This window comes from Dioscorea cayenensis, unplaced genomic scaffold (assembly GCF_009730915.1).
Source record: "Dioscorea cayenensis subsp. rotundata cultivar TDr96_F1 unplaced genomic scaffold, TDr96_F1_v2_PseudoChromosome.rev07_lg8_w22 25.fasta BLBR01000237.1, whole genome shotgun sequence".
NCBI classification, from domain to species: Eukaryota; Viridiplantae; Streptophyta; class Magnoliopsida; order Dioscoreales; family Dioscoreaceae; genus Dioscorea; species Dioscorea cayenensis.
Genome location: NW_024086628.1, coordinates 20737 through 90129, shown reverse-complemented (window position 1 = coordinate 90129; position 69393 = coordinate 20737). Strand labels below are relative to the sequence as shown.

Here is a 69393-nt window from a genome sequence, read left to right as displayed (position 1 = left end):
AATAATTATTTCAAAATAATAATAATAAATCAATTATTTAAAATAATAGCCACTACCAACTCACCTGGTCTCCCTTGGGTTCCTTGCTAGACCTGGAACTCCCTCCCAAGACTGAACAACACCTAACAATATAACATAATAAAAATAAATATAAATATCACAATTAAACCCAAAAGAAAATACAATAAACCAATATATGACTCTCTAATTGACCCACTCACTCCAATCGGTTAAAACCACAACCTTGCATAATTAAACCGGTCTCCAATTGCAGTTAAACTAACTTAATTTAGGCTAAACACTGCTGAACCAATCTCAATTCCACTGAACCAAACTCAATTTCACTGAACCAAGTTTAATTAAACCAACCAGCCTTGAACCAACTCAATTCTTATACAAAATCTACTGAACCAACTTGGTTCAGCCCAAAACCCTTAGCCCAAATCAACTGAACCAAACCCAAACCATCTCAACTTGATTTGATCAAACCTAGACCAAATCAATTCAATTAAACCCAACCACTCCAATTCTCATCCAAACCCAAGTCCATTTCATTTAAGTGAACTTGACTAAACCAAATCAAATACACTTCACTTGATTTAATTAAACCCAACTCAATCAATTCAATTCAACTCAACCAATTCAATTCTAACTTTGATATAACCAAACTAACTCAACCCATTTCAATCCAATAATCATCATTAACATCTCAATCATCGTAATCATCAACTTAATTAACTAAACCAAACTCTAATCTACATTAATGCTACAGTAAAACCGAAAATCTCATCTTCATTTCAAGCAAATTTCTACTCAAATACAATGGTTTTTCCAAAGGAATTTGAAGCAACAATCATCCACAACAATCTAACATGATTTTACCATTCAAATCAAAGCAAAACCTCACAAAAACATACTAAAATTCTAGCATGTTTGCTCAAGCTTTTTTAACTAAACATTATACATCATTTCAACCAAATAACTCTTATTAAACACTCCGGCGAGCTCCCTCCGATGATCTCCAAGTCCTCCACCTCATATATCCATTTTTTTTTCTCTTTTTATTTCTTCTCTCTCTCTCTCTCTCTCTCTCTCTCTCTCTCTCGGGTTACTGTAGCAAATGAAGGAGAAGAAGATGAACAAACCATCAAAATCTAGATTTTTCTAACTTATGTTTTCAGCCAAAATTCTCTTTTAGTCCCTAGAAATATGATTTCTTACAAAACAGTCTCTGGAAAATTCACCAATGGTCCCTGAATTATGAAATAGTATTCTCAAAAGATCCTTTCAAACTATCCAATGGTCCCTGAAGTATAACACAGTATTTCAAAAAGGTCCCTACCGCCTTACCTTTCAGTCCTTACTTTTCAGTAACATTTCATATCAATCCTTTTTCTATTACTCTTTAACCCAAAATCTTTTAAAAATTTTTACATTTAGGTCCTTATTTTTTCACTTGGGTTTCTCAACAAGATTACTCTGTAGAAAAATCTTACTGCAAATGTAGCAAAATCACTGTAGCAGTTACTGTTCACAGCTTGCAGAAAATTAAAATCCTGAAAATTCGCATGATGCCCAATTCGAACCCTATTTAAGCCGCGACTTGAGATGTTTTGAAGAATCTTTTTCTCATCTTTTCACCATCTTTGGAGGCGCTCGCGGCTAGTGTTTAGAGAGGCTTTGGCTAGGCTTTTGAAGTGGTTCTACGGCGTTCAACACCACGTTCCTTCAGAAGATAGTTATTGGGGGAGCTTTCATCGGCATCGATTTGGCGAGGTGTGCCCTAGGCTTGACGAGGGAACCTTTGGAGAAGACAAGGTAACTCCACAAGACCATCGATAGAGACTACAAGAGGGTTTTACTTATGGATTGCATGCTTTTACATTTGATTTCATTATTGATTGTATCTTGCTCCATGGAGATCTAAACCCCTAGTGGGTGCTTGGACTTGTAAACCCTAGGATGATTTTGTTTTATTGGCCTTTTACTATGTTTCTTTAATTGATGTTTTTAATTGAGTTCCAACCTTGAATGCTTGTTGAATTGATTTTTCTTTAGAGTGACACTAGGGTTGAAATCTATCTTGGTAATCTTTATGGATGAGTGACACACCATGATGGTTAGACAAAGCAAGATTGGAGAGGGTCTAGAGGGTGAGTCGAGAGGTAGCGGAACGTCCCTTTTTCCCTTCCGATCCGATTTATCCTACCTCCACGTTCCAAGAGTTCTTTGCGGTCATGATAGAGTGAAGTGCTAAGAGACAAACTCCGCTGGTGCTTAGTTGCTAGCAACATAGTGAAGCGTTGAAGTAATCCTTAGTGCTGGGGATTAATTGTGACTACGGGTCTTTCACCTGGACCAAAGGGTTAGATCTATATTAGAAAATAGGGTTTATCATTTGGAGTCCCTAGAGCTTTATGCAACCTTACACAGTATGAGGCATTGAGAGTATTCTTTTCCGTCGGAGCATAGTGTAGGGTTAGTCACAGTTGACCTTAGGTTTGGGACCGTGTGTTTAAGGATTTCCATGACTCATTAAACATCAGTTAGGAGACATAGTGATTGATCATGCACTTGAAACAATAGTCCTAGGGTGTGCAACGTCTGGGTGCCCCACTTTCTATCAATTGCCTCTCCTATTATTTTATTGCGTCTCTTTCTTATTTCCTTTATTTTTGTTTGCATTGATATTGTTCACGCCACTCTTGATTCATCTTCACCATAATTAAATAGCAAATCTTGTGTTTTCAAGCACTATTCCTTGTGGATATGACTACCCACTCACCAAGATACTTTATTACTTCAACAACCCGTGCACTTGCGGTACACACACGCAAGGGGTGTGTCAGAAAGCAAAAGGATTAAGTTGGGCATGCAAATCAACATGGTCATATGGTAGCCAATACCAAGTAATAGAACCTGGTGGCCAATTCATAGTAGACATGACTGACAAAATATGCACATGCAGAAAATGGCAGCTCACTAGGGTGCCATGTTGCCATGCTATTTCAGCCATTTTTCCAAATCATGACAACCCTGAGATTTATGTAGATGAGTGCTATAGGGTGTCCACCTTTCTGGAGACATACAACCATATACTATACCCTACACAAGGCAAGGACTACTAGCCTAGGAGTGACTAAAGCCCAATAAACCCACCAGAGCCTATCCACAAAAGCAGGGGGAAGAGACCAATGCTTAGGAGAAAAGAGACAGGTGAAGAGGCTGGATTCAACAAAGGTAAGGTCAGTAGAAAAGGCTTTACAATGACTTGCAGCATATGTGGTAGTAAAGGACACAACAAGAGGTTTCACTCATCACAGGTTTGTAATTTTTATTTGATCTTAGTGAGTTTTACATTATAAATTTGGTTATTGTAGTAACACAATCATTCATGCATGGTAGGGTAAGAAGAGGAATAGCAGAGCATTAAGCACATCAGGGCCTGGTGGAGCACCTACCAACAATGAGCCGAGTAGATTAAGGAGTGTTTGAGACTAGTCATGGTTAAATATGTCATTAATGAATCCGATGTCCACAGGAAACAGAGAATGACCCAAGTGATGCAATTAACCCTCAAGTTTTACAAGAACATTACCAATAGGTTTTTATCTCATAATACTGGGTTTTTGATTTTTATGATGCAATCTAATTTTTGTTTTCCAAAAAATAATGCAAGGTTGATCTACTGAGTAGAGGGGCTTCTAGGATGAGTGGAGGACATGAACAGACTAAGAGGAGGGGCTTCTGGGATGATTCATCAAAGGTGAATATAAATTTGTTCACAATATGAACCCCACTGCAATTTCTAAATTCTTGTTTTTCCTAGCTTTCAGGTGAAAAACATCTATAACCAAGATTTGGCAACGACTCAAACAAGTGGAGGGAAAAAACAACTGCCACCTGGAGTGGGGAAGAAGAGGAATAACAGGCATCAAGCACATCAGACCTGGTGGAGCACCTACCAACAATGAAGTGAGTAGATTAATGAGTGATTCAGAATAATTATGGTTGAATATGTCATTAATGAATCTGATTTCCACAGGAAACAGAAAATGACCCAATTGATGCAATTAACCCTCATGTTTTACCAAAACATTACCAACAGGTTTTTATCTCATAATACTAGATTTCTGATTTTTATGATGCAATCTAAATTTTTTTTCAAACAATAATGCAAGGTTGATTTATTGAGTAGAGGGGCTTCTAGGATGAGTGGAGGACATGAACCGACTAAGAGGAGAGGCTTCTAGGATGATTCATCAAAGGTGAATATAAATTTGTTCACAGTATGAACCCCAGTGTAATTTCTAAATTCTTGTTCTTCTTGGCTTTCAGGTGAAAAGCATCTATAACCAAGATTTCGCAATGACTCAAACAAGTGGAGGAAAAAAGCAACTTCCATCAGGAGTGAGGAAGAATAAATTGGGTGCAGGACCTATATTGAGGTCTCAAATGAAAGACAACACTTTGAAGGCTAAAGAGAAAGAAGGAACTATTGGGAAAAGAAAGAGAATAGGAAACCACCTGGTGTAGGAAGGTCTTGATGGGGTGTTTTACTTTTGTTTTTTTGGTAAACTACATAGTATAAATGCATACTTGAATGTTATGTGATTTTTGGAACTGTGGGGACAACGTTAACTTATATGTTTAGTGATTTTAGTTTTGGGTAAATGTGAATGCTATAGTTTTTTTTTTTGGTGGAATGTTGCTTCATACTTGTATGTCCTGTGGGGACAACAATAACTTTTATTTATTTATTTTTTATGTTCTCTTGTGTGAACTTCATACTTTTTGGTGTTAATGAAATGTGTTTTTTAATGACAAATTTTTATAGTGTAATATGATTTGATTGTGTTTAATTGGGGTTGAATTGAGTCAGATTCATCCTGAATTGAGTGAATTTTTATTCGGGAATGAACTTTCATACATTTTGCAGAAATTGTGAACTTTTATCATAAAGAAGTGATGCAGGAATTAACCCATGATTGTGTATTAACCCAGACAAAATTAGTGACTTCTTCTGTTGCTTGCGAATTAACCAATGATGTATGGAGGAATTGTGAACTTCCCAATTTATGCCCATGATGCTTCTACTGTAGCTTCTTCTCTATTGTTCGAAGTAGAAGACCTCTTGCAGTAACAACAAAAATTGTGACCTCTATTGTTACTTCAAAGCCCGCTAGACATCGCACGCTTGTTCGGCAGACATTGCCGGACGTTGTCAGACATCGCCGGACATGAAGCAGTGCTACCAATGATCGTCGCTCATGGGAAGCGCGGTAAAAAACTAGGGCTAAATGTAATCCCGGCTTCGATGATGAAGAAGATGCCTACGTGGCAACAGACGTGAATCCTTTTCTCGTTGATGTGGGTAAGTCGCTGACGTGGATGGCTCCAGGACAACCTCTTACATGGAAAATAGGAGTCCACGTAAAGAATCCGGCGACCACATCATAATTAAGTTTCTCGGCTGAAACGGCCAAGTGTTCCGTCGAGTGAAAAAGAATAGAAACTTAGTTCTCACTTTGGTACAAATTGAAGGTTAGTGCTCAAAGTGAGATTTGACCAAAAGTTAGTACCCACCCAAGAAATTTACCCATAAACTATCAATATGAAACTAATTACCAGAACTAGAGAGCCATGTTTATAAAAAAACCATGCAAACACAAATCCACATGGTTAATGGATGGCAACAAACATTTGACATACACACAAATCAAGATGAAAATTGTTGCCATACCTGGAGAGCAATATCTATAAAAAAAACAAGCATACAAACAAAACAAATACACATGATGAATGGAATCCAACAAATAGTTGAGAAATACATAATTCTAAAGGTGATGTATAATTTGTAAATGCCTACGAAAGGGATGAAACAAAAAGATAGACATTGAAAATATGGAATACATACAAAACTGCATATAATCAGGGGTTCAGGAGGGAAAGTGATTAAAGTATATAATATCTGAATTGTACATAGAAAAAAACATGTGCATAGAAAATTATAACTGATATGTAAGATAAGCATATATGACAATAAAGACATGAAGAAAGGGTAAACCCAATCCAGAATTATATCTCACAAGTAATATGAAGATGAAGGTGTGCAGATGCTAACAAATGGAATACCATGTTGGGCCAGAATATAACAATTTCTAGGACACACATACACAATATGCAAAAAAATGAAAGCAACAGTTATAAATCATAGACAATGCCTGGTAAGATTAAAATTGGCATACATAAGTAGAATGCAAATCTTAACAAAATTTATATAGCAATTATGGTATAAAATGTGTTGATGTTTTGTACAGAAGTAGCATAAATGATATGCAAAACCAGTGTATAGTGGGAAAGAACATGAAAATGCAGTTATTAAAGGCATCACCACCATGACAATATTATGAAAACAACATGTGAAAGTACATGAGAAAGGATAAGCAAACACATAAACTAAAGAACCCAAGGAAAAAAACATAAATTTGAACAATCTGGAAATCATCAAAAAAAGAAACTGCAGAATTTAGAACCCATTCCAACCATAAAGCTAGTGGCATATCAAAAACAAATAAACCAATCAAAACAGTAGATTACATCCATTGAACAAAAGGAAAAAAAAACCATGTATAAAAGGAGTTTAAGCACAAAAGGAACACAGCAAATTCTTGTTATGGCCATCATATAGGAAAGAAAAACATGCCAAAGTAGATCATGTGAGAAGAACATGTTTGTTTAATCATAGTAAAAAGAGACATAAAAATAGAAATCACTATCCCATAATAAAAAAAAGCAAAAAAAAATAATAATAATAATTGATGCTATAAGAGACCATAAAAAAATAGATGATAAATTACTGTAATCCCTTTAATTACCATAGATATATAAGAAAACAACAAAAGATAAGTGACTGTAAATCCCTTCATTTATCACAGATCTATAACAAAACAACAAAAAACAAAAGATAAATGACTATAAATCCCTTCATTTATCACAGATATATAACAAAACAACAAAAACCAAAAGATAAATGATTGTAAATCCCTTCATTTATCACTGATGTATAACAAAACAACAAAAACCAAAAGATAAATGATTGTAAATCCCTTTATTTATCAAAAAAATTGAAGTAAAAAAAAAAATCCAAGGTGAGGCAACAAAAACGAGTGCAAGGAAAGCCACAACCCAAAAAAAGTATATATATATATATATAGATAAATAAATAAAAAGGGAAGAAAGCAACATGAAGACCGGCGGAGCCTACACATGGATTATAAGAAATCGATTCGAAAACCATGCTTGATGGAAACCCAACCCAAAAAAACAAACAAAAATCTCTAACAATAGCAAGACCAGGGAATAGACGCAACAAAGAGGGCACTGTCTTCCTAACTTGCAAAGAGAAGAGAACAAACCGATGAAGAGACCGTGACCTTCTCAAGAGAGATGAGAAGAATATAAGAGACGGTGAGTGAAGGAGTGTGGGCGAGAAGGAGAGAAGACGTTGGGAAAACCCTAGTGAAAATCAAGAAAGGGAAAGTGGCGGTGATAATAGCTAGGTCACATGGGTGCATGGCCGGAAATGAAAATTTTCAACTAGCAATAGGAAAAATGCCAAAGTGCGACTACGGAGTTTTTTTCTCAAAAGTGGAATGGGTGAAGTGGGGGTGAATTGGAAGTGTCACATCACCACTTCTCTCATCACTACAACGAAACAAACACAGGGAAGTCAAGCTGAAGTCATGACTTCGATCACTTCAGCCTCAAATGAAACCAATCAAACACGCCCTAAACATTGGCGATTAGTGGAAGATATGTTGGCGTGAGTGGGAAAGCGGAAAGTCAAATCCCTCTATCATCGATATTGTAACACTATGCAATAATTGTTCTCACAGCATCAAAGGTGCTGGTGAGATAAATGAGTGTTTGTAATACAAAGAACAGAATAGAGGAGCTTTTTCTCTGGTACTTCAATAACTTCACTTCACTAAGAGCTGTTTGGTTACCTGCAACTAGCTGTAAGTAGCTGTAATGTAACTGGTTTTACATGTAAAAGGCTGTTTGGTTTGCTGTGAAATCAGTTTTATATGTAAAGCAGTTTTTTGAGCTTTTATGTACTTTTCATCGCATTTCAACTTACGAGAAATTTTTCATTTGTAAGTTGAAATGCAGCAAAACATTTGGGCTAAAATCACCATTCTTCACTCTCCAATTTATGCATTAAAAGGAAATGAAAACTTACATGTAATCAATTGTTAATATAATTAAACTTATACTTATTTATATTTTATTAAATTTATTTATTTTATTTAAAATATACCAATTTGTATTTAATTTTAATTAAAAAAATATTTTTTATATAAAATTAAAGAATTTTATATATTTTTAATTTAATAAAATTATTATTAAATTAATTAATTAATTAATTACATTAGTGTTAAGAGTAGATGGGGAGAACTAAATTAATTATTTAGAGTTAGTGTTTAATTATTTAAGTTTATTATTATTATTTGGCTTAGTTATTTGAGTTTCTGATTATTATTTTTAAATGTAATAAATACTTTATTAAATCATTTAATTAGTTTAAAAATTAAATTAAATTAAATTTAATTTAATTTAATTTAATTTAATTTAATTTAATTAATTATTTTAGTTTAAATTATTTTTTTAAAATGTATTAAATAATTAATAATAATACAGTATATTGGGGGTAATCTTACCTCTATTTACATGGTGACCATATCTTCTAACTTACATCAAACCAAACAATTAAAAAAATAATGCAGAGATTTTCGATTCATAACAAACCAAAAGCAGAGATGATGTAAATAGAAATGCAAAGCATTTTTCACTTACTAATCGTAATTTCACTTACATGTAATTTTACTTACAGACAACCAAACAGCCCCAGAGAAAGTCTCAGTACAAGCAAAGCATAAACATATATATGAAAACACTAAGGGGGCGTTTGGATTGCGGAATAGGAATGAGAAGGAGGGGAATGGGAAGAAGGGAGGAATGGGAATGGGAATGGGAAGAGGGGGAAAAAGGAGGATAATGATGAAGGTGTTTGGTTGGAGGGAATAAAAGTTAGAAATAGGAAAAAGTAAAAGAGAGATAAGATCAAAATTACATTTATACCCTTTTATATAAATAAAATCATTTGTATAAAATAATGAATTATGTTTAATAATAAATATTTAACATTATTTATTATTAAATATTTAGAATATAATTATTTATTTTAATTTAATGTAGTCAAATAATTAAAATTAATATAATTAATAAACATGTTTAATTAATATATTTAACTATAATAATTAATAATAATAGTTAAAAAAATAATGATATTTAAATTAATTTATTATGTTAATCAATATATATATTATAATAATTTAATTTTTTTAATTTAAATTATTATAATTAATTATTTAAAGTAATAATTTTTTAGTAACATTTAATTAATTAATAAAAATAAAAAATCACTTATAAAAAATAATTTAAATATGATTATTTTTAATAATTAATTATTTAAATTGTTATAATTAAATCTATTAATGAATTATATTAATTTTAAATATTAATTAAACATAAATAGAGGGGTAATATAGACATTTTCATACTAAGGAGAGCCAAGCCCCCCCATTTTTTCAAGGAGTGCCACTCATCCACATGCATTAATCCCATTACCATGAAAAGATACTATTTATATTTTTCCTGGTTACCAAATATGGGTTAAAGATTCATGAATGCAAGTGATTCCCACTCCCAAGGAGACAATCCATGATCCAAACGGGTCCTAAAGCACGACACAGCAGGATTCAAAAAACAAATCCATACACTACATTGGTGCACACACCATAACTTATAGGCCATTCTCCTAGTAAGAATAACATGACTACAGCCATCAACATTCAATGCAAGTTCAGCATACTGTGTACGTTGTATCCTACTATAGATCTGGCTGTATGTTCACAGTGATCCTGATGGTTGTGCTTCACGTCAGCCTTCTGCACACCCACTTCATCTCCAACAATAATACCATGTGAGATTGGGGAGTTATGATACACCACGGACCCTTGTTGTTTTGCCATAATAATAATAATAATAATAATAATAATAATAATAATAATAATAAAATGATTAAGTGGCTACAAGGGGAACTTAAAAAAATTAAATTAAAGATAAAAAATGTCATCCACACGAGCAGAAGCAAGAATATATACACACACACGTGTGTGTATGTAAAATAACTAAATTAAGTATAATAAATAAAAAAAAATAAGCTTTATAACGCTTAAAACAATGATCCAAAAACTAACTTAAGTAAAATAAATAAAAAAGAATATCCAAAAATTCAAAATAACTATAATAATCAGGATCAAGCCTATCGACAGTTAGCACTATAAAAAACTCCACGAGAGCTTCCCTTTGGCAGCAATGGCAGGAACAAGTCACACTTCACTCTCTTATTGCCTCTTCCTGATCGCGTGAAGTCCTTATGTTTATTATATTGAATCCTAGCATGAAGCACCACGTCAATGTGAAAGAAACCAGAGCCATTCTCAGCCATGAATGCATCTACAACAGAGTCATCAAATATAGGAGTTATACCAGAGAAGGAGGCATAGACGGTGGAGGTATTTTTGCCATCTTGACCGAAAGAAGGTAGCTGAGAAAGACCAAAACGGTAGCCGTTGTAAAAGGATTCAGCCTGTAACCTTCTATAGTTGATATGCTTGTTATGGTTTCGGATGTTGAGTTGCATGGTGAGGTTGTAAGTGAGGGAGTAATAGTTAGTGTTGGAGAAGAGGGAGAAGGTTGTGAGAGAGGCATTTTTAATGGAGACATCGATTTCATAAGGGGTGTGCAATTCATAGTAGGCAAACAAGGTAATTGCGAAGATGAAGACTAAGACCACGAAGACAAAGGCAAGGAAGAAGAATAAGATTTTGCAGAAAGTGAAGAAACTGAATTGATTTCTATTTTGACTCTGAGGAGGTGGTGGTGGAGTACTGTAGCAGTAGTAAGCTGGATATGGTGGAGGTTGGATTCTATGTTGGTTTGGATGTTGTGGTGGTGGTTGTTGTTGTTGCTGTTGTTGTTGTTGTTGTAGTTCTGAGACCTGGTGCTCCATATTTCAGGGTTTTGCAGAAGCTTTAATTAGTTTGTGATAGAAACCTTAAACCCAAAATAATTATAAACCCTTAAGAGAGGAGCTAGCTTTTGTTTATATTACGGGGTTCTTATACATGAAGGAAGAGATAAAAAAGATAAAATAGAGGTAAAAGTTTGGAAAAGTTTTGAAGTTATTAGATAATTTAGACGATGGGGATATTTTGAATATTAAGTTTTGTTTAATTTGAATTGAGATAAGACATGATTATTTAATATTTAATTTACCCTACTCCATGGTCGTTTGTCCACTTCTAATTTTTTATATCATTTGAATCTTGGTCCTGGCAATCCTTGTATGCTGTGTGGTTCCTTTCCCTGAATCTATTGATCATCTTTTTTGTCACTGTGTCAAAGCGAAGCAGGTTTGGTCCTATCTCAGTTTGAAAACAAATACGTGTATTCATTTTCCAAACGGTTTTGGTTCAGGGCTCTGGCTCACAAAGGGAAGTTACTTAACTTTTATTACTTTTGTCATCTCTGCCACCACTTGGATGATCTGGAAAACTCGTTGTGATATCATTTTTCGTAATGCTCGCTTCAATGTTCCTACTTTTGTATGCAGAGCAATTGCTCATGTGCAGGACCACGTCGAAAGTAGGGGGAGTTTATTCGGACAAAAGCTTATTCTGAACAACCATTCCAAGACCGATGACTTCATCTTGTTCTCATACACCAATGTCCATCAAGCCTCCAAGGTATGTTCTGTGGGATTTTTTATCTCCAATACTAACTACATCATTCAATTTGCAGGTTGCCACTCGTTTGAGCTGGAGGATTCGCCTATGGAGGACCTCTCTGCGCTCATTACTGCTCTTCAATCAGCCCAGGATTATCGTCTACACATCAAGCATATCTTTGTTCATACTCATACAACGGCAATTACAATCAAGACTCCTAACCCAGTCATCACTTAGAGATTCAGTCCTCAGATTGCCAATACTAGACACCTCTTGAATGTCCATGAATCCCCTGACATTCACTGCATTCCTCGCCATTGGATGATGCCTGTCATTCAATTAGCATCATACGGCATCAACTTCTCCTCCTTAAATCTCTTCCTATTTGGACGGGACCTTCCTCGGTGGATTATGACTGCATTCAAAGAGACTGGGTTTCTTTTTTAGTGTCCTTGTTCAGTTGATTCAGTTCATTTGTCTTTTAATTCTTGTTTTGTTATTTGTATTACTTCCTAGTTTCTTTTAATATATTAGCCCCTGAGATTCTTTTAAATATATATATATATATATATAGAAAGACAGGGCTAATAAAGAGAAAAAGGGATGAAAAGAGAAGAAAGTGGGAGTAGTTGAGCTTTCACCACCATCTCAAAAGCTCTCAAACCACCACCAATCCATTAATGGTGGCTTCTTCATCAATCCATAGCCATCAAAAACACACAGCAATTAATATTAACACCACACTGGATATAAGATCAGACAAGTATAAACACTCAAACATGTGCATGCATGAAGATATATATATATATATATATTATATCAGACATCAACTTTGCATGAAGTTGCATGCTCAAACATGAAAGAAAGTTGATGCTTGGAACTATCAATGAAGAAGAAGGCAGGACAGTTGGCAGTGATGTGGTAGTAGTTTGATAACCAGCTCCCAACTCTCCATCTAACTTTGCCATCAATTATAACTTGCAATAAGATCAAACCAGCATGCTTATCTTCATCCATGGATCTCCCTAAAAGATCCAATAATGGCACGTTGGTACCATACAAGAATGGAGACCAGACAAGGCTTTCATGGTGGCCTTGATATCCTCCAGGCAATGAAGTTGGGAGAGTGATCTGTTGACCTCTGTAGGTTGTGTAAGCATGGAGGTTGTGGTAGTAGATGCCTATGTGATTATTAGGGTTGTAGGAGGAGATGGAGACTTGGAGGGAGGTGGTGAGGAGAGTGAAGTTTGTGGAGGTGGTGGAGAGACTGAGTTGATTAATGGATGAAGATTGGAGAAAGAACATTGGGTGTGTTGGATGGAGGATCAGATAGATGATGAGGATGGTGAGGAGGATGATGAAGACGAAGCCGACAAGGCAGGCGCATATGCGGCCGTCGAGCTTTATCCGGTTGAAGTCCTTTGTCGTCGGCATCGTCACCGTCACCGTCACCGTCACCGGAGAATAATTTGGACAGAAGAAGAGGCGGAGGAGGAGGAAGAAGAAGACTATGGCTTGTTTATATAAAGTTATATATGAAGTAATGCATGCTTTAACTTCAATAGTTTATTCCATGTGAGCCTTCAGCGTTAAGGATAACTAAGAGAGATATAGAATTAGGAAAGTAGTGAAAGTTCCTTTTTCTCCTTTATATCAGCCACTCTTTTGCAAGCTGAAACCCTACCATCATGATGACAAGCAAGCACTATAAACTAAAGAAATTAAAGAAAAGGGAAAAAAGAAGGAGATTAATAGAGAAGACCTTTGATCAATGAAGTGCAGTACTTGGGAGGGCCTTGCATGAGAGCAAAGCTGGAATTCTTAAACTCAAAATGGATGTGATCACAAGTGACTAACAATTTGGTGGTCAAGTTCATCAACATCCAAGACAAGGGTTTGAGGTTGAGTCTAACCACACCAGAGATTGTCATGTTGAAGCTCACCAGGTGGTCATTCATCACAAGCTCCTTAAACATGGAAACCATCACATCATTGGTAGCCATTAGAGCTTGCATGGATCTCACAATGGTGGTCTCTCTAATGCTCTGGTGAATGGCTGGGAGATGAGACTCAGAGACTGTGTGGTTTCCATGAAGAATTGAGGACAAGAGATGGTTGTATGAGATGGAGGTCTTATGGTTGAAGTTGGTGATGGAGAGAGCCATGTCAATGGGTGGCCGTGATGGATGATGATCCAGTGATGTTGAGAGAAGAGATTGAAGCCGAAGAAATGGCAAACTCCGGCTTCCGAGGACCAAAGAAAAACCAGCAGAGAATTGATATGAGTATGATCAGTGTAAGAACTAGGATGGTAAAGATGGCCGCAAGCAGCATTTTCATGAAGCCACATGAATTCTGCATCTTTGTGATATCATGTCGAAACAACACATCCTCATCATCTATTATTTATATAAAGATATATAAGTATATATATGCAGAAGTAGGAACTGTAACTGCCTACTATTTCTGCAAATATTTGACCACCTTTAATGTGGTTCATTTTATTGAGGATTAATGAAAGAATTGTGCCAATTGAAGGTATAAATATGTGCAGAAAAATTATAAATGAATAGTAAGATTACTCTGTTATTTACTCTGTTATGGTCTTCACTGCTTTTGTTTCACTTGGTGGCTTTCCCTGGAAAAGGTCTTCTAGCTTGTTTTCAATGTCTTCCAGGCTGTATTTCGCATACTTGTCAAGGTCAGCGGGTTTAAGTTTAGACCTGGAAAGTAACAAGAAGTGGTTCAACATAAATTGGTTTACTGAATGTAAACTACTTGGTGATCTTAAAAAAAAATTGATGGCTATTAATTGGTTGAGAAGTCTATTTGATAAAATAAACAATGTACCCGATATGCTTGTAAAAGTTTCGATATGAAGGCAATAGAATCTCAGAAACAGAGAGCTTCAAAGATTCACGTAATTCTGTATCAGCGATGACCCATTGACAATGTTTTTGATGAAGCTCATCAAATAGCGCAGTGAAAGACTTGAATCTGAAAATGGCAGGAACAATTATAAATTGATTAAATGATATACTTGATAATGACTATCTTCTTTTACTTCGTTTCATGCAATTGTAAATAGTAAACACCCAAACATAAAATGAAATGAATGACACTTTCCTTACCTATTTTTCACTACAATTTTTGAAACAATGAGCCTGTGATTGCTTTGGTCTGTGCTGTTATCACTACCTGGGGATGTTAAACCCTTTGTAGAGAGGACCTCCACAACCTGAAATAGATTCCGAGAAAAATTGACAAACAGAAGAACTTAACCCAATTGCTCATATTCTATACATTAAAAGTCATTGCAGCTTCGTAAGTTGAGTTTGAATCAAACCAGTGTTCACTTTCAATTTGCAGCAATGAAGCACGTAGTATATACCTTTGCCCAAGCAGATCTTTTATACATCAATGCATTATTTTGCACAACTCTTTTATGCATGTCGATCCAATCACTGTATGGAAAATCCTTGGGGTCCAACCTGAATATATACAAAGTAAAGAAATAAATTCCTCCTAGTGTTCATACCATGACATTAATGTTCAGTTTACATTTTGCAAGGTCATACCTTCTTACAAATTTTGACATATAGTAGATGTTATTCATCAAAAAGAAGGGACCAAGAGCAGGATCACTATAGTGCTTGGATTTCATATCCAGATTAGACTCAAGAGCTTGCAGAACCCTCATGATCACATTCCCAAATAGGAAATTTTCCTTGCTTTCGGATTTAGAGTCCTGTAGCTGTTCAAATGTTGACTTGTACCTGGACATACAAATGCATAATTTTGTCAGATAATGTATGTCATTAATACAACAAATTAAAACCATTCAACAACTTGAGAAGTACTAACAAAGTCAACTCTACAGATTCTTGGCATTTCACCCCAGATACCAGAGACAATAGAACTAAATAGTAGCGGCGATGGATAGACATAAAAATTGTAGCAGAACTAGGTTGATGGGGAAAGAATGAATAGATACAGAGCAGACAGCACAATTTCAGAATTATGACCACTGTATTCCAAGCATTACTTAAGATCATAAATTTCAAAAGAAAGGATCAAATAGCTGAAAAGGCTTTACGGTGATGCTTACTCAAAAAGGTACTTCATGTAATTGATCACATAGCGGGTCAGAGGGTGAACACTTCCATCAAAACATGTTGTTTTTGTTGCATCACTTCCAACAGATCCCTCAAAAGTATCAAAGGTTTCACCAGCTGCCTGTGCTAAACATTTTGTCAAACCCCATGCAGAATCTCTGATCTTGGAGCACATGTCACCACTGAAAATTGTTTCAATCTGAGCAGTCAATTTAAGAAGCAAGATTACAATTAATTTTCAGGCAATGATAGATAAACAAAATTTAACTCTTAAAAGCACATATAATTCTTAAATGAAGTGGCAAAATGAAAGGAATAGCAAGAGTGTAATTAACAATATCTTTAAGTGAGAATTCCTGGATAATTCCCAGATATTCAACATTGTCCTGCATGAAGGATGACTAATGCATAGATATAAGTTTAATCACCAAAAAGAATTTACTCCATGTGGATTTTAATACTATTATTTACTTAGAAGCAAATATAATTAGAAAGTGCTCTTACATACTGTTTACCTCAACTTGAAGTTCCAACATAACTTCATACATGTCCAGAAGAACAAATAATTTCTCGGGTGATCTTTCACTCTTAGCAATAGTATCTCCAAAATTAAGCAGCATTGTCATACTATTTGAAGTTACTTCTGCAAAACATTGATCCTTGATGTAATGAATGTCATCAAAAATTTGATCAGAAACTTTTTGTTCAGCAACAAAGAGCACTTTAACCTGTATAAAGCACAGTAAGCTATTTGGACAGGAAAACATTACAGGCATAGCAGCTGACTTTGATCCTTACTGCAATTCGCATAGCTTGTATCCAATCCCCAATTTTCTTTACTAGCACATCCCATTTCATCTTCTGTAAGTCAACTTCATCTAGCTTCTCAACTCCTAATTTTTCAAGGTTCCTTTCTAAAGCCAAGGAACGAGCTACTCTGAATGGCAAAGAAACAAAACCAGAATAAACAACTCATGCTGGAAGAAAGTCAAAGGAGAAAAGATTAAAATGGTACAGGTTTCTTAAACTTCTAAATTCTAATATAAATGAATCTTTAAATTATACAAGATAAACAAAAGTAAAGTCTGCCATACAGATTATCATCAGATATTTTCTTATTAAACCTCAACTATAAATATCCATCCTCTAGTCTAAAGTATAATATACCGGCTTGAAGGAAGATGGCAATTTTTTTAGTTTTATTTTTATTATATTTTTGGTCTATAGTCTCATGCTATGAAGAACAAATGCGCTATTATCAGTAGTCAGTTGAGGAAAGAATATATCCCACCCACTTGAAAATTTTCAAGCACTGCTGATTGCGTTCAACTTGAGCAAGCTGCTTAGTTAATTCACGAAGTTGATGTGACATCAATGGAGGAATGAGAGTTGGCAGCTTATAGACAGCATTCTTCAAGTTCTTGGCTCCATTTTTATCTTGTTTTCCAGATGAACCTGATGATGATTGAAGAGAACTGGGAAGCGAATCAATAAGATGCTGACGTTTCTGCGGTTTGCTGAAAACAAACCAAAGAGGGAGACAACTGACTATGAGGCATTGGAACTTCACATAAAATTAAAAACCATAATTATGTTGAGGAAAACAAGCTATATTATGCAATAGAACTAAATAGTTCACATGACTTCTGCTGCAAAAATAGAACTACTCTTTCAAGTAACATTAGCAAGTGTCTGCAGAATGTGGTTAATGTCATTTGTGAAAATTCATGGAGAGAAAATAGAATAGTTAAGTACGAAACATCAAGAAAAATTATAGCATTAGAAATTATAGTATGGTCAGAATGACTGATTCATTTGAAGAAATGAAAAGGATCTTAAGATCAATTATCTTCACTAGCAACTTGTTTATATGCAAAGGAATAAATCCATGAAAATAAAACATATCTCAATGGTTAAGAAAACCTGTAAGATTCTAGAAGCATCTTAAATTTCTCTTCCAGCTTCTGAACAGCCATTTCAAAAGCATTGTTGGTTCTAATAAACACCTCATTGGTGCTCCTCAAGTTATTGTTGGAGCTAAAGAAAGTGTTGATACTTCTCAACTCGTCAATAGCTTTGAAGTAACTTTTTATATTATCTTGTGGCCCTTTCTGGATATGATCCTCTAGCTAAACAAACAAATCAACAATGAGTTATGAGTTTCAGAAAGGGGGAAAATTAAATTTGCTTCATTTCATTACAAATTTCACAAAGTTTCCATTGGAATTCTGGCTAAAGATTGAAATTTTAATCAGAGAATTTACCTGGTGAGCGATATCGAACTTCCTGATAATACCCTCGATTGAATTCAACGTCGTTGTGATGTTCATTTCAGCCCTACAGAGGACATCAGTGTGCGCCTAAAGAGAAATGGATCAGAAATCAAATCGAAAGCCCTAAAAGATCAAATTAAAGCAAAACCCTAGATTGAAGAAGATGGAAAGAGACCTGGATGGGGCGCATGCAGGCCTGGAGAGCAGAGAGGCGGTTATCGAAGGATGACAGAGTGTAGACCATTGAGTTGGTGATGGCTTGGGATTTACAGAGCAAAGAGCGAACCTTCGCCGCGGTCATGGCCAGGGATTCCATGGCCGGAGGCGGAGAGGAGTCCATGGCGACGAGATCAAGCTCCCGTTTCGAACTTCGTGTGATTTCTCGGGATTTCGTTGCGGAAGTGATGAGTTCTGGTTCGAAGCGGGAGGGTCTTTAAAAACTTGGCAATTATCAAATAGGTACTCACTATGAATTCTAAATAATCAAAGGTCCTCTGTTTTGTAGCAAGGACTGATTTTGAATTTTCCATGTAAATTTTGCAAGTAGTTTAGGAAAAAAAAATTTAATGGATTAACAAGTAGTTTAGAGATATTCAAGGGGCCAGTTAGCAAATTTGTAAATAAAAAATTCGCAATATATATGGGGAAAAAAACTGATATAAATGATAAGGCAATCTAAAATAGTTGCGCATAAATAACAAGGTAGGAATACGTTTTTTAACCATCAATATTATCTCATAAAGTTTTTAGAATCAAAACTGAACAAATAAAATATTTCCTTTTCTGTCCCTTTTATTTTAATATATTTTAGTGGTGCAAGTGACAAAATATTTAGATTGCAAACAAATTTGAGAATAAAGGGTTGATAAAATTAAAATTGAAATTGAAATTTCAAATGAGATCATCAAACTATAGGGTTGAATTAACAGCGAAAACCCAAAGAAAGGAGCTGGATATTGTAAAAAATCTGACATCATAACAAGTAGCTCTTAGAGTTTTCAGACTTCCAGTGGTTATACATATGGAACACTGTGAGTTCAGCTCAGCTCATACATTTGGCAGAAAGAAAGGCTTATTTGCCAGGAGAATTTGACTATTTACAACATACTCTGGAAAGAATACAAAAATGTAAAATCACAAACAAGATGTTTAGTTCACAAATGTTGAAGCTACTAGATGATAATTTGTAATGTAATCAGGGGAGAAGGATTGTGTCTCTCACAATGCGCGACTGGCGTCGTCAATCATCATCCCTTTGAGGCTTTTGGCTAACCAGATTGCGGTTTCTCTTGGAGAGACCTTATCCTTCCCGAATGGTTTTAGAACAACAGCAAGCTCTTCCAACCTGTTGTGCTGCAGTAATTCTGCAGACAGCTCTAAAAGGCCTTCAAGTGCTTCAGCTCGTTGTCTGAAAGAATTCACATCCAGTGTTTCTTTAGCTGGAATAATATCCTCTTCCTTTGAAGCCAAAGTAGCAATAGAAGAAGTAGATATTGTGCTTTCTGAGCAATCTTGTTTCTCCTTAATGTTACTGATCTCGGGTGTATTTGATTTAACAGACACAGACCCTGTCAATGCTGATGGTTTTTGTGTTGGTGGAGTTTGGTTTCTGATTTCTACTTCTTCTCGTACAGCATTCAAAAGCTTCCCAACATCCCTGTTCTGGACAGCCATGTCCATATTGTCCATCACTTGTTGCTCACTGCCAACCCGGAAGCTGCTGTGTCTGATCACATGTATAACGTCATCAAAAGCTGGGGTGAGATGAGGAGATGAGGCCTTTTCGACAATCTGATTTGGACTTGAAGCCTTCTCAAGAGTTGAATTTTTTGTTGTTGCAGAAACAAAAGGGGTGATATCTGTAATTGTTGAGAGGAGCTCTCTGACAGTGAACTTGTCATCACCAACTTGTGCTGGAACTGAGATCTGCCCAGTCTCATTTGAAGAAATGTCATCTTTACAAACAAAATCCTGTTCAGAGCTTGGAAAGAATGGTTCAAGGGCAGTACTTAAGCTCATTTCATCGTTGCTTGTAGTACTCTTTTGCAGGTCTACCATATTCAGCTCGGGCTTAAGGACACCTTTGCAGTAACCATTTTCAATGTTTTCCAAAGAGTAGTCAGGCCTCACATCCATGCATAAAAAACTTGAACAATCAGATGGGCTGATCTCTGAAGTCTCCGCAAGCAAGATTTCTGTGGAGCAGGCACTTTTCTGGTCTACAACAATATTTGAGTCTGTTGAAACCAGGTTCCTCTGCTCTTGAGGGGAGTTGGGGGGGTTGACTCTATTAATTCTAAGCTGGTTTCAGTTTGTATCCCTCTTGAATGATCTGGGGAGATCGTTACAGTTTCTTTTGGACTCTTCTCTTGGTCCTGGGCTACCTTTGTTGGAGCTATTTTGGTCGTGTGACTTACAGGGCTTGTCGTATCAAGCACAGCAGGTTTCTGAGTAGGAGACTTTCTCGCAACAGTGGAAGGGGGCTTTGGTTTATTTGTGACAGAAGGACCATCACCTGGAACTTGTCGGGCTGGATCAGAGGGAGAAACCACATCATGTCGAGGTCTAGTTTTGGGAGGCGTCTCAGGCAAAGGTATCTGCAATGGATGAACCAAACTCAAGTGACCAGAAATAATAAAATTAAAATTGAGAAATGAGAAATGAGAAATGGGAAATGACTTCTACCAGATGCTTCAAGGAAGCTGATGGTTGTGGCCGTTTTGCAGAATCACCATTGGCTCTGGCTGGTGCAGCACTTGACTCATCTGGATTAGACTTGGAACTTGAAGAACTGGCACTAGTGGGTTTTGGCGGTTTGGGTGATGGTTCGGCATGAGTCTTATGGTTTGACGCACCACCTGCTTTCACCCGAGTGCCTCTGATAGGAGAACTGCTTTCCCTTACCTTCCCTTGTTCTTTGAGAGACATCAATATGTTCTTCACTGTTTTTGGTTGCTTAGGCTCAGTCTTTGTGTGTGTATCAATATGGGATGGCTTCGATGCATCTGATCTTTTCTCAGCATTAGATAGTCGGGGTTTAGCAACCGAGTCTGATTGCTGCTGAACAACCAGCTGCAACTGAATGCAGTAGCTATCAGAGACAACTCCATCATCTGTTGAAGTAGTATCAGTTTCAATGCCTTTCAGATCACCATTTGATACCAGTCCTAATGTGTTTTTCTCACTGGACTGCAAACTGTCCTTGTCACAGCTGGAACTGCTACTATTTTGGCTTTCAGACATGCTCTTTGGACCACTACAGGAGGTCGACATAGGTTTCTGTGGTGGCCTGATGACACTTGATGTGTCAAAGGGTTGGCGATATTGATTAACATATGGTTGCAAATAAGGATGCCTCAAGATTTCAGATGCCTGTTTGAGTTTTCCAGTATAATTAGATGAACTTGAATATCATACAGCATACAGAAGGCAGTGAATCTCAGTTAGAATAAGAGAAAACTTTACATTTGGTCGGTGCTCTGGATTCTTTCGTAACATGCTTTTGATAAGTGTTTTCCTGCACAAAGGTAGACAACATTAAGGTTTTAGTCTAGCATTTCCCCAAAATGAATTGTTTAAAAGGACAAACAAAAAACCAATCAATCGCAAATGTAAGCATACTTACAATGAGGATGAATAGCACGCAGGCAAAGGACCAATAGAAGAACGGTTTATCTTACTTATCAGTCCAGCCATATCCTGAAACCAGATTTTTAAGGGTTGTTACTAATTATTCTTAGGGAATTTGAGCAGTTCAATACTAAGTGGCAGTAATATAGTCTAAGTAATTCAAACATGGCCAAGAAACAGCCAATAATTAGTAAAGAACAACTGAGGAGGAAATCAACAGAAATTCAATTCCTAACAGAAGTAATATATTATTCATTTTAAGCATTGAAACTTATTGATGTCTAAATTCAAGACAAAGGTGGCCATCAAGAACACGGTTAAAATTTCCATAAAATTGTCAAAATTGGACATGAACAGAACAACACAAGAAAAAAACAGATGAAAAGAAGGGGAATCCTTCAAAAGAAGGTATTACTCACAAAAGCTTTAAAAGCAGGTCGATGGGCAGCCATCTCATACATGCAGCATCCTGCCAAGCACATTGCGCGCCAATTAGAACTCTTCAAGGATCCAGTGTAATCAGAAAGAAAAAAGAGCATTAAAAGCATTCTACCTAGAGACCATATATCAGACTTGAATCCATAAGGAATGTCAGCAAGAAGCTCTGGGCACATATAATTTGGAGTCCCCACTACCTAAAGCCAGAAGTCAATATGTTAATTACCAATAGAATGAGCAAATATTAATATAAGGAAAATTTGTGCTATTGCATATTTGCATAGCATAGGCAAGTTTAAACAGTAAATTGAACTGAATCATAGCTATGGATGTAGACTTTGAAACAAGTAGAAGCTAATACCTACATAAACTGAGAAGAGAGAACATGAAAGCATTAAGCTGGTAAAATTAGATTAACAGTTATTTATTAAATAATTTTCTCATGTAAATTAACTTTCAGAGCTTATTTTCTATCAAGGCACTTCAAAACTATTAATATTGCAATTCTGCTTTGCAAGTCAGAACAACAAAGCTTCCAGTTAGGAGAAAGAGGGCAACATTTATACAGATTTTATTATTGAGCCAGTGGTAGATTTATTTAAATTCATATTGGACTAAAAATTTCTAACATAAATATATAACTTTTCATGCATAGTTTGGACATGATCACACAATTAATCACATACTGATGAAGCCAGATCATCTGCTTTCAAGGTTTTGGCAAGCCCAAAATCTCCTGCATATGAAAGAGAAAATGTTTTAGAAAATTTATATGCAATACTATGCCAATGATATCATGATCTCATCAGCAAGAAACAAAACGTCTACCCCAAATAAATTCTTAGTTAGCAACTAACCGAGGCGAACATCCTGGTCCTTCGTAAGAAATATGTTTGAGCACTGCAATAAAGATACTGAAGCAAGTCAAGCCCACAAGTTATGCTGATAGATAAATAGAATCCTTGTATGGAGAAATGACTGTGGTACAACTCAAGCTAATCATCTCAGTTTGTAAATAAAGCTTGAGAAAGAAGATGTGAAACCTTGAGGTCTCGGTGCAGAACGAAGTTGGAGTGTAAATACTCAACCGCCAGTAATATCTGAGCAAACCACTTGCACAGTTTCTGCAGATAACGCGAAAATAAAAAAATTTAAAAAATGACCAAAGCATGTCAATGGAACACCTAAGAGGGCTATTAAAAAAATAATAATAATAATACCTCCTCTGGAAAGTAAGCCCCATTAGATCTCTTCATCAACTCGGCCCTGATCGAGAATGACCAGAAAATACATCAACACAAAAGCCGCAAACAATCACAAAAGTTAGCCACAATTGCTAAAAGTTCACTCACATGTCTCCACCTTCACAGTATCCAGTGACAATACAAACATAGCATCCCTATATTGAGATAGCACAAAAATACACAAAAAAACACAAGATCACCGGAAAGTCATGCAATGAAACATTACAATCTACTTGAGTGTAATACATAGTGCAAACCTTTTCAACCCAAGCTTCCTTGAATTCTACAATGAATGGGTGCTGAAGCCGTGCAATGAGAGCCATCTAAATCCAAAATTTCAAGAATGATTCAAAGTGCTATCGAAAACCTAGTTCAATGAGTATCAAATATTAAAAACATTTTGATTCACCTCCTGATGAGCAGATCTCCTGCATCGATCCGTCTGCCTGGCCAACCGGATCTTCTTCAGAACATACCTAAAAGACCGAAAAAATATCAATCTTCAAACAATAATTTTTCTTTACTTTGAAAAAAAAAAAACCCCACTTGCAAAGAAACACTCTTTGCTCTTCAACTGCGAAGTGCTAATGTACCTTTTCTTCTCCAACTTGTGATTGACCAGAATCGCAGCCCCGAACGCTCCCCTGCCAATCTGCTCCATTATCTCATACTGATCCATTCTCGACTCCATTGATCCCCCAATCCGAGACGAAAAAGCGTGGATCTACTGCCAGATTACACTGGATTTAACAGAGAAACACTCCCTGCGCCTAAATCCTTTGAGAAATTCCCCAGTTTCATCAAAACATTCGTTCACTCCCGAATCGAAACCCCTTGCTCCATAGATCTCAACTCCTCATCTCATCCAATTAATAAAAACAAAATTCAGAGAACAGCGAAAAGGAGCACCTGCATCAACAATCTCCGCCGAGAAACCAAGATCTAAATGGACATGAAGCCAAGCAGAGCTCCATCAATATCTAAACCACGAGATCAAGCAATGCCGTATCCCAAAACCATCGGAACCAGACTTCGCGACCAGATCCCTCGCTGACTTCTCGCCAGCATTTCCCCCAAACTCCGATCTCAAGCTCCTTCCCTCCAACCAACGTCTACGGGCGGAGATCACCGGAGAACTCAGTCCGGCGAAGCACTGCTTTGTGCTCTCGCTCTCGCGCCGGAGCGAGAGACTCTAATGCTTTGGTTTTATTTTTAAAAATAAACCCGGTACGTATACATATACTAATAAATAAATCATATCATTATTACAAATAATTAAATAAATAAATAATTAATTAATTAATAGATGTGAACCAAAAGAGGAGACGGTGGTGGTAACTAACCACTTCTTCATTGTAATCAATCAATAAATATAAATTAATTTTTTCCATAAAAAACAAAACATTGAGAAATTAATGTAAGATAATATTTATGGAAATACTAAAATTTTAAAATAAAAATAATAACAATAAAAATAAAAAGGAGTAATTGAGGTTGTTTTATTAACTCCTGATCATTATTACTTTATAAAGATATTTGATTAAAACGTATAATTAAAAATGGTGAATATGGATCTTGGAGGAGGGGGTGGTGCCGACAGGGTGGGGGCTGAGATCCTAAGGAGTCGGAGAGGGCGTTTTGGATGCGAGTTGGGGGATTACTCCAAACAGAAGGTGGCTGACAAAATACAAAAGGAGGCCCATATGACAGGAGGAATGGGTGTGCCTAACATGGTAGGTCCCCATTTTAGTAGGACTCTTCTTTGTTTTGTTGGGAGGAGAACTTGTATTCCATATCTATCATTATACCATGTGATGCAAGCTCCATTTTGACCTCCAATGTACACTCCTTCACTCATTCATCAACCAACATGCACCCACCTCATCTTCATATGTTAGTTTCTATTTTTATTTCTTTTATGATTTTGTGAGAATTGAGAGATAATATACATATAGGTAAGCACATTGGATGTGGTATATGTAAGAATGGAAAGATAAAGCGAGAAGAAGAGTATTAGTCTATTAGAATAGATGTATGGCAGGCTTTAGCTTTTCCAGCATCATCCCTTTTGGGGTGAAATGAGCATATATATATCACTGTTGTGGTTGTTCACAAGCAACTTCTGTAGCTGGTGACTGTACATTGCTATCTATTAATATATAATATTTAATTAAATTCAATCACAAAGTAACTCATTAACTTGAAGAACAAACAAACAAACCAAATTGAGGAAAAGAAAAGCTCAACCACCCAATTAAATCCAAAGTTGATTAGTTCTGAAAATAACAAGCTAACAAGCTAAAACACCAGCTGAATAATAGTATTTTAAATCACACAAAAGTTGAGATTGATTTTGAGGGTGCGGTGGATCCAAAAACCAGAACGACACTAAAGAACAAGAGAACATGAAACAAGACAAAACACAAGCAACCTGGAAATCCAGTAAATGCCAACAAGCACCTGGTTTTTGGCCATAGATATTTGTATAGCCAAATGGATGGGCGTCTCCATCTCGTGATTTTGCTTTTCAGGCTCAAAATCCACACGTTTGCAAATCAATTAAAACACACACTCAAAATCCAAACTCGGACTCAGTTCGCAATATCCTTTGGATCAAACCCAAACCCAAGCTAACTTAACTAAACCCAAAACAAACCGGGATATTCCTTATTCTCTTTCTCCCACTGCTATTCCTATACGATACTATTGTTCCTATCCCCACCCGTAGCCTCCTACCTTGGAGACCGTATAGTATACGGTATACTATAACTACTATACCCGTATGGGCCATATCCCCTTGGATACCACATGCCGATTTCCAATTCTACCCTTCATCGGCTCCCCCGAGTTGTTCGCCGCTTGGCCTTTTAATAGCATTGGTACGAAAATAAAATTATTGAAAGAAAAAAGGACGAGGATCTGGTCCGTCCATGCCTACGCGGAGGCCTTCGAGGGCCGTTGGATTGGCCCCGCTGGAGAACGGAACGCCACTGTGACAGCATCGCGCACGCACCAGTGGAACGCCGGTGGAGCCAATCCTTCCGCCGCCGCTGCCTCGCACTCCTCACAGACTGCGGCCGTCCCCGCGGCGGCTCCGGTGATGGAGCGCGCTTCAATCGCCATCGTGTAAGGGTGGTACGCCGTGGTGGACAGCAAGTACCTCTCTCGCTGCTTCTGGAGATTCATGAGCTGCGTCTCGTATCCCCATAGTCCTAACCCTAACCCTGCCGCAGCGGCGGCAATTGACGCCGGCGACCCGGTCAGGGGATCGGAGTTGCGTTTAAGGATCGTACGCTCGAGAGGTGGGGCTGAGATTACCTCCGGATCATGGTTGCGGCGGGACCGACCACGGCGCTCGCGGCGAGAACGACGGAGGACGGCGAGGACGAAACAATCACGCTCACGGGCGATCGCAGTGAAGTCGGACGACTCATCGATAGGCACCTTACGCCGGATTTCCGGCGAGGATCGTGCCTTCTTGCGACGGACCAGCGACGTCGAGATCTGATGCGGTGAAACTCCGATCCTCTGGCAGATCAACGCCTGGAACTTCTTGAATCCCATGGACGGCGTCACAGCGATGGTCCCGAGCTCGACCTCGCGCTCACCGTCGAAGAACACGACGGAGAAAACCGCAGAGGCGGTGACGATGACGGGTTCCACCATCGCTCCGTCGATCGGGTCTACCGCCTCGGAGGGGATCGTGTGGTGGAGAGGAACATCGGAGAACAGTTGTGGTTTTCGAATAGGATCGAAACAAAAAACAGCCTCGAGGGCTTATAAAGGGTGTTTGAGGCGGTGGAGATGTTGGTAATTTCATTATGGCGGCTAGGTTATTTTAGGAAATAGATTTTTATTCTAAAGCGTGATGGGAAGCGAGCGTTGCTTGCGAGGCAAGTCAATGATTTCGAATTCGAATTACTTAAATGCCCTTTAAACCTTTTTAAATTTTCGGAACAGGAGAAACGAGATTGTGTATTGAGATGAGGATGACACGTGGCGTGAAAACGCGTTTTACGTACAAGGGAAACGGGGTTAGTTTGGGGATATATAAAATGTCCAATAGGATGAGACCACGAGAGCACGCTGGCGCTGAGAAGGATGCTCTCTTTGTGCCGGCTCGGGCTCGTTCATTATCCTGCCCTTCATAAACGTGCCACCTCCTTCCCGTTTTACCCCTCCCGATCCGTGAAATTCACACCCCTGCCACTCCACAAAACCTCGAGGATCGCCGCCGCCGTCACCGTTGCTATCGTCGCCGCCGGCGCATCCATGGAGGCCTCGCCACCGGGTTACCGGAGGAACGTCGGCATCTGCCTTGTTAATGCTTCCAGCAAGGTCCTTTCTCGATTGAATTCTAGGGCTTCTTTCTTTGATCATCTCTCTTGATCTTGTGTTTTTTGGATTGCGAGATGTTTGCAGATATTTGCAGCTTCGAGGCTTGATATCCCTGGCACCTGGCAAATGCCGCAGGTTTCTTCGAATTCTATGATGTTTCTTTTTCGTTTTATATTGTTTTATTGGTGAAATTGTGAGTGATTTTGAGGATTTGTGTGTGTGTGTGTGTGTGTGTGTGTGTGTTTTTTTGTAATGATTTGTTAGGGCGGTGTAGACGAAGGAGAAGATCCGAGAATCGCTGCGGTCAGGGAGCTTAAGGAGGAAACTGGAGTTACTTCAGCTGAACTTCTAGCAGAGGTTTGTTTGTTTGTTTGTTTGTTTGTTTGTTTGTTTGTTTGATTGTTTTTTCGTTTTTCATTTTCTTTTCAATTTGATGCTGTTTTGCTTATTGCACTGGATTCTGCTTCTGAATGCACTGGTTATCACGCTTGTGTTCATTGTTCTCATAAATTGTTTGGTAGATATGATCTAGTTGGTATTGCACTTGTGTCAATTATTATATGAATTATCTGGAATTCAAGGAGTAATTGGTGTTATTGATGATTGGAGGGGAAAGGTCAGAGATGCAAGATGCAAGATGCAAGCAGCTATGTAATTAATTGTAGATTATTGAATTTTGCCCTCTGATTTAGGGTTGTTATGCTTTGGTTGCATCTACTGTGTCAACTTAGATTTTAGGAGTTACCAACAAACAAGTGGTCTATTGGTAGCTGAGTCCCTCACTAGCATCCTTTACGAGTGGTGAGAGTTCAAATGATGAATTTATGAGTGACCGTACATTTCTAAGAGTGTGAGTAGTGGTTATGTGCAGGTAATTCCAGCACCCATGTGTGTGCGGCCTTACCCTCACTTGTTCCACAGAGACTTGTGCACGCTTCTATTTTTCTTAGCGACCTAGCCACTCATCTTGGCAAATAAAAACTTAGATATTAGGAGTTTTGAGAAGGTAGAGTAGAGCATTAGTATTGGTAATCTAGAATTTGGAAGCTATTCTTATGTTATTTATGACTGAATTTTGTGGTCTGGAGTGTCAATTTGAATGGAAGAAATTTACGATTTAGTTACGTTTTGTAACTGGTGGATTATGACTCTGAAAGTTATATTTATTTCGATGTTGTCATATATAGCAAACACCTTATTACAGGCATATGCAGCTGGCTGTTTAGACAGATAGTCTTGAGATTAAAATCTTGATAATTCTTGGAGAACTATGCTATTTGTGATTGGTTGAATGACTGGCTGAGCTGGTTATTTTTAATAATGAGATTGAACTATTCCTTTTAAGATCAATGTGTCTGTAACTAGGTTATCAGTGAACTAACCAATAATTCATGCATTTGATGTCAATTATTGCATTCCTTTTCCTTTTATTACTTTCCAGAGCTATTATCATCAATTTGGTGTACCAATTATGTATATTAGGATGCCCTGCAGAAGCTGTCACACTATTTCTGAGAATTTAAAGGCATCTGCTCTAGTATTTTGTAGGAAATAAACTGGTTTCTGATTTTGAACTAATTGCAGGTTCCTTATTGGCTTACCTATGATTTCCCACCGGAAGTTTGCGAGAAACTAAACAAACGCTGGGGATCAAATTGGAAAGGTCAAGCACAAAAATGGTAAGTATTTAATCAAGGACTTTGTCTCTTCTGGGGTCTCTAATCAGAAGATGCATCCTCCTGTGGCAGTTATGATGAATAAATTAATCTCTAAAATGGACATGTCAGCTTCTGTCTTATTTGGATTGCTTGTATTTTGCTTTATTTAGATTGTTTTATAGCATGGAAGTAGACCAAGATCCTGCTGATTTTGGAACAAGACTAAGCTATTGTAGAGTAATTGGTTGACTATATTCCATCATTCTTGGAATTATGAGGACTTTGGTTTATGAACTCAGGTGTAAATATTTTAGCTCAGACTGCTATCATTCACTTGCTGATACAGTATTGTGCAGGTACCTTTTCAGGTTTACAGGTGAGGAAGAAGAGATTAATCTTGCAGGTGATGGATCTGAAAAGCCAGAGTTCGAAAAATGGACATGGATGACACCAGAAGAGCTTCTAGACCATGTAGGTACAGCAAACCCAGTCTATGGCCCAGTAAAAAGTGTTAAAATGAAAGGAGACAGCATCAACCTTATCTTGACTATCTTTCTTGTGCTTTTTGACAGATTGTTGGTTTCAAGAAGCCGGTCTATGAGGAAGTTTTGAAGTATTTTGCTCCTCATCTTCAATCTGACCCAGCTCCAAACATATAGATTAACCTTCTGATATTATTTCTTTGCTGGCAAATAAAATGAAACTGTCCAATGCTATAAGAATTCAATCTCATCAAATGACTGTTTGGATTGTTGAAATTGCTTCCACTGTAAGACTTTATTGGCTACTTATAATTCCAAAATATATGCACGCAGGAGAAGCTTCTGTTTCTGTTTTCAGTGAAAAATCAGGTATCAAATCCTTTTCTTTCAAGTTGTAAGGAACACAATGGTTGGTTGCTGCTGATCCGAGGAATACTTCTGATTGGTAAGTGGCTGTTGTCATTCTCATAAATTTTCCTTACCCTTGAAGCTTTTGTATTTTTACTGCAAGTTGTGATTCTGCAAGATCTATTCCAACTCTGGGAAGAAAAGTAAATTGCGTTCCTCTCCTGCTATTCTGTAGGACCAGTTGATGTGGATAGCCTGCTGATGACAATGGAATCTCCTCTCCTCCCTGAATTCGGCCTAAGTTGAGAGTGATTTTGAAAGTTTGATCTTCTGGGACCATTTGTATACAATTTATTAACCAAGAAGAAATCTGATCGCAATATACGGCTTGAAATATGAAGCTGAACGTAGAGCAAGTCCAACCAATCATCTGTTTTGCACTTGTATTATTAGATGCATGAGGTGGACTTACTTCTAATCCATACAATTATGTAAAAAGGAAGGGGCATGCTGTACCTATTATTATCGGCGCATTTAAAGAGTATGGTATGGATAAAGTGATTGGCCTGTGTTCATTCATTTATGATGTGTTTATGGTTTCAGACTTTCACCTGTATAAGTTGAACTTTAATATAAATCTAGTTCATCATGAGCATAAATGGACCTGGTTGAACTTTAACTTGGCAAATCAAGAGAACAACAATTAAGTTTATTGAGTTTTGATCTATCTACATGACCTTACAAAGAAATTAAGTGGACAAAGTTCTCTCATACAAAACCTCTGCACAACCAAACTCACAAAATAAATAAATGCAAACAAGATGGACAACTCCCTTCGGAACTACCTATCTACATCGAAATAGAACTGGCTAAATAAAATTACGCACTGAAATGTACGAGTACCGAACAAGTTCACCGTCCATCAGCTGAAGTGAAGGATTCTGCAAATCCATCGGGCCGTGACGGGATACTTCCCTTGCTGTCATTGTAGCTGATCGAACTGACATTGGTGCTATCGGCGTCCTGCCACCCTTTAACCATTTGAAGAAGAGGTTGGCGAAGATCAATTCCCAAATACTCCTCCTGATCATCCTTCATCGGCTTCCATTTCTCAACCAATGGGGCTAGGACATTCACAGCATGGCCCATGTCGGGTCTTTGGTGAGGCTCCCTTGCTGCACAATGCCCTGCAAGCTCAGCTATAGTGGATATGCTTTCAAATGTTTCATCTGTTACATCCAGTGCCTTGTCGATGCCATCCCTGAGCTCATGCGGGTTTGACTTAATTTGACAGAACCATGAGGCGAGGTACCGTTTCTCCTCAGGACGGTTCTCATCAAGGGCTATCAACCCGGTCACTAACTCCATCAACACTACTCCAAAACTGAAGACATCTGCCTTTGTTGTGATTTTCCCAGTCACTACAAATCACACAAAAAAATGCAACATGAAAGTCAAGAATTCAAAATTGGAATTAAGAATGCTAGAAAGTAATACTTACCGGCGTATTCTGGTGCTAGATACCCAAATGTCCCAGCAAGTCTAGTCACAACCGAGTTTTTCCCATCTGGTGCAAGTTTCACAAGTCCAAAGTCAGAAACTTTGGCTCGGTAATCATCACCAAGGAGAATATTTGAAGATTTCAGGTCTCGATGGATAAAACACTGATGAGCCAAATTGTGAAGATATTCCATTGCACGGGCGACATCCAATGCGATGTTCAACCTCTTTTTCCACGACAAAGGCTCCATCTTGAGCTGTTCCCACTGGAACAAATGCTTGCTCAGAGCACCTTGCGGCATGTACTCATAAACTAGAAGCCTTTCATTCCCTTCCACAGAGTAACCTAGTAGAGACACCAAGTTCCTGTGCCGAACCTTTGAAAGAACTGCAATTTCAGATTGGAATTCATCGAGAGCCTTGCTACTAATCACCGCGGACTCCATCCTCTTTACTGCTATCATTGTTCCATCATGCAACTCACCTTTATAAACCACACCGAATCCACCCCGTCCAAGCTCATTCTCTGGAGAGAAACTTCGAGTGACACCACGAAGAATCTGAACCGATACAACCAAATTCCCTGACTCAATCACATGCGCTTCAGTCATGCCACTATTCACACTGCTCTGAAGATCACTGGTTCCCACACTAGTAGTGCCAATATTGCTCGCGACAGCAATTTTAACCATGTTGTCCGGATCGGATGGATCCCTCGGATGGACAACAATGGAACTAGGTGCAGAAAAGGCGGCCGCATTCGCCCTCCTTCGGCAAAAATATAAAAACATGCTGACAGGCAATATTATCAAAACCACAACAGCAACCGGAACAATATATATCACAACATTTTTCTTGGAACCATTCGAAGGTGTTGTTGAGTTTGTATTATTAGAGTTGTTACCATGGTGCTCATTTGGAGAAGATGGAACACTGGGAGTTGATGGCGTTGGATCTCCATCTGGTGGTGGCGGTGGCGCGGGAGTTTGGTCTGGTGTTGAAGAGTTTAGCAATGGATTCCCATCAATATTCAGTTTAACACCATTGAATTTTGGCAGAGGAGGAGCAAGATTGTTCGATGAAACATCAAGCATTTTCAAAGATTTCAGGTTTGTCAAGTTCTGAGGAATTTGACCAGTGAGATTGTTTCCTCCTAGTCTGATATCAGCAAGAGTGTCCAACTTTCCAATGGAAGGGCTAATCGTCCCATTCAACTGGAGGTTCGGCAAATTTATAACTGAAACCTTGTTATTGAGACAAGATACTCCACGCCAAAATGAACAAGGATCATTACCAGACCACGTGTCAGCGAGAACCAGTGGGTAGTTGAGATCAGCTAAGAAATCCAGAAGCGCAGTGACCTCTGGAGAGCAAGGAACACCTGGTTTCGATTGACAGAATGAGTTAGAGCCATAAGTAAAATTGGGAAAACTAAAGTCTGGGATCGGACCCATTAGCTTGTTGTTCTGCAACTGAAGGTTCTGAAGCTGAGGCAAGGCAGTAAGGTTCTCGGGCACTAGACCAACCAAATTGTTGTTATTGAGCCAGAGACGTTGCAATGAGGAAAGAGCACCGATCGAATCAGGGATCATGCCGGTAAATGAATTGCCATGTAGCCAAACATCGGTGAGAGACACCATTGAAGTGATGGCATCTATAGAACCAGCCAAGCCGGTTCCTTTCTGATTGTTGAGCCATAGAATCTGCAATGCCGAACCGGAGAGGCTGGCCGGAATCTCCCCAGTGAGACTATTATAAGACAGCTTAAGAACAGTCAAAGAAGACATTCTTCCCAAGAATTCCGGTATCGGGCCGACAAGATTACAGCCAATGAGAGACAGATTCATGAGCTGAGCTGAATTCTCAAACTCCAAAGGCAATCTCCAACCAGTGCTCTCATTCAAAGGGTTTTGATCCAATGACAGAACCTGCAAACTAGTGAGACCAACAAAAAAATCTGAAGGAATGGTATCAAACTGATTGCTGCCCAAGTATGCAAACTTAAGATTGGATAAACCATTGAAAGATGGCAACTTTCCAGAGAAATTGTTCCTCTGAAGGCCAATATTGCTGAGCATGGAGAGCTGATTGAAGTTTTGAGGCAAAGGACCACTGAGACCCATGCCTTGGACCTGGATCTGAGTGACCCTTGAATCCTCACAGAAAACATGAGGCCATTTAGAGCCACAAGGATCTTTATCAGTATTCAAAGGCCATTTCAAAAGCTCAGAATTTTCCAATCCTTTGTGGAATTCCTCAAGGATTGCAACATCACCAGAGTCTGTTTGCCCTAAAACATGAAAGCTTAAGCAAAAGAGAGCAACAACAACAACAAGAGTGCTAACAAAACCTCTCATCATGGTTTTCTCTCTGAATTGGAAAACCAAAAACCCAAATCACAGCTCAACAATTATCAAGATGGAAACTTTAGCTTGAATTCATCTGCAGAAAACATCAAAATGCTACTTTTAGACTAGATTAACATTAAACAGAAGCTGCTGATTTGTTAAGCATCTAGGATCTAAGAAAAAGAAGAAACAGCGCGCGAGAGAGAGAGTGAGGAGCAAGACCAGATCTTGAAAGTGGAAAAGGTGACAGCTTTGTGACTTGAAAGCAAAGAAGAGGCTTCACCGAGACTCAAATGGCTGCTTCCATGAAGACCCACACGGTTCCCTAAGCTTTTCCCATGGCAACAGTACACAGGGCACAAGTCACCCCCACAGCACCTACCAAAGATCTCTAAACTATACAATCAAAAAAGAGAACAAGAGTTTTATCCAACATGAGATGCTAACATTAGCAATGAATGAGAGAAAGAGAAAGAGAGAGAGGCATGCAGCAAAAGGATTCAATCCCTCAATCAAAGGCAAGCAGATAGAGAGCCCCTATTTCTCTCTCTCTCTCTCTCTCTCTCTCTCTCTCACACACACACACACACTTTGAAGAAGAATTGGATGCTGGTTTGGATTTATACATGGATTTTTTTAAGCTTTCATTTATTTATTTTTTTTAATTTATTGGGAAGAACAAAAGGAATTGAGACAGTAAAAAAACTAAAGAAAAAAAAAAGGTCTAACTTCCAGCTGACATTATATTTTAAGGTTATCTTATAATAATAATAATTATTATTATTAAATAAAATATAACAAGCTTTGGTATTTGCAACTTGTAGTCCAAACCTTATATACATTTATCAGTTTTTTTTTTAACTAAATACAAAACAAAACTGATGGAAATACTTTGAAAAGATTTTTCTTCTGCAAACTGGGCACGCTACGTGCGTTAAACGAGTACACATCACTAGAAATTATCTTTAAAAAATTATTATTTTTTTATAAAAAAAAATCAATTATTTTTATAAAATTTATAATAAATAATCACGTGGGTTTATATAAGTGATTGGAGTTTGAATCTCTCAAAAAATTAATTATACATTTAAATTTTTATATATATTTAAACAAATGTATTCCTTTTACAATCTTGCTTGATTCTAGTTTAGAGTCCGAGATCCCAAACCATTAAATCAAAAACCTAAGATATATATATATATATAAGCGAAATAAATTTTTTTTTAAAAAAAAAATTCCATTCTCCTCCAAACCTGTGGGTTATAAAGCCAAAATAAAAAATATAAGAAATAAATAAAAAAATCTATTCTCCAACAAACAATCATTGTCCTACATAATACCTTGTGATTTTGATTAATTTAAGATAAAATGATATATTATTTAATTAATGTTAAATGGTCTTATGAGTGAGTTTCAATGCTTGAAAAAGGAGGGGAAAAGGGGAAAATAAAAAGAAGAAGATAATTAAAGAGTCAAGAGATATGGATCTTGATTGGCGGTGGGGAAGAAAAAAGTGGGTCATTGTTCATTGATGTTTCTTTGTTGGTGTTAGAATTATTTAGGGTTAGGGTTTGGTAGGACTAAATGAGAAGTGAAAAGAAGAGAAGAGGACCATGGTGCTTCTTTTCTTTGTATTTGATTGGATTCAAACATTGCTTGTGCCCTTGTTTGTTTGATCATGTTTGCCCTACAATATTTTTAACATTACATTGAATTTTAGGGACCATTAGGGCTCACATTCTTGCATCATGGAAACCCTACCCTTGTTCCTACTTATCATCTTTGTTCCGTGATACCTATAATTATTTTAATATATATATATATATATATATATATATATGACTTGTCCAAAGTGTGGGAATTCGTCTGCTATTATTTTGATAGGAGACCTTTTTTTTTTCTTTCGTAAGAATTTAAACATAGTCGTGTATATATATATATATATATATATATATTTTATAAAATACAAAAAGTGTGTGTTAGAAATATACACAGATATAAAGTAAGCTCAACAAACACTTATTATATGCTCACCTTGAGTGAGTTTTGAGATTTGATTTTAGGTCTTTTCGGTAACAAACACTTTTGACAAAAGACCCCACACCAATAAGGTAAAATGTTGTTGGTCTAAAATTTTTTTTTTTTAACTTGAAATTTTAATTAATTTTTGAAGTTTGTTATAGAAAAGAAGGGAAGAATAGATAAATATAATCGTGTGACTAACCATTGTAATCCATTTCATTAATTTTTAACTTTGATGGATTACTGATTTATATAATTGGGATTACTAATTCACAAGTTACTTCTCACAGATCCCTATCATGTTAGTTTGAGTTACCTTTTGTGTATGTATGCGTGTATTTTTCACAAATGTTGATAAGTTATGTGTCAAGATGGATACACAAGGGGAACTAAGTTCTACAACACCTATACCCTCTACCTAGGTAAGTAAAGGTTCAAATCCGTCTCATAAGCTCTTTCTTGGGGCAAGGGTTGAAGGGGGTTTTGGAGGGTTTTAGAAGTAAGGATTCTCTCAACCCTTGCTTGAGGAGAATGGTTAGTGGAGGGAGTAAAGGTTTATGAGATAAATGGAGGATTAAAAACACCCCATTTAACAACCCTTCTAATTTGGAGGGTTGAGAATGGGTTGATAATTTTATGGACAAAAATGCCTTATAATAACTTTATAATTACTAATAATACTCTTATATTTTGGGAGTGAATAAAAAGGCAAAAAAAACTCAGCATTGAGCTTCCTTTCCTTCTTTCATCGCCAGTGATCCATCGGAATCTCTTGTTATAAATTTATCGGACAAAAAAATATTCTTTATTTATATTTACTAATATATATGGGATTGTATAAAAGATTTGAAAATATTTATATAGAATTTTTTTTAGGTCACTTAATCATTTTTCTAGCAATACTTAATTGAGATTATTGATTAGAATTTATTTATTGATCAATTATTGATCATAATATTATATTTGAACTTTAAAGGGTATTTTGGTAATACAGTGTATAAGCTTCCTTTCCTTTACCTTTGCACCAAACAAAGAATGGGTTGATTGCTTCCCTTCTTTTTCTTTCCCTTCTCTCCCATTAACCTTATTTTATGAACCCTTCCTAAACCTCATCCAAACAAAATTTAAATGGGACAAACACTCTATAGACATAATCTTTTGTGCTTTTTCAAATTTTTCTGTTGTAATACTTTTTTTGGACAATATAAACATTTTTTATTAATCAGTCTTAACTATGTATTGAGACTTGAGAGTGAGACAAACCCCTATTATCAAGCCTCAACTATGCATTGGGAGAGAGTCAAACTTTTAATTTTTTACATTAGAGTTAAATGTCTTAACCGCACCAACGATCAATGGTCTATTGGCAGTATAGTCCTTATCGGAACCCTTCACAAGTGAGAAGAGATCGAATCATGGGTGAGAGTACATTTTCTGGGAGTCTGAGTAGTGGTGATGTACGAGTAATTATAGTGACAATGTGTGTACAGCCCCAGCCCCAGCCCCTTGGACAAAAAAATCTTAACCGCTTGATTATTATAGTAGTTTTGGTGAGCGTGTTTGGTGATTGCAAGAGTGCTCATAAATTCTATTTAAATTTTTCATCTTCAACTATATATATGATAAAATGAAGTTTAATGTGCCTGGTTCTAGGCTCGAAGATTGGATTCTTGGACATTAATGTTGTTGAGATATTATCATGATAAATAAATAAGAAATAAAGAGAAAAAAGTTAAAATTAATTTTTAGTGAAATGAAGACAAATATTGTAAGTATTTGTTTAATTTATTTCAATATTTAAATAAAACAAACTTATCATTTAGTGTATTAAGAGAAGTTTATTTGGTAATTTTATTTTACATGATTATTATGTTAAATATTTAGTTATTCACTCAACCATAAACTCTTTAACTCATGGTTTTTATATTCATAATTAATGTTATCAAGATAACTAAATCCAATAGAAAATGTAAAACTTTTGTGTGTTTACTCCCCCAAACAATGCATTTTATCACAATTACCATTGAATTCCACTGCCACATGACATGGGGTCCCTTTTCTTCCTTTTTTTTTTAAACATTTTTTTTTTCTTGGTGATGTATTCTCGTCCACATGGTGAAAGTTTATGGTGCCTGCAAACCATGATCCAACATGATTTCACTTATAAAAAAATCAGAGAAAATGGCAGGATTACAAATTATCCTTTGTACATCCACATCATGCTAACCACCCAGCATTTTCAACCTTGACTTCAATTTCATTTTCCTTTTTAATATATTGAATGATATGAGTGGGACGGTGCAGATGTTTTAACTTATGCATCTTCATTACATTATTATTTTTTTTTCTGTTGAATATAAATGATGAACTTAAGTCTCTGTACAATAATAATAAAATAGAAATTAGAAACTCAATGTCTTTTGTCCTTGTTTTTCCATCTCAGCATCTAGAAGTTCAAATAAAGAAATTTTGTTATTCAAAGTGTATCAAACTTTTGTTGGACATCAAAGTGTGCAGCACAAAACTAATATTGAAATTTCCTTTTAATCTTTGACTGAGTTATTTTTGAAAATCAGGAGCTCTAAATTAATCTGGATTGGAGCGAGATACAGAAAATTTTATAAAATGTAGACATCTTTCAACATATGTTTTTTTTATACATAAAAATTTAAATTTAAAATTATTTATATATTTGAGTGCTCTAAATCATTACCACTTGGAAGAACTAATGTTGGCTTACTAATACTGAAAGTTTGATGTGCAATTAACATGACTGTCACTAAAGGTAGTTGGCTTGTCAGGCATGCAATCAAACTTTGATTCAAGACAAGACATTAAGTTTTAACAAGTCTTAATCTGCCAACTGGTCACAGAAGGAGAAAATGAGCTTTCAATTCTTGTTTCCAGATTGAGAAATCAATATCACACAAATGTGATCCAAGTTTAACAGAAAACCAACTCATCTGGCTTTGACAATTCCAGATTGCAAAGTCCTCTAATTTTCGACCAAAAAATGTATACTGATCAAATAAATGCATATTGTTATTATTTATTATCATTGTTACTGCCGGAAGGTCAGATACAACCGAAAAGTCATAAACATGCATCGGGCATAGCTAGGGACGCATTGCAGGTACAAGTTGATGATTACTGTTTTGCTCGACCAACTGCACCCTGCCGGCAGCCAAACCTGCGGTCAGATCTTCCACCGTCAATTTTATGACATCCCTCCTGTTGCCGATATCAGCAACATAACGGCTGGCGCAGTAGACTCCAACAGCAGTTACAGCAATGCCATAGACATTAGTCGTAAGAAGCCTGAATGGTGTTGAAAGAACAGCTGCAAGGGGGCCGCCGACAATTGATATTGTCTGACCGCTCTGCCCAATAATGCCTTGCTCCACCACAAGAAGACCGGTTTTGCAGTAAATGGCAAAATCCTCACAGTTGCTCTTGAAAACATTGTAGCATCGGAAGCCATTAGTGAGTAAATGAGTTGCTCGGTGCACCACAATTTCATTTGGGTCTGTGACTGCAAGTGTGCATGTGCCACCACGGGCTTTGGCAAGGAATAGGGCGGGGCTCACTCCATACTCAAAGCGATATAGAACACCACCAGCAAGAAAACAGTCGAGGCAAGAGCAAACAACTCCACTAGATTCATCAGATTGGGAAGTGCAGTTTGGGCAGGGTTCCGACCTTTGAGTAGGAGCAGAGCTTATAAGGATGAGGTCGAGAACAGTGCCCGTGCCTACTTCTTGGCCACGCCCTCTAGTGAAGTGGATCACTTTGTTATCACCCACATAAATACCTGTTCAGCGACAATGATATACAAAGTCAATAGCCAAAGACAAACTAGGAACTCTATCATATATGAGAAATCTTACAAACTAAACTTTCTAATGCTTTGACAACCATTACAAGTATGCATAGTTGCTCGACATATTATACATAGAGAAGACAGGAAGTAGAAATATATAATGTTCAACACAGCACATTCTTTGAAGTTGAAGAGTTATTACAACAAGATATCTCAGAGAGGATTAAGCCTCATTTGATAACACCTTCTCAAAGTTTTTACTAAACATGCTCTCTCATAATCATAAACACTTTGGCAAATGGATTAATGTAGGGTAATTCATGAATTAGTTGCCAAACAACCCTTTAAGCATACTAGCATAGTGATAAGTGAAAGGATAGCTATCATGATCAACCTTGGGTATCCCAGGGTAAAGATGGATAAACTGTTATTGTTTCAAACAAAAAAAAAAACAATAATAATAATAATAATAATAAAGAATTATTCACCTTCATCTACATTTCAAGTATAAAGCTTATACTCCACATTTATCTTCTATTTTGCTTAAGCATACTCTTCCTTTTATCCAATTTCTCTTATCTATATTTACAAACAATGTTGTTTTTGAAAGGAAAATCGTTTGTTACCCTCATGAACACATTTCCTTGTATACCCCCACAAAAGGCTTCTAGTTGTTATATCTCTACGAAAGAGGGAAAGAGAGGGACCCATGAAAGACCTCCATTTGTCTATATCAATATACTTATGATTAAAAATAAACTTAAAATTCTATAAAAAAATATCGATTTTCCCATTCACTTCCTCTTTTCTTTCCCCTTATGAGAGAGATAGATTTGATCTTTTATAAAATATTTTAGTTGACCTCTAAAAGAGGAGTATATAAACCCAAAAGATTTTTTATATAGTTATAGTACCATCAGATAATATTATCACCAACCACATCAAACTTTTAATTTTCTCAGCTTATACTTTTTTGAAAGGAGTTGATAAACCATATTCATTAAATTTTCCAATCGGCTTGTCCATTTACCGAACACAACCTGAGGATTCAAAAATTTTTCTTATTTTCTAAAACGCCTTCCTTCACCTTTATATGCAGTCTTGCAGCGTTGTTTTGATAACAGTAGAGAGAATTATGTAAAAAAAAAATGCTTCATTCCCATAATTTAAACTAACGTCATGACCCCATGCATGCCTACTTTAATTATCATGAATCAAACAAGCAACACATCTAACAATTATTCTTGCTTCAAATGCTTCAAAATACCCTTATTAGTTGATCACAACAGTCTCACTCATTCCACATGTCCTTGAGAAAAATTCAAAGATAATTCTCAACAATGACTGCATAAGAGTTCACTCAATTCCACCATTGAGTTTCAATATAACTCTACTACCTTCTAACCCATTAAACAAACAATGATCATGACCATTCAGAATAATGAACAATAATAATAATTAAAAAAAAAAAAAAGCCATTTTGAAGTTTTAACCATAAAGTTTCATAAAAAATTTCAATATCCAAAGAAATCCAATATCTTGTGTTTATGTTTATGTTTGTGCATGTGAGTGAAAGAATCTAGTACTTCAAATAAACATGTAAACATTTATCAAAAGATTACCAAAAAAAAAAGGAAAACCAAATGGAAATTCACTAATAAAATGGAAAAAAAAAACAGACCATGATGAGCATAAACATAAGCAGTGCGCCAAGAGTAGATGTGATCCCCTGCCTTCAAGCTCTCTCTCCCAATCCTTCACATCCATCAACAAGTAACCACCCAAAAACAAAGAGAACAAATCAATCCAATAGCAACCAATAACATCATTCTACCATTCATTCTACTCCAAAAACAAAGAAAAATTTGATCTTTTTCATCAAATCAAAGACAGAACGATGGAATCAGGGGAAAAGGCAAGACCTGTTCGACAGAAGCCCCATCACCGCGAGCACGAATCTTGATTTCGATCTCGCGGCCGCCGAGAAAGAGGGAAAGGGGGAAGAAAGAAAAAAAAGGAAAATTGAACAGATGGAGGAGATGTTGAAATGACGAAAATGCCCACATGAGGTGTGATATGATTTTCTTTCATTGTTTTAAGACTAGACTTAACGGCTAAGTTACTGACGCATCTCCCAACCATATTGCTTATTAATTTGAGCTCATATTTTTTTTGTGTTTTAATTTAACTTTATTTTATTTTATTTTTTGAGTTTTGGAAGTTGGGATATCACAAACTTTATTATTTACATACAAATTTAATTTTAAAATATTATCTAATTATAAAAAAAAGAAATTATATAATATAAATAATTATGATTGAGATTGTTCAAAAGTTGAGCTACTCACTTACAATAATACATCGTTGATATTTCAATAATATATATATATTATAGTGATGATTAAGAAAAACGTGAGTGGAAGATTTTAATTTTTTTTAAATTTTTTTAAATTATAAAAAAATTCAATCAGCATAAATCCAAAGATCCACTCTCTCAAGAAATCACGCATAAAGCAACATAGCTTGCGTCCACTGCACCGTATTCTTCATTAAGTGTAAAATTATAAAATAAATGATTTAAAATATAAGCCACAAATTATATTAAAAAAAGACAACAAATACAAAATCTCACATTCAAATCAGAATTAACTAAAAAATTAAAAATGATACAAGAAGGGACCATGATCGCTAGGGTGATTAGGAGACTAATTAAAAAAAAAATTATTATTATTATTATTATTATTATTTTAAATATGGTGGATAAATCACAAATTTATTGAAAAAATATTATTATTATTATGTTATTTAAATCTTAATCTCTTATATAATTATAAAATATTTTTAAATATATCATTTATAAAAAGAGTACATCTGATATAGTTATTGTTTAAAAAGATATTAATGAATAAAATAGTTTAAATATTTTAAAAAGTTATATTTTTTGAAAAAAATGATTAGTTTTAATACATAACAAACAACTATTTTATGTTTTTTAAAATAAACAGAAGATCAATATCTATTTTTTCCTCAATCTTAGTTTGACTTCACTGATGTGTTTGGTGAAAAAAGCCAAAAAAATACTTTTTATTCACTAAAGTTATTGGGGATTGAAGTCTACAATAATCTCAAAAGACGAAAGGGCAAATAAGACTTTCCAGAAGAGCGTTCAAGCTTTTTAGAATAGCGTTCACCAACATGTTTTAAAGCTTATTCATTATCTACACAGGTTTTCTATCAAAAACAAATTTCCAAAAACAATTAAGCTTGGAGATCATCCTTTTGTGATAACTTAAGCAAGAGAGCATCATGCTTTTTTGACCATGTCCATAGTTGTACTAGCAGACTCAACCCACACTTGAAAAAGAATCAATGAAGTGGAGCCCACATTTGAGGATATAAATAGAAGCCTCTATTTTAGTCCTTTTCTAATTAAAAGCTACAAATAACTTCAGAAGTAACATATGATCAAAAATTAAGGAGAACAAATTGAGGTGGATTCTAACGATTATTAAAAATATGATTTCTTTTTTCTCAAATGAATTGTACCGAAAGAGAGAGTTAGAGTGAGGAGTGAGAAGAATAAATATTGAGAAAGATTTTTGAATAATAGACGATAAGTCGCCTACTAAAGCAGATCTTAGAATCCCGGGATGTACGATGTATATGATACGAGTATGAGAATAGTATAAGAATCCCGGATGAACAATGTATGAACAGTACGGGGGGAACATTACTGTTAGGGAAGAGATTTGAACCCATGACCTCCCCCTTACACTTTGATATCATACCATTAGGCTATCCAATGTGTGTTTATGTATTCTTATACAATTATGCCTAAATGTATGTAATTACTAAATATATATAGCTATAAAATATAATCAATTACCAAAATATATGAAGCTACCAAATATAGATGGATACATAAAAGATATGCCAATATTGTCCCAATAAAGAGCTATCTAATATGGGAATCCAATTTAGTCTCCAAGTAGACCTATTTTTGAAAAATCTAAATATGTACCTAAAGCAGTTTTATATTCAAATAGTGAAAAGCAATTCAAAAGCAAATTGTCTATAATTTTTATGGAAACATGGCAAAATACACATATTCCAGTAAGTAGGTTATTACAATTTCTCTTAGAAAGGTTATTCAGAGTCTAAATTTTATTATCCAATGTAAACCAACTAAAAAAAATAGTTTTATAAGAGCAAGGACTTTTCTGAAAAGCTGGTTTCAAAGGATATCTGGTATCATCATCATTGCGAAAATGATAGAGAGATCTAACTCAGAAATTACTTTTGCTTGCGAGACTTTAAATTTTGGGATTTTTTTTTTTTGTTAAAAAATGAAAAATTGTTTGAAAGAGCTTATAGCTAAAAAAGCTAAAAAGGTTAATTTAAATAGTAAAATAAGGAGGAGGATGTTAGGGTTTAAATCATATTTAAAGTAGTTGGCGGTGATGATTCAAGCAAAGGTCTGGCTACATTTCTGGAGAGACACTATCTTTTCTTTAAGCCAATGATTATTCTGAAATTGAAATGAAGGCCATACCCCAAATGTAGGGTCAAATATATAAACAGAAAAATAAGTGAAGTATGAAGAGCCACCACCCAAAAGAACAAATTTTTCATGTAGGAGTGTCGGTGGAGATTTCAAGGAGAAAATAGTATTTTTCTAGGCTACATAAAATTGATTAGATCAAATCATAAATTATATTCCTCCAAAGATTCAAATCATAACAGCAAATAATATGTTCAATGAAAGATAATAGTAAATCCTGTTGCTTTTGAGTTATATATAACACAAAAAGTATATGTATTTGTAAATACATATTATTGGTAATTGCATTAGGAGATTTAACGATTTGAATTTAGATATTAAAATTAATGTATTTTTAAATAATGGAGGAAATTTTAGATGAGAAGAAATATATGGAAACTTGGATAAAAATGTCTAGATATTTTTTTGTAAAAAAAAAATTTCAATAAAACAAAAACCATGTAGTTTCGTAGCTTTGTATGATAGAAACAATTATTTTTTTTGGTTTCGAAGATAAGTGGTTATCTTCAAAATTTTAAAAAAACAACTGTTAACTATATTAACTCTTATTTATTTAGCATAAGCAAAATCATTAATTCATTTAAAATTTATGCCATAGTAGACAATTAAATTAAAGTTTCTATAATTTTAGGTATAAATCACCTAACTTCATTGTCCAAAAATAAATCACCAACTTTTTTTTTTAACAATGTGCGCAAACCACCATATACATCTATTTTATTAACAATTCAACTATGCATTGAGAGTTGTGACTCATGATTTTTGAATATCATCTTGGTAAAATAAACATAACTAAATAAAAACAATTTTTAGTTTCATTTATCATATTTGCAAATCTTAATAACTTAATACAATCACCCACCAACATAAACAAAATCAAAACACAAATACAAAAGAAAACATAGTCAGATATAGCAGCCCCACAAAATGCATCTAAAGCCTCAGGACTCCTTCATGAAGGGAACATTGTCTTTCCAATACCTCTGAATAGCATCAACAACCTTCATAGAATAAGCACTATCTTCAGGATAATAAGCAACCGGATCATCAAGCAAAGCATCCTCAAGATCAAGAACCCCTTCCAAAGTTGCATGCAAACAATAAGCAGAATAAGTCACATGATATCCTCCTTCCTGCACAATCAACACTTTTCCATCTGCAAACTTATTAGCAAGACGCCGAATGTTCCGTCCAATGCTCCTATACCCTTCCATTGTCAAACATTGTCTTCCATTCGGATCAAACTGAAACCAAACCATAAAATTTTCAAACACATATAAGTGACAATGATAACAGCGACACAAATTCTAAAATAAATAGTGTAGAACTCACTCCACTAGAATCTCATTTTCTAACACATATTAATGACAATTATAATGGCTACACGAATTCTAAAATAAAGAGTGAGTTTCACTCACTAGAATCTTATTTTCGAACACATATCAATGACAATTATAATGGCTACACGAATTCTAAAATATAGAGTGAGTTACTCACTACACTAAAATCTTATTATCGAACACATATCAATGACAATTATAATGTCTACACGAATTCTAAAATAAAGAATGAGTGATACTACACTAGAATCTTAATTTCGAACAAATATCAATGATAAGTATAATGGCGACACAAATTCTAAAATAAAGAGTGAGTGATACTCACCACACTAGAATTTTATTTTCCAACACATATCAATGACAATGATAGCGGAGGCATGAATTCTAAACGAAAGAGTGAGTGATACATCACTAGAATCTTATTTTTGAACACATAATATCAATGATAAGTATAATGGAGACACGAATTCTAAAATAAAGGAGTGAGTGATACTCACCACACTAGAATCTTATTCTCGAACACATATCAAATGACAACGATAACGGATACACGAATTGTAAAATAAAAAGTGAGTAGTACTCTTATTTTTGAGCACATATCAGTGATAATCTTCTAAAATTAAAAAAAGTGAGTAGTACTCACCGCGCTAGAATCTTGGCCGAGAACAAGAACAATTAAAGAGGGATTGAATTTATGCAAAGCCGGAACGACAAGCTGATCCATAGCATAAGCATAGCCCTCATCTCCAGTGCCATTAGGTAAAGGTACATTGAGATTATATCCAAAGCCATCACCTTCACCAAGTTCATCCACAGTTCCACTCTGTGGATGAGACTTGCCCCATGAACCATGATTCATGTGCACAGAGATAGTGAGAACTTCACTGCAACTATAAAACCCTTGCGCCGTGCCATTCCCATAGTGCACATCAATGTCGATTACAGCAACTTTTTGACAACCGGAGTTTCTAGCGACCTGAATTGCGACGCCGGCGTTGTTCAAGAAGCAGTAGCCATCAGCCTGAGAAGGTTGCGCGTGGTGACCCGGTGGGCGAACGAGCGCGTAGGCGAGCTTCGCATGCCCATCAAGTATTTGTTTAATTGCCGATATGGTGGTTCCAGCGGCGATGAGTGCCGCGTCCCATGATCCGGGGTTTAGGAATGTGCCAGCGCAGAGCTCTTTCCCTCCGGCTTCATTGGCTTTCTCTAGTTCCTCTATGTACTCTGTTATTGTACGTTAAACCCTAGTGCTCATGAGGTGTTCGACGAAATGTCACACAGAGAGAGAGAGAGAAAGAGAGCAAGAGAGCATATATAAAGAGTGAAATGAACCTGCAGTGTGGAAGAGTTGGAGCTCCGAAAGGGTTGCGGATCGGCCGGAGTGCCAGGAAATGAAGGGGGAGATGGGGCCTTTGCGGAGGATGGAGACTAAGTTGCGGACCCGGTCGGCGTTTTCTGGGTGCTTGTCGAGGACGTCGAGGAAGCCTGGATCTATGCCGGAGTCGAAGACGCCGGTGCCGGTGTTGTGAGCGAGCATGCCTTCGTGCCAGAAGACGTGAATCATGTCTCGGCGCTGAGACGAAGATGATGTCGATGATGACTCGGCCTTTGACGCCATTGTTGGGTTTTGTGGTAACGTTCGGTGAAACCTGTTCATGTAGAAGGCTGACTACTGTTTTATGGTGTTCTTGATAAAATAATGAGAAATTGTTTATATCATCTCTCTAATTTTGTCACTTAATAAAAAAATCCATCTCTCTAATTTTGTCACTTTATAAAAAAATTCATGGATCATTTCACATTCTCAAAAAAATCTTTTTTTTTTTCTGACATCATATGATAGCCTATTTTTTAATATTTTTTGTCAGAAATACCATCAGAAATTTTAAATATCAACAACAAATATTAAACTAAAACGTTGTAGTTACATACAAACACACAATGTTAAATAAAAAATATAATTAATAAACGAAAAAAATATATTTTGTAAGCGGGTCAAAATTGGATTTTTAAATAAAATAAACTAATGCAGGGAATGAAAAATAAGTAAACTGAAAAAGAAAAGACTGCAAAAGAAATTGAAATATCAGAGGGACTACAGGGAATATTTGAAAAGTTGCAAGGACTAATAAATAATTATCACTAAAATAATTTATAATTTATTCATTATTTTTTGTAATAGTGAAATAAATTTTAAAAAATTAAAAAAAATGAGAGAACAAATCTAGGTGATGGATGAAATAAAACTTATATATATATATATATATACAAAGGTGTTTATTAAGAATATCAAGTTGCAATTTTAAAAAAAGTAATGTTATATAGCACTACATAGTCACACGAATTGGGCACACTATTCACATGGCCCACTTCATCTCTCTCCTACTCAGCATTTTATTTTAATGTTAATGTTATAGAAGAAAGAGTAACTACTTACTGGCCTACTTCATCTTCTCTTCTACTCAGCCCTAATTCCTCTTCTTCTCTGCTTCATCATCACGCTCCTCCATCATCGAACCTGTCGTTGGTCACCCGCCCGTCACCACGGTCCTCATCTTCGCACCATCGTCGGACCCATCGCCGGTCACCCACCCATCACCACAATCCTCATCTTCGTCGTATCATCGAACTCGTCGTCGGTCGCCGGTCACCCGCCCGTCACCCATAAGCCTGCAGACCTTCTTTTTCACACATATCAGGTTTGAGATTTGATATGTGTGAATGATGTTTGAAATTTGGTTTCTTGAGTTTTATGAACCAAAAGCATGTGCTTGTTTCCTTTATTTATCATGCAAAACTTTGTAGGAACCATGAATTAAGGATGTGAAGAGTCTTGGTCTCACTGAACTTTTTGTTGAGCATGTGCTCAGAAAACAGTAAAAAAATCAAAGAGCTATTATTCTTAGCATGCATTATATATAGTTAGTAGTAAATTACATGCTGAGTGAGTGATTATTAATGTTGATCTTTGAAAGAAGCTCTTAGAAACTCTTTCCCATTCTTAATGAAAACTAACAACCAAAATTAATTGAAAAGTAAAGGACACGATACAAGATCATTAAATTGATGACAAAGGGAAGTCATCATCATATTTATTAACTGGATACTTTTTCCAAAAGTGAACAATATATGCATCTTTGTGGGAATAGTCACATTACCATTCAATGCCTACATCTTTCCCTCAATTGAAGCTATATAGACTGGAAAGAAAGCAACGTAAATTTAGCTGAATTTTAGGCTAGCCTGCCAGCCATTCAATGCTTCGCTATGATTTTCATTTCATTGTAATTTTATTTACTTTTTTTAAGCAAACACTTAATTGTAATGTTTTGCCTCAATGATCATTACCATTGCTGAATTTTGTGCGTGAAAGTTGTGTTTGCACTCACTTGTATTTATCTATCATTATAGATTCCAACAAGGAAAATATGGAAGATTTAGACATTGGTTATTCTGAACGGGCCATGAACGTAACCATGGCTGGATCTTTTGGTGTAGAAACATTGAACAAAGAGAAAGAGCAATTAACACAACTAGAGGATTCATTGCCTAAGAAGATTGTGCCAACAACCGGTATGGTACTTAATTCCGAACAAGAAGTTTACAACTTCTATATTGAGTATGCTCGGCAAGAAGGGTTTGGTATTACAAAAAATTGTACAAGGTCAGGTGATGATGGAAAGTTGAAATACTATACACTTGCATGTGTAAAAAGTGGGAAAAGGATATCAACAGCAAAAAATTCTTTCAATCCAAGGTTATCCACCAAAACAAATTGTCAAGCCAAGATTAATGTGATTGTTGGCAATGATGGATGCTTTACTATTTCTAGTGTCATTTTGGAGTATAATCATGCACTGAGTCCACATAAATCTCGTTTCCAAAAGTACAATAAGAAAAATAGATGCAAATGTGAGGAGAAGGTTTGAAGTAAATGATCAAGCATGCATAAATTTAAGCAAAATTTTCATTCTTTAGCTGTTGAAAGTGGGGGATATGAAAATCTGACACAAACCGAGAAGGACTGTCGGAACTACATTGCAAAAGCAAGGTAGTTCAAACTAAGAGTTGGGGATGTTGATGCACTTGCAAATTATTTCTTGCGCATGCAACAGAGAAATTCTAATTTTTTTCATCTCATTGATATGGATGAGGAAGGTCGCTTGAGAAAACGTGTTTTGGGTAGATGCAAGTTCCAGAGCTGCTTATGAAGCCTTCGGTGATGTTATCTCCTTCGACACGACATACTTAACGAATAAGTATGATATGCCTTTTGCTCCATTTGTTGGTGTGAATCACCACGGGCAAACGATCTTGTTTGGATGCGGTTTATTATCAAAAGAAGATACTGAAACTTACATATGGTTGTTCAAAACTTGGCTAGAATGCCTGTCAGGTAAAGCCCCCAAAGCCATCATTACAGATCAATACATGACCATCCAAGGAGCAATTAGAGTGGTTATTCCAAATTCTCATCATCATCTATATCTTTGACACATTATGAAGAAGGTTCCCAAGAAGCTTGGTGGACTGACTGAATGTAAAGCAATAAAGAAAATTTTAAAAAGTATCATTTACGAAGCAGTTGATATTAAAAAATTTGAAGACATTTGGTTGATGATGGTAAAGGACTATAATGTTGAAAAAAATGAATGGATGAATTATTTATATAAAATTCGGCATAGATGGGCTCCTGTATATGTGAGAGGCATTTTTGGGCGGGGATGTCCATAACTCAAAGAAGTGAAAGCATCAATGCTTTTTTTGATGGGATATGTTAGTCCAACAATGTCATTGAAACAATTTGTGGAGCAATATGATAATGCGTTGAAAAGTAACATTGAAAAATAAACAAAGGCTGATTTTGCATCTTTGAAGTCAAGTTTTCCAATGCTAACTGATTGTTATTTTGAGAAGCAACTACAAGAAGTCTATACAAATGAAATCTTTAAGTTGTTTCAAGATGAGTTACGGGGAATGTTGTATTGTAATCTTACACTTATCAGATCAGATAGGGCAAATATGTACATTCCAAGTGACAGATATTTTCAGGGGAAAAGAAGGCAAAGTCAGAAGGCAAGTGCTATTCAATGTGTATCACAATGAAACAAAACTTGATATTAAATGCTCATGTAATTTATTTGAGTTTAGAGGAATTCTTTGCAGACACATTTGCAAGGTTTTGATTGAGAAGAATGTGAAAGAAATCCCGTGAACTAGTGAATTGCTATGATAACCCGCGAACTAGTGAGGAAAATGTGCGATACAATAGATGAGTTCTCATTTTTCTAAAGCTGTTGAAATTGGGGCCACCTTTGTGGAGAGATATAATTTTCTGATGAAATACTTGGATGAAGCAATAGAAAAGTTGATGGACAATGCACATTATTATGAGAGTCATTCTAATGAAGTTCTATATGCAATGTCTTTAGAAGAAGATAATGAGCAACGCCGAAGCACAAGTTCAAGTGTAAAATTTTGAAGTCCTCTAAAAGTACGGAGCAAAGGCTGACCGCCATCAAAGAGAAAGAAGTCTAAAGTAGAAGAAATGATCATTAGAAATAAGAAAAAAAGGTAGTTATATCCTATAAAAATTTTTCTTAATATCACAATTATTGTTTTCCTTAACATTACTATTAATTCTTTCAAAAAGCTCAATCAAAGGAAAATACTCAAACTCAACATGACAAACAAGCCGAAATTTGCACACAGGAAAGCATGGTAATGACTAGATATTTGAAATTTATATTTGGAAATTGTGTTCTATAGTTTTTTTTTAAACATATTGGAGTATACTTTTCCCTTTTAGGTAAATTCAAACTCTCTTTCAACTTTCAATAGCTTCATTTCGCTAAATTCGGGCATTCAGTCATTCACACAAGAATCCAATGTCTTCTTTATGGTATTCCAATTATTCCTTTCTATTGATTTATTTAACTATGACATAAATTTTCTTAATCAAGTTGACTGTCTAATTCTTTTAAATTTATCAACAGGGGAATACAGACCTAAGGTGACCAGAGCTCAACAATGTGTTCTATGTTTAATGGATGAGTTCTACGTAGGTGTTGTATGGTTTTGTCAAACTTAATGGATGACTTTTATGTAGTTTTTGTATGTTTTTGTGAAGCTTAATAGATGATTTTTATGTGGGTGATGTGTGGTTTTGTTAACTTAAAGGTTGTTGTTATAATGCATATTTATGTTTTGATGGTGGTAATATGCATTCAGTCATGTTGAGTTTGCAGTGATCTTTCCTTCAATTCTGTGAAAATGTGAATGAACATGGTCAGCTAGCAATGTAATGAAAGCCTTATTTAACGGGGAAATGGATTAATATAGGGCAGGAATTATTGGTGAATTCTTGATGTTCTTGAAATTGGATTTTTATTTTGTCTCATTTTTAGGTCTATTGGGGTTTCTATGTTTTGTTTGTTTTTTCTTAGTTCTTGGTGGATGATTAAGGTTTTTGACCTTGGAAATGTATTCAAGATTGGGATTTTATATGTACTGCTAATCTAATTGTGTTTTCTATTAGTACAGGATTGGAAAATTGAGATTTTTCTTGTTGAGGATTGAGGGGTTGAATCCTTTGAGACATTATGAATGTCACCCCTGTGGTTCTTGTTGATGGAGGGGTATATACTATGGTAAAATTATCTCAGTTTGCTTATGCTTTTCGATATTTACAACACCTTTTATTTAATTCTTCTTGGAGCAACTTATTTATAATAGCATATCAACTCCGCCGCATCAAAGAAATTTCGTATTACAAAATATCCCTTTGAAATTACTTGTGATGAGTCTTTATCATCCAATTTCCCTGCCTTGTTTTATCAAATAACATCAGTTGACAGAGCATATACATGAGATCATGGTATTAGAAAATATAATAAGTTAAATCAATTTTCACTATGAATGCACAATAAAGCACTGAAAGTCAAATGAGACAGCTTCAAACAAGCAAATATATTCGTTTGTCGAAGTTGATTCAATTGGAAAAGCACTAATGCTTAAATGACATACAAATCAGATGATGAGGAACTCAAAGTACAACATTACATACACAAGGGCTATCATTAGGCAACAATCATTTCCCCAACTTCGAACCAGAAGAAGATGCTTTAGCGAGCATAGATGGCTCGTATACTTTGAAGCACCAGGCTTCCACTAGTCCAAACAGCCTTTGCACCTCCTTCAATTCGGGTTCTCGCAACTGTAACACTGTTTGGAGAGCCCTTTAATGTTGATGCAAATGCATCACAACTTAGAAACATGGCAACAAATAAAGACAGAAAGTGGCACAAGTTAGAGGAGTCTCATCAACTCCAGAAAGTAGAAACATGGAAAATGAAATCACATTCTTACACATAATGTGAGGACCTAATGACGGATAGGAAGCCAGACAAAGAATGTAATAAGCCCACCTTTCTAAGCCGTGAGAACAAGTCAACACAGTGTCATCAGGAAGATCACCACCACCCACCTAACAAAACCACCAACAAATAGATACCAAGAATGAAAGGACTTGATGTGCACACAACATTTCAAGATCATTAATGCAAAAACAAAAAAAACTAAATTATTGTTGATCTCCATCAACATTCCATTGGGTTTCAAGCACCCTAAAGGACACAGATCTGATTTACAAGTTGCTTTTGCATAGGCATGGATGACACTATCACTTTGAAACTTCAATCCAGCCTAGGTCAAGTTCCTTAGGTTTCTATTACTTGAAACTCTAATCCAGCTTTGATCATGTTGCTTAGGTTCAAGATTTGATTTCCATATTCTCAGAAATAAACCATTTCATAAAAACATGTCACTAATTTGTTCACAATTTGCAAGATTCTGTGACTCTAGTTAATTGTATCACCAAGTAGAATATGACACATATTAATCATCCAAAAACAACAACAAATGCATGAAAGGAATCCAAGAATCAAGATCCAAATCGAAGAAGTAATATCTTAAACCCTACAACACCTTAAGAGATTCAAGAGAACCAGCATGAGAGTAATCCAAGAATCAAGATCCAAATCGAAAACCAAGATGACAACTACAAACCCTAGAATCATCAAAGAAGAAGATGAAGATCGTTTCCTTCTTCGAAGAAAAAGAAGGTCTGCAGGCTTGTGGGTGACGAGCGGGTGACGGGTAGGTGACTGGTGACGAGTTTCGATGATATGGTGAAGATGAGGATCGTGGTGATCGGGTGGGTGACCGGCGACGGGTCCGACGATGGTGCGAAGATGAGGACCGTGGTGACGGGCGGGTGATCGGCAACGGGTTCGATGGTGGAGGAGCGTGGTGATGAAACAGAGAAGAAGAGGAATTAGGGCTGAGTAGAAGAGAGATGAAGTGGGCCAATAAGTAGTTACTCTTTCTTCTATAACATTAACATTAAAATGAAATGCTGAGTAGGAGAGAGATGAAGTGGGCCATGTGAGTAGTGTGCCCAATTCGTGTGACTATATAGTGCTATATAGCATTACTCATTTAAAAAATAGGGTGATCGGATAAAATTATTATTTTTATTAAATAATAATAAAATGGGGTCATAAATAAAATTATTTTTATTAAATAATAAATTTAGATAATAGAAATTATGGTCACAAACGTGGTGATCGGATAAGATAGTAATTTGATATTATTATATAAATCAATTAAACAATATAGCCTCAAAAATTTATGGGCAACAACGGGATGATATGATATAATTTATGGTATTTAATATTATTTATAAATCTATCAAATAAGATGAGTTTTAAATTAAAAAAACTGTCAAAATATTTACTAATATAATTTTATAAATAAAATAATCATAAATAAAAAACTTTAAGTATAATAAAAAAACCTATAAAAACTAGCCGTGTTTTGGCTTATTGTTATTGGGAAAAAATCATAAATTGTGATCCCCAAGAAATCATGGGGTCTTAGGCACAAGCCTTAATCACCTATGTCTAGTGCAAATTATTGTAAAAAGTCAAAATTAAATTTTTAGAAAAAAAAATATGGATAAAGCTCATGTAAGATTTGGATCTTAGATTTTTCTAGACGTGGTCATTTTGAATGAAAACCGTGGAACCGGGCTGGAACCGGCAGAACCGTAATTGTCCTAAAACTGGAACCTGAACATTCATATAAAATTTGGTTACAGTTTCAGAATTTGAAAACCGTTGAACCGGCAGTTGAATAGGCGGTTCAATCAATGGTTCAACCAAGTTACAATATTACATGTTGGTTATTCACTTATTCAGTAATTTTGGTTAGACTTGGACAGACTTATTTGTGATATAGGGCCATATAGATATAGGCCATATGGCTAGGGTTCTAGGTTCAATTGGTTGTGATATGAGCCATTAGCAATTGATTAGGTTTGACCAGTTAAACCAAATTACATATGCATTATGCAACTTCAAATAATTAAGTTCAAGCACTTTATTTTTTTATTTCTTCTCCTATTGTACTTTTATTACAAAATATTGTTTTTAATTAATACTTTTTTTTTATAAAATATTGTATTAAATTATTTTTTGTATTTTTTTGTGTTTATTCTAATTTAAAATATTGGATTATTTACTTTAACAAGAAATTAAAATTCAATTTGAACTGTATGAACATCAAACCGGAACCATGGAATCGAACCACTGAAATCGGAACCGAACCCAAACCTAACCTTACCTAGCCAGTTCGGTTCTAGTTCAGGAACCAGAACTATTGGTCCTTGAACTGTGGCCATGTCTAGATTTTTCAAACACTTTATATAGCGGTGGTCATTATAGTAATTATACTAATGAATTCAAACCACCTTTGAGATGTTGCATTAGGGTTTCATTGTAGGTCAAGTAGCGGATGAGATAATTTTAATTATTGTAGCATAATTTTTATTATTTAACCTAAATTAAATTTAATTATTTATCTATTTTTTAAAAAAGAAAATTGTGTTGAGAAGAGGAAGACATATAAATTGTTACTTTACAATGAAATTATTAAGGCCCAACACAAGCACATGACACCAAAATTTAATGTGAAAAATCTAAATGAGAAAAATCATAAGAAAATTTTTCTATGTAAATAATCTTCACTATGAAAATAATAGGAATATAAAATTTTACCTAAAACACTTAGACAATAGTGTTCGAAGAGAAGAAGTAGTAGTCAAAATGAATGAATTTTCACAGTCTGTATAAACTTAGAGTTCAGAGCAGCATAACTTTTTTTTTTTAAACATTAGCCAAAAGACCATAACATAAATATAATCCAAAAATGATAAAGAAAAGGAAAACATAATGCAACTACTACATAATACAAGCACAACAATCACAACAATCACAACATCACTTGTACAGCCTTACATCCTTAATCCATCTGTTATTCCCTGGATACTTAAGTGCATGAGAGAATTCTCATACGTGCACTACCATTGTAAATCTTAAACATGGTCCCAAGATGCTGAGCATCCCTTACATTACACCACATCTTCAGCCCATGCTTCATTCAATAGCTTCAGTTAACTCTAACAAATCCCCCCTTGACTAAAGGTCACAAACACGTAACAGCCTTCTCATCAAAACATGTTTCTTTATTGTCAATGCCTTGGTAAGTATGTTAGCTTGTTGCTCCTCTGTAAGTGCTTCACAACTATTGTCCCCTCACTGATCATACTTCGAATGAAGTGAAACTTGATGTCTATGTGCTTTGTCCGTCCATGGTGTTGAGGATTCTTCATAATGGCAATCACTGACTTGTTATCACACCAAATGATAGTTGGTTTTCTTGTATCCAAATCACAGTCTTCCATGATTTTTCTAAGCCATAGGCATTGACAAGCTGCTGAAAACATTGATATATATTCGGCCTCAGTTGTAGAGAGAGCAATTACTTCCTCCCTCTTTGACATCCATGTGATTGCGCTTATTTCCTAACTACAAACAACACCTATGGTGCTCTTCCTATCATCCATCATGCTCCCCCAATCGCTGTTAGAGAAATCCACAAACCTGTACTCATTTGTAGATGTATAATTGAGCCAAATCCCATTGTTCTAGTGAGATATCTGAGAACTCTCTTGGCTACACCAGATTGGATTTTAGTTGGCTTATTCATGTACCTAGATAAAACTCCCACAATGAATGAGATATATGGCCGAGTGTGTGTTAAGTAAATTAATCCACCAATAAGAATTCTGTATTTTTTGACCATTAGTGTCTGTAGAACCATCATTCATCATCACATTGGAATCTCTCATTCATGCACATTGGTGTTGGAGAAGCTTTACAATTAATCATATTAAACCTTCTCAACAGATCTAAGGTGTACTTCCTTTGTGTTAAAAATACTCCTTTCTCATCTTGTAACACTTCAATCCCAAGAAAATAACTTAGCATACCAAGATCAGACATATCAAACTCCTTCATTTCAAACTTGAACTTGGTGATCAAATCAGTTAATGAACTTAGACACACAATGTCATCAACATAGATGCACACCAAGAGAACCTTTCCATTATCTTCAGTATTCTTATAGAATGTGTGCTCATTAACACTTTTTTTGAATCCCTGCATCACAAAATAACTTGTCAATTCTACTATACCAAGCCCTAGGGGCCTGCTTTAACCCATACAATGCTTTGTAGAGTTTATACACCATGTGTTTTTTGGCTTTCTATCTCAAATCCCACTGGTTGTTCTACAAACACCTCTTCAGCGATTTCTCCATTGAGAAATGTTGATTTTATGTCAAGATGATATAGGCACCACCCTCTTTGAGTTGCCAATGTGAACAAGAACCGCACTGTCTCCATACGTGCAATTGGTGCAAAGACGTCTTCAACATCAACTCCAAGTTGATGTGCCGCATTACCCTTCGCGACAATTCTTGCCTTGAGCTTCAGAACTTCTCCATTTGCTTGAAATTTTGTCTTAAAACCCCACTTGAATCCAATGACCTTTTTGTCAGTTGGACGATCCACCATTTCCCAAGTCTCATTGCGTTGAATTGAGCACATTTCATCAGCCATTGCCTCCTGCCATTCCTCAAACTTGACAGTTTCCTCATTAAAAATTGAATCAATTACACTTAATTCAAATGAAAAATTATTATATATATCACTTATCTGTCGAGTCTTCCTTGGTGGGTTGTCATCATCTAGTGGCTCATTATATGCAATTATAGTTTGTTGATTGAGTTCTGTTGTTGAAGTTGATTATGTTGACCAGTCTTGATTTGTTGGTAGGTGTGCTTCGTTTTCTGAGTTTGAGACAACAGCTACATCAGTGTCCTGAACTACATCTTGTCCGTCTATGAATGGATCTTCCTAGGCATACACATTTGAATTATTAGGCATACTATCCCAAAACCAGTTCTCATCTTCTTTAAACACCACATCACGACTAGTATTTTGCTTGATATTTGATTAAGCAACTTGTATGCTTTGGTTTCTGAATAGTAGTCAATGAAGATACACCTTTCAAACTTGTCTTTAAGCTTTATTCTCTATTGTGATGAAACATGAGCAAATCCTATACACCCGAACACCCTTAGATGGTAGATGTTCGATTTCACCCTAGTATATAATGGCGAGATGATCAGATACACTACTATGCAGCAGCCTCTGCCCAGAAAGAAAACGGCATCCTACTGTGCTTCAAAAGACAACGTACCTTCTCCACCATAACACGGTTTTTCTTCTCGACGGTGCTGTTGTGCTATGGTGTATACGACAGAGTTAACTCGCGCTGGATTCCCTGCTTCTCCCAATGCTCACTAAACTCGCGTGATACGAATTCGCCTCCCCTGTTGGAACAGATGATTTTAATTTTATTCTCTGTTTGCCTTTCCACCATCATTTGAAATTTTACAAACATTTCAAATGCTTGACTCTTTAACCTAAGAAAATAACTCCAAGTCATTCGGGAAAGGTCATCCACTAATAAGAAGAAGTATTTGTTGCCGTATAGGGACTCCATGTGCATCGGTCCGCAAAGGTCCATATGCACTCGCTGCAGTGCTCATTAGCCCTCCGCGATCCTCCTCTAGCGAATGGGGCATGTGCATGCTTCCCGAGGGTACACATGTAGCAGGTATTAGCATGACCAATGGATGGGAGCCTGGTTACCAAATCTCTCACTTTTGGTGTCTCTAAACTCTGAAAATTTAAATAGCCCCGTCATCAACATGTTCAGACTAATTGATCAACTAGGCTTCATGCAGTGAGCTCATCTACCATGAGTTTGGTGATATCACATGACTCCTCAATGGCTGTCACCACGTGATTGAACTTGGCTCCCATGCTTCTTAGGATTTTTCCCACCACCATCTCTTCAGAGATTGTGTCGTTGAGAGATTTCATCTGATTCACCAGTTCCCCAACCAGGATGACATAATCTTGAACACTCTCATCGCTCTTGATGCGCATGTTCTCAAAACCTTGTCGCAAGGACTGAAAGCTTCACCGCCATGTATTGGAATCACCTTGATACATCCTTTTCAGTTTATCCCAAGCCTCCTTGGAGGAACTAGCAGTTTCAATGCGTGAGAACAGAGATCGATTCCTTGCTTATTGAATCAAGTAGAGAGCCTTAGCGTCTCTTTTCTGTGTTCTCCTTCGTCTTTTCTTCGTCGTCATTTTCCGGGACTCCTTTTTCAACAAGGTTCCAAAGATCTTGTGTCACGCCCTAGCCCCAAAGTCGGGCCCGCTGACAGACCGATCGCATCCAACAATGCCAGGCCCTACCGGGGCAAGTCCTCATATTTCAAATCCAGTCAGAGTCAACATCAACAAATAAAACAGGGAATAATAAACAACTCACTTAGACATTAACACAAACACTTGATGTGCAAGTGCAAAACTCCAAGAATTTCAAAGAAAGGTAGCATTAAAACAAGGCCTTTAAATATAAGCAATTAACAAGGATTTTATTCAGAATTTCAAGGATTACAAAAAGGAAATTTTAGAGAAGACATACACTTAGATATAAGGATATTTAAACCAATGCAAAAGTTTTCTCTCAACCATCTCATGATACACCAACCAAACAACACAAGAAAAATACTCCAAACAAGCATGAAGCATGGTGTTTCTTCATCAAATACTCAATAATAAGGATTTATCATGCCAAGCCCAAGAACTAAAGGCAAAATGACAAGGGAATTTTACTTAGAGGAAAACTTGAAGATGTAGAGCCGGACTCACCTAAAAAGCAGAAATTCACAAGCTTCTTCATACACCAGAAAACTTAGAATAGAGCTTCTTAAATCAGTCTCAAGAGAAGGTTAAGCTGATTTTAAAGAAGACTCCAATAACACTTCAAACGGATCCAAAGCTCATGGATGGTAAAGACAAAAGATGGGGCTCAACTTCTTCAACCTTTCCAAAGTTTTCTCCAGTCAAACGGTCAAAGCAAATATGCGAATATTACATCTTAAGCTCGAAAAAGAGTCATCATCATGATACTCCATTGACGATAACCTTTGCCATCAAACACCTACAGAGGTGGGAGTCCGTTTGAAGCCATCAACGAAAGCTTGTTCAAGAGGGTGTGAAATGTGAAAAATAATCAGGAAGAGAGGAAGTAGAGCATAAACTCTGATACCACTGTTCGAAGAGAAGAAATAATAGTCAAAATGAATGAGTTTTCACAGTCTGTATAAACTCAGAGTTCAGAGCAACATAACTTCTTTTCTTAAACATTAACCAAAAGACCAGACCATACATATACTCCAAAATGATAAAGAAAAGGACCACATAATGCAAGTACTACATAGTACAAGCACAACAATCACACCATCACTTGTATAGCCTTACATCCTTAATCTATCTGCCATTCCTTGGATACTTGAGTCATTCTCGTACATGCATGCCATTGTAGATCTTGAACATGGTCTCAAAATGCTGACCATCCCTTATATTATATCACATCTTTAGCCCATGCTACATTCAATAGCTTTAGTCAACTTCAACAAATAGCAATGTAAACAACAGTATTACACAGAAGGATTCACAATAAATTTTTTTCTCAAAACTATAATTTAAAAAAAATGGGTTTAGAAACAAATCTAAAAATTAAAATTGGTAGATATGTAAAACTTGTTAAGAGGCTTAAATGCCATCATGATCTGCATCAAATGACCATTGATAAAATTTACAAATCTCTCTCTCTCACTACATTCTTCAATTTTGCAGCGTATACAAATCACCTGAAAAAGAAACGTCTCTCTCTCTTTCTCTCTCTCTCGCTACATTCTTCAATTTTGCAGCGTATACACATCACCTGAAAAAGAAACGTTTCTTTTTTTTAAAAAAAAAATTAATTTTTTAATTCTAATTGACTTTGATAATTATGGGGTCAATAGGTACCATATGAGATGGACCCAAATCAACAAATTGTTGTGTTTCTCATTGAGAAAATTATTACACAAAAACAAAACCAAAATCTCTTGAGGGGGGAAAATAAAAACCACCATCCTATTAACCCTTCATCTTTTTATTCGAGCACAACAATGGATATTCCTTCTAGCTCAATATGATCACTCACTGATTTCTCCTTCTCTTTTAATCCATCATTCCCTTGATCTGAGCTGATCTCAAAGCCAGCAAGCTTTGCAAGCTCTTCAATAGCAACTTCGATATCTTGAGCACAACTCACAATCTCAAGCAACAATGAGACAATGGTGGCTATGTGTAACGCTTCTCTGAGCAGTAATCCTTCTTCTGACAGAGACATCTTCAAACTTTTCACAGCCTCTGCAGCTGCAGTCATGTGTTTTTTACTAACTGAGAACTTTGTCATTGTTTTCACTGATGATGCCAGCACTTTCATTGTTCTCCTTGATTCCTTGCTTATCTCCATACACGCATCTCTTATCCTTGTGTTTTTTTCCAACTCACTGGCAGCCTACATGTTCATATGTGTGTGTTTATATATGAGCATCAAGTTTGTACTTATTTAGATGATAGATCATGTATGAATATATATATATATATACCTGGCTTTCTGATCTTATGATGTATGAACGAAGAGCTTCAACTAGATAAGCGCATCTTCGGCATAGAGAGCCGATCTTTTGGTATTGTTTCCATGGATGGCGAAACTGGAAACGGCCATGGCGAGGCTCCCATCTCCCAAGATTGGCCTGTATAGAGAAATTGCCCATGGAATCAACATTTAGTTTTATTGTTGTCAAAGTCTAGTTCTTGATGGTTTATGGTTTGATTTGCTCACCAGTGAATCTTCAGTGGCTTTTGTATTTAGCACACTCTTGTAAGTTTGTAGAAGAGCTTTGCTCTTTATCTTATCATGTTTCACCTTCTCTCCAAAATACTCAGCTCCAAATCCTATAAATACAAGAATTATTCATTCATTATATATATAAATAAAAATAGTCCATATCTAATGAAAAGCAGCCTGAAGTTAATTAAGTAATCAAAAGTAATTAATAAAGCGATGTGTGCTTCTCAATGAAGTATTTTATAGGTCAAAAACAATATGTTAGTTGTTAAGTTGTCTTCATATCCATGTCATGTTGATGGTAAACATCATTTCAGTAACATTCCAATCTTTAGTTTTGTTATTATATAGTAGCTAGGACCAGTGTGTGACGTTGAAAACATTATTTTGTGGTCCATGACTCATGTTCCAGAATTTGTAATTAATAGTTTAATTAATTAATTAAAGCTTGCATGTATGTTATGTTATATACCTTCTAGAAAGCCAGCAAGTCTCTCCAAGTTTGTAGCAGTGAGCAAGTGAAGGTCTTCTCCAGCCCATATTGGGAACACCAAGACTGAAACAAGAAGAGCAACCGCAACTCCAATGGCAATGGTCACAAGCCTCTTGTAAGCTAGCATGAAGGTTTCATGATTTCTAAAGCTTGATACAGCCACTAAACTAAATGTCAACATAAATATCAACACTCCATAGTCATATCTAGCTTTGATTACTGGGATGAATCTCAAGAACGTTGCCACTACAGCTGCATGCATGAACGAATACAAAAAGTCATTAATTGACCAAATTGCATTAATATATATTTTATTTATGATATATGAAATTAAAATTAAGCTTACCAATTAGGAAGATAAATATGCCAAGAAGGATGATTTCTCCTTTGCCTCCAGTGAGAATGGCAACATGATGAGCACCAAATCCTGAAGCCACTGCAAGTAGTGTTGCCATTGCTCTGTTTAAACCCTTTGTTAGTGTCCCACCTGAATCAATGAAAGCATGCATCAATATATATTCATAAAGAAAACTAGTTATATATATATATATGTACACACTTACCGACAGTGAACTCCATGACGAGTACGACGGTGAGCACAGCCCAAATAGTTGAAGAACCGAAGCCCTTGAAGATGGGAGTGACATAGTATAATGTGGAGACTAAAGTGAGAGCAATGCCAACTTTCAAAGAGTGAAGTAATCTCCTAGGATCATCATTTGCAAGCTTCTTCATTTTAGTATAAATGGAAACCATTGTTAACCAGAGCTTGTGGAATGGTGACACTAGGTAGTGTGGCCAACAACCCGACTCTGGTGCCATTGTTTTCCATGATGATCACTTCCATGTGATGCAAATAAGAAGAGAAATGGAAACAATGGTTTGGGTCTTGGGTCAAGGTGGTGGTGGTGGTGGTGGGAATTAAAGGTGTTGAGTCTATATAATAGGAAGCAGGGTTTTTATTTTTATTTTTATTTTTTTATTCTTTATTTTTTATGTAAGAAATCTGAGCTATAAACGCGCTAAGGGTTTGACCGAATGGGGTCCATAGGGAGGACATGTATGACCGCGTGGTTTGAATGGGATTGGTAGAGATATATATTTGCATGCATGTATGAAGCTCACTTTTCATGCTTGATTGAAATTAAGTATTGAGGGATTAGTGATCTTGTAGTCAAAAGGAAGGAAGAGAAGGGCGGCTTGTCAATGTTCTTGAATGGAAATACCAAAATCTTGCAACAAATTAAATCAAAATTGCATGCATGCATTCAGTTTGAAACTTTGATCCACCTTGCTTATTGTTCTCTCAACAGTTGAGATAACTAGAGGATTAATTATTACTTGGCATTAAGGTAAATATCATGAGAGTGCAAAGTAAAGTTTTTTTTTTTCTTTTGAAAAAAATGGATAAATCAACAGAAAATAGTGTCAGAACAAGAGTGAAAGCAAACTCCAACAGTAACATAAAAAAATATACGTATAACACAAATTAAAGTTGAGTTGTTCAATCCTAGAGATGGTCTGCATATATAACACACCGATAACTTTTAGTCATTTAATAATAGATTGTGTTAATCAATTTATAGGTTCTAGTAGTTACCAAATATTTGTTGGGAGTTAAAATCATACTCCCTCCATTTTATATTAATTACCATATTTAAAAAATATATAAAATTATTTGTTATCATTAAAAATTTCGATAGACACTAATTAACTTTTTTCCAATTTCATTCTTTTCCTTGTTTAGAGAAAAGAGGTGATGTGTGTATTTCTGAGAGTAAATAACTTTGTAGCGATAAAATTAAGCTCAAAAATGAGTAAATGACAATTAATATAAAAATAGAGTAAACATTTTTATATATTTGATTAAAAAAATTGACCTATGCCACTTACATGTCACTTATCTTCGTAAAAAAGAGTGGTAATTAGTCTTTTTCCCAAGTGAGACTGTGAGAGAATTAATGATTCAACTTTAATAATACTTATAACTTGCTGATATTTATTAAAAAAATAAAATAAAATAAAATAAAAATCTTACACACGCAACAAATCAGTCGCTACAGTAATGTGCATTATAAGTTTTACTTTTCCATATAACAGATATCAATAACTTATCAAATCAACTAATAAGTGGCTTTTTTTAAGAATGAAAATTTAAACTTTTATTAAGATTTTTTTTAAAATTTTTTTCAGTATAATTAAAATTTTTAATTTTTTTAATTAATTTTAAATTTTTAAAAATAACAGAATACATTCTAATGAATAAATAAATAAATAAATGTCACACTGTAGCTGACGGCAAGTTTTGCCTGCTCAGTCACAAGAATAAAATAAAAAAATATTTTTTTAGATTGATAACATGGTGTGATGTGCCACATTTTGCATACATATCAATAACAGTAACAATAAAATATATCTATCTCATGCAATGTTCAAAAGGCAATATTAATTACTTGGCGTAGTATAATGGTATTGGAACAATGAACGAGTAGATTTAGGGTCGATAGTACTATATAATACTATTCATATATTGTACATTAATATTGTATATATAAGTACTGTAGTAGTAATATTCATTCATTATTCTGAGAGGATGTCATTCTCCTCCTCTTTAGGATAGCATGTCAGGGGAGTTTAGTTCCTAAAATATCTTATGGGTATATATATATATAGTAGAATTTTAATCGCCCCATGTGTTGTCTGTCCAAGTTAATGAAATCTTAAAATGTCATTAAGCCACTGTGATTAATACACCACTATACTTGTCTGTTCTTTGACACTTCGTTATGGGGTAAGACTTGGACTTATTATTACGTGGTGCCATGTAAGTGACATAGGCTAAAACAAACTTTAATAGATATTACAAAGATCATAATTATGCCTTTTTTTTAATTAAGACTAAAATGTACATTTTAGAGATTAATTATATTTATGTGTATTAAGGGTATAAAAGTAATTTTATCATGTTTCCTCTTTATTTTATTTTTTCATTGTCAATGCAATATTCCTCTAACCTAACACAGTTTTCATTCTTATTTTATTTCCTAAAGTCTCATTCCTATTTTCATTCCATTCCATTCCCATTATGTGACCCTTAGGTAATGTTTGGTATATGGGAAAGTTCGGTACTTTCCAGGAAAATAACATATGGAAATTTGTTTACTATATTTAGTAGAGTACTTTTTGCTCGAAAGTAACCTTGCCATGGAAGACAAATTTCATCAAAATGAAAGAAAGTGATTACCTTACAAAATATTGGGAAAGTTGGATTCCCATGGGAATAGAAAGTTAGACTATTTAATTTTACCAAAATATCCTCAAACTTTTTCGAAATTACGTTCCCTTTTAGGTTTTTCTCAAACACAAAAATATTTAAATAAAAATATTTAAATATTTAAATATTTAATATTAAAAAATATTGACAATTTTTTTAAATATATGTTATTATTATTATTTTAGAACATTTTATTTAAAAAAATATTATTTATTTGTTATTATTATTATTTAAAACATATTGTATTATTATTATTTTATATTAAAAGCATTTTATACATTAAAAAAAATATATATTATTATTTTAACATCCAAAACATTTAATTATTATTTATTATTTAAATATTTAATATTAAAAGCATTTTATACATTAAAAATATTTTTTTATTATTTTACTATTAAAAATTCCTAAAAATATCTTATAATACCAAACACAGAAATATCAGTTTAATCAAAATTTCCAATGCATATATATGCATACCAAACAATAGAATGTTATTTTTTCAGGAATTATTTTCTCATCAATCAAATTCCATCACAACATTCCCATGGTAAAGCACTAAACACAATCTTAAGCCTTAAAAGAAAATAGTTGAAATCACATTTATTATTGAAAGGATAAATCAAAGTACATCATAAAAGAGAACTCACATGCAAATAACAATACAAAATATCTCACACGCAATGCTACCTAGAGAAATTATCCTCTACCTCTCTCATGTGATCTTCCTCTTGTTCTTAGGGAATGGAAATGATATAGGTTGTGGACCACACATCACATAGGGATATAAAGATTTATATGCATAAGTTGTGTAGATTTGCACAACTAATGTTTATAATTATGTTTATCTTATTATGTTTAAGTTTTGAATGGACCAAATTGTGGTGATCTAATTAAAGTTTAAATATGGTCATAATTATCTAATTTTAAATGTGTGGATTTACATATTAATAATATGATGTGTAGAATTCATGGGGGCAAAATCATTAAGTCTATGATGGGCAGACTTGTAATTAGCCTCATAAAGATTTCATATAAATAGGGTGTGGTCCCTGACTGAGCATGTAATGATCTGAGATTCAGAATCAGGGTTTTTAGAATTAAGGTTCCCATCTTCCCTCTCTACGTGTGCTCAGTTAGAAAAACCATAAGGCCCAATTATCATCATCATCATCTCGATTAATGATTCAAGTGCAAGTACGTTTTCGCTAAATTTATGTTGTTCCAAAATAATTTCTAGAACAAGAAGATCCTGGTTATATTAGGAAATTCATCAAGTTCCTTCAAATGAAACTACACTTAAGCAAGGATTCTAAGGGGCTGTTTGGTTTGATGTAAAATATTTTACATGTAAAAGTTCCTTTTTGATGTTTGGTTTGTTGCAAAACAAGCACTTACAAGTAAAACAATTCACATGAAGACCCCATTTTACAGCATTTCAACTTACAGCCATATTGGCTGTAAGTTGAAATCCTGCAAAACCTTTTCCTTACTCTCACTCTCTCTTCAATGTATGCAATACCTTCAATTCCTAATCCCTCCACCAAGCCCTGACAAGCCATCATCTCCTCACCCCTTCACTGAGCTCTGACAAGCCATTACTCCTCGTCGACGGCGTCACCGGAGACGAGAACTCCATCCCAGAGCTGTGATTTCTTTATTGCGGTTCTGCGATCGAGAGATTGAGATGGCGACGAAGCTCCTGACGATGATGATGGCGTTGGTGTTGATGGCGTCGGTGGTTCCCGGAAGATCCCTTCACTTCAACCCTCAGTCAACGAGCACCAAGTGCACATCTCGAAGGACATTAAGATTGACGCCATGGCTGTCGGCAAGTACTTCATTAGATCCAGTTAACTGAAGAGCGCCTTCGGATTCGTCTCCCGTGATGAAAAGAGAAATGAAACCGAAGCGTGATTTGGCTCAGTGAGGATGTCAGAATCAGAGATGGAGATGAACAAGAAGAAGGCGTTGAAGATGGGCAAGATATCAATTAGGATTAGGTTAGGATAAGATGATTTTTTAAAAATATTTTTAAAAATATTTATTTTTTGAAAATATTTGTAATAATAATTAAAAAATAATTAAAACAACTAATAATTAAGAGATAATTGAACTTATAATTTTAAAAAAATTATACTAATATATCTCGTAATTAATATTTAGGTTTAAAAACTTAATTTAGTTTTATCATATATTTAAAATATGTTATTATAAATTGGTAACCTCAAAAACATTATATTGGCTTTTAAATAAATAAAATATATTAACTTAAATTCATTTAAATTAATAAAATATATTTTAAATGAAATATTGAAGAAAATTATAATATATAAAAATTTTTGAAAAAAAAAAAGGTAATCTCACCACTTACTTCACATGGTGATTTTAACCCATAATTTACATCAAACCAAACACTTAAAAAGTAAATACAGTATTTTCATTTACATGTAACCAAACAACCATAATATAAGTGAAAATACAGTAATTTCAATTACATGTAATTTGACTTACAATGTAATTTGAAATACAGGCAACCAAACAACCCCTAAATCTACAAGCTTTTGATGCTTAGAAGTGTGTGTTAGAATTAAATCAAAACAAAAAACAAACATAATAATCTTCAAATAAAACATTGTCTATTATATTTCACCCACATGTTTAAAATAATAAACAAAATAAAAAAAAATATCCCCATCCTCAAGGCTATATAACGTGTTTTACTGTAGGGGACTAGGCTTGACTTTTTCAGTCTAAATTGATGATTATTATTTAAAGAATTTCATCATCATCATCATCATCATCATCATCATCATCATCATCATCGTCATCGTCATCATCATTGTCGCCGTCGTCATCGTCATTCATATATATATATATATATTTGGAAATGTGATAACTATTCAACTCCCTCTCACAACCTCCGTAGTCGTATGGAAGATGAGGAAGACAACTGGGCCTTCCTGTTGTTGGATGATGAGGATGACAAGGCGAAGATGATGATGACCGGAGCTCACAACTTTTGTGGTTGAACATGCGATTAGTGTTTACCACCGATGGGAATGCCCTCTTCAAGCCGGAATAGTAGGACAGGTAGCGATTGGATGACAGTGACGCTACAGGATCCGGGCATGGTGGAGGGACTAGGGGATATTAAGGGAAAAGTAAAAGTGGCGGAGATGGCCTTAATTAGTAAGAGGGATGCTATCATGCCCACTCTCACTCTTGTGAAGATAGGATAGGTGATTAAGGAGGTCTTGGATTGCCGAAGGATGCTCAAATCGAGCCACTAGACATCGACATGCTAGTGAAGGAGACACATACTTTTGGATCTTTTAGTGGCGTGGTTGAGGCCATTAACTCTTGCATCAATAGTGTAGGACTGCTGGTAACCGGCAGTCGTAATGCTGTCGATGAAC

General features: G+C 35.6%; 11 protein-coding genes across 14 annotated transcripts; 1 reads left to right on the top strand and 10 right to left on the bottom strand.

Moving 5' to 3' along the window:
• Positions 1 to 10390: 10390 nt before the first annotated feature.
• LOC120253895 lies at positions 10391 to 12176 on the bottom strand. Its single transcript, XM_039262099.1, has 2 exons — positions 12065 to 12176; positions 10391 to 10914 (listed from the first exon to the last, which is right to left on the bottom strand). Exons 1-2 carry the CDS (start codon positions 12174 to 12176, stop codon positions 10391 to 10393), a joined length of 636 nt encoding a protein of 211 aa, XP_039118033.1.
• Positions 12177 to 12561: 385 nt separating this feature from the next.
• Positions 12562 to 13443, bottom strand: LOC120253905 (NDR1/HIN1-like protein 1). The gene has a single exon (XM_039262110.1). The coding sequence runs from the start codon at positions 13290 to 13292 to the stop codon at positions 12678 to 12680; it is 615 nt and encodes a 204-aa protein (XP_039118044.1). The 5' UTR covers positions 13293 to 13443; the 3' UTR covers positions 12562 to 12677.
• Positions 13444 to 13610: 167 nt separating this feature from the next.
• On the bottom strand, positions 13611 to 18690 carry LOC120253892 (exocyst complex component EXO70A1-like). The gene is made up of 12 exons (XM_039262095.1): positions 18422 to 18690; positions 18238 to 18333; positions 17897 to 18102; positions 17269 to 17490; positions 16772 to 16910; positions 16489 to 16701; positions 15967 to 16172; positions 15437 to 15634; positions 15250 to 15349; positions 14990 to 15096; positions 14709 to 14855; positions 13611 to 14581 (listed from the first exon to the last, which is right to left on the bottom strand). Exons 1-12 carry the CDS (start codon positions 18584 to 18586, stop codon positions 14449 to 14451), a joined length of 1932 nt encoding a protein of 643 aa, XP_039118029.1. The 5' UTR covers positions 18587 to 18690; the 3' UTR covers positions 13611 to 14448.
• Positions 18691 to 19180: 490 nt separating this feature from the next.
• LOC120253900 (serine/threonine-protein kinase Nek5) lies at positions 19181 to 24770 on the bottom strand. The gene is given in 15 exon segments (XM_039262103.1): positions 19181 to 20460; positions 20463 to 20843; positions 20932 to 21618; positions 21712 to 21763; positions 21872 to 21945; positions 22296 to 22345; positions 22430 to 22511; positions 23001 to 23050; positions 23172 to 23214; positions 23358 to 23438; positions 23535 to 23580; positions 23667 to 23713; positions 23816 to 23881; positions 23968 to 24034; positions 24152 to 24770. Coding segments are annotated over 15 exon segments (2820 nt in total). The 5' UTR covers positions 24250 to 24770; the 3' UTR covers positions 19181 to 19464.
• Positions 24771 to 26423: 1653 nt separating this feature from the next.
• On the bottom strand, positions 26424 to 27515 carry LOC120253902. Its single transcript, XM_039262107.1, has one exon. It carries the CDS (start codon positions 27222 to 27224, stop codon positions 26493 to 26495), a length of 732 nt encoding a protein of 243 aa, XP_039118041.1. The 5' UTR covers positions 27225 to 27515; the 3' UTR covers positions 26424 to 26492.
• Positions 27516 to 27637: 122 nt separating this feature from the next.
• On the top strand, positions 27638 to 30963 carry LOC120253903 (nudix hydrolase 26, chloroplastic-like). 2 transcript variants are annotated; one of them, XM_039262109.1, is made up of 7 exons: positions 27638 to 27896; positions 27981 to 28031; positions 28161 to 28253; positions 29481 to 29575; positions 29911 to 30029; positions 30127 to 30481; positions 30620 to 30963. In XM_039262109.1, the coding sequence occupies exons 1-6, from the start codon at positions 27660 to 27662 to the stop codon at positions 30153 to 30155; spliced, it is 624 nt and encodes a 207-aa protein (XP_039118043.1). In that variant the 5' UTR covers positions 27638 to 27659; the 3' UTR covers positions 30156 to 30481; positions 30620 to 30963. The 2 variants fall into 2 exon arrangements, with proteins under 2 accessions (XP_039118043.1, XP_039118042.1); XM_039262108.1 differs by having other exon boundaries at positions 27641 to 27896; positions 29911 to 30025.
• Positions 30964 to 31064: 101 nt separating this feature from the next.
• LOC120253901 (receptor protein kinase TMK1-like) lies at positions 31065 to 34659 on the bottom strand. Of its 2 annotated transcripts, XM_039262104.1 has the most exons (3): positions 34455 to 34659; positions 31886 to 34326; positions 31065 to 31805 (listed from the first exon to the last, which is right to left on the bottom strand). In XM_039262104.1, exons 2-3 carry the CDS (start codon positions 34242 to 34244, stop codon positions 31297 to 31299), a joined length of 2868 nt encoding a protein of 955 aa, XP_039118038.1. In that variant the 5' UTR covers positions 34245 to 34326; positions 34455 to 34659; the 3' UTR covers positions 31065 to 31296. The 2 variants fall into 2 exon arrangements, with proteins under 2 accessions (XP_039118038.1, XP_039118040.1); XM_039262106.1 differs by having other exon boundaries at positions 31886 to 34659.
• Positions 34660 to 39272: 4613 nt separating this feature from the next.
• On the bottom strand, positions 39273 to 42129 carry LOC120253888. The gene is made up of 3 exons (XM_039262092.1): positions 41997 to 42129; positions 41756 to 41829; positions 39273 to 40065 (listed from the first exon to the last, which is right to left on the bottom strand). Exons 1-3 carry the CDS (start codon positions 42014 to 42016, stop codon positions 39371 to 39373), a joined length of 789 nt encoding a protein of 262 aa, XP_039118026.1. The 5' UTR covers positions 42017 to 42129; the 3' UTR covers positions 39273 to 39370.
• Positions 42130 to 45428: 3299 nt separating this feature from the next.
• LOC120253891 (histone deacetylase 8) lies at positions 45429 to 48477 on the bottom strand. 2 transcript variants are annotated; one of them, XM_039262094.1, is made up of 4 exons: positions 48413 to 48477; positions 47308 to 47624; positions 46619 to 47199; positions 45429 to 45879 (listed from the first exon to the last, which is right to left on the bottom strand). In XM_039262094.1, exons 2-4 carry the CDS (start codon positions 47591 to 47593, stop codon positions 45577 to 45579), a joined length of 1170 nt encoding a protein of 389 aa, XP_039118028.1. In that variant the 5' UTR covers positions 47594 to 47624; positions 48413 to 48477; the 3' UTR covers positions 45429 to 45576. The 2 variants fall into 2 exon arrangements, with proteins under 2 accessions (XP_039118028.1, XP_039118027.1); XM_039262093.1 differs by lacking the exon at positions 48413 to 48477 and having other exon boundaries at positions 47308 to 47688.
• A 4457-nt stretch (positions 48478 to 52934) lies between these two features.
• On the bottom strand, positions 52935 to 55717 carry LOC120253894. The gene is made up of 5 exons (XM_039262098.1): positions 55660 to 55717; positions 55064 to 55106; positions 54043 to 54364; positions 53344 to 53461; positions 52935 to 53241 (listed from the first exon to the last, which is right to left on the bottom strand). Exons 1-5 carry the CDS (start codon positions 55715 to 55717, stop codon positions 53216 to 53218), a joined length of 567 nt encoding a protein of 188 aa, XP_039118032.1. The 3' UTR covers positions 52935 to 53215.
• A 5746-nt stretch (positions 55718 to 61463) lies between these two features.
• Positions 61464 to 63456, bottom strand: LOC120253893 (aluminum-activated malate transporter 1-like). Its single transcript, XM_039262097.1, has 6 exons — positions 63264 to 63456; positions 63047 to 63187; positions 62680 to 62952; positions 62202 to 62314; positions 61966 to 62112; positions 61464 to 61874 (listed from the first exon to the last, which is right to left on the bottom strand). The coding sequence occupies exons 1-6, from the start codon at positions 63454 to 63456 to the stop codon at positions 61464 to 61466; spliced, it is 1278 nt and encodes a 425-aa protein (XP_039118031.1).
• Between the last annotated feature and the right edge of the window lie 5937 nt (positions 63457 to 69393).

Bases quoted from the DNA above. Each gene is read 5' to 3' on its own strand.
- LOC120253891 (XM_039262093.1), bottom strand. From the start codon at position 47,632: ATGAACAGGTTTCACCGAACGTTACCACAAAACCCAACAATGGCGTCA. The intron at 47,200-47,307 runs GTTCATTTCACT...GTACAATAACAG, and splicing joins CCAACTCTTCCACACTGCAG to AGTACATAGAGGAACTAGAG. The intron at 45,880-46,618 runs GTGAGTACTACT...GTTTGGTTTCAG, and splicing joins TCGGCCAAGATTCTAGCGCG to TTTGATCCGAATGGAAGACA.
- LOC120253901 (XM_039262106.1), bottom strand. From the start codon at position 34,244: ATGATGAGAGGTTTTGTTAGCACTCTTGTTGTTGTTGTTGCTCTCTTT. The intron at 31,806-31,885 runs GTAAGTATTACT...TGTGATTTGTAG, and splicing joins TCTAGCACCAGAATACGCCG to TGACTGGGAAAATCACAACA.
- LOC120253893 (XM_039262097.1), bottom strand. From the start codon at position 63,456: ATGGTTTCCATTTATACTAAAATGAAGAAGCTTGCAAATGATGATCCT. The intron at 62,953-63,046 runs GTAAGCTTAATT...TCATGCATGCAG, and splicing joins CATATTTATCTTCCTAATTG to CTGTAGTGGCAACGTTCTTG. The intron at 62,113-62,201 runs GTGAGCAAATCA...TTCTCTATACAG, and splicing joins AAGCCACTGAAGATTCACTG to GCCAATCTTGGGAGATGGGA.
- LOC120253892 (XM_039262095.1), bottom strand. From the start codon at position 18,586: ATGGACTCCTCTCCGCCTCCGGCCATGGAATCCCTGGCCATGACCGCG. The intron at 15,097-15,249 runs GTATATACTACG...AATCTATTTCAG, and splicing joins AAAGATCTGCTTGGGCAAAG to GTTGTGGAGGTCCTCTCTAC. The intron at 14,582-14,708 runs GTACATTGTTTA...GTTACTTTCCAG, and splicing joins AACTTTTACAAGCATATCGG to GTCTAAACTTAAACCCGCTG.
- LOC120253888 (XM_039262092.1), bottom strand. From the start codon at position 42,016: ATGGGGCTTCTGTCGAACAG. The intron at 41,830-41,996 runs GTCTTGCCTTTT...ATGGATGTGAAG, and splicing joins ATGGGGCTTCTGTCGAACAG to GATTGGGAGAGAGAGCTTGA. The intron at 40,066-41,755 runs GTCTGTTTTTTT...GTCGCTGAACAG, and splicing joins TTATGTTTATGCTCATCATG to GTATTTATGTGGGTGATAAC.
- LOC120253902 (XM_039262107.1), bottom strand. From the start codon at position 27,224: ATGGTGGAACCCGTCATCGTCACCGCCTCTGCGGTTTTCTCCGTCGTG.
- LOC120253895 (XM_039262099.1), bottom strand. From the start codon at position 12,176: ATGGCGAGGAATGCAGTGAATGTCAGGGGATTCATGGACATTCAAGAG. The intron at 10,915-12,064 runs GTAATTGCCGTT...TCGTGGTCTTAG, and splicing joins CTGGGTTAGGAGTCTTGATT to TCTTCATCTTCGCAATTACC.
- LOC120253905 (XM_039262110.1), bottom strand. From the start codon at position 13,292: ATGCCGACGACAAAGGACTTCAACCGGATAAAGCTCGACGGCCGCATA.
- LOC120253894 (XM_039262098.1), bottom strand. From the start codon at position 55,717: ATGGCCACAGTTCAAGGACCAATAGTTCTGGTTCCTGAACTAGAACCG. The intron at 54,365-55,063 runs GTTCCACGGTTT...TTAATGTTATAG, and splicing joins GTTCTGCCGGTTCCAGCCCG to AAGAAAGAGTAACTACTTAT. The intron at 53,242-53,343 runs GTAAGAATGTGA...CATGTTTCTAAG, and splicing joins ATTAGGTCCTCACATTATGT to TTGTGATGCATTTGCATCAA.
- LOC120253903 (XM_039262108.1), top strand. From the start codon at position 27,660: ATGCTCTCTTTGTGCCGGCTCGGGCTCGTTCATTATCCTGCCCTTCAT. The intron at 27,897-27,980 runs GTCCTTTCTCGA...AGATGTTTGCAG, and splicing joins TTGTTAATGCTTCCAGCAAG to ATATTTGCAGCTTCGAGGCT. The intron at 29,576-29,910 runs GTAAGTATTTAA...AGTATTGTGCAG, and splicing joins AAAGGTCAAGCACAAAAATG to GTACCTTTTCAGGTTTACAG.